Source organism: Trichomycterus rosablanca, chromosome 8 (assembly GCF_030014385.1).
Source record: "Trichomycterus rosablanca isolate fTriRos1 chromosome 8, fTriRos1.hap1, whole genome shotgun sequence".
NCBI lineage: Eukaryota > Metazoa > Chordata > Actinopteri > Siluriformes > Trichomycteridae > Trichomycterus > Trichomycterus rosablanca.
This window is the reverse complement of record NC_085995.1, coordinates 32,621,763-32,693,851: the sequence shown is the minus strand read 5'-3', so window position 1 is coordinate 32,693,851 and position 72,089 is coordinate 32,621,763. Positions and strand designations below refer to the sequence as shown.

Below are 72,089 nucleotides of genomic sequence, written 5' to 3'. Positions count from 1 at the left end.
GTATGCAATGTTAGCAGAACATGTAAAGAATATTGGGGCTGTTTTTTTCCTAATGAGGTGAAACAAGTATTTAATTACTTTGTTTTGCATGTAGTGTTAACAGATCAAGTTACATCTATTCAGCATCATTTTGGGCAGCAAGAAATACAGTTTGGTAGTTCTTATGTATGTAGCTGCTCTTATGTATAAAAAATGGTCATATTATGTTCAGAAGTTTTTACAGGATTTACTAATAGATAAGACAGCTTTTCATGCAGATCCATAGTTACATCAAAGTACATCTTTCAATCATTTAGTCACAGAAAAACAAGTTACAGTAAATAATGATATTCCTAGAATGCCATGACAAACGTGCGTTAGAAATGTATGTAAACTTTTGATCTCAGCTGCTGTATTATTTCTGCTATAATACATACTTATCATAAGAACTATTACATTCTTATAATATAAATAAATCATACACTAAATAACTGTGACAAAAGCCTACATACCCCTTAAAGGTCTTTCTGCAAAAACAGGCTGTGAGCAGACATGCCAAAACCAGTAGCTGTCTCATCTTGTTTACTCTTACCGAGCTCATCTGGAACATCTGCCTTCTACTGTATACTGTATGGTTCTAACATACTGTCCAGTTCTAGGTGTTATATGCAGCTCATTGCAGCTACTGCTTTACTTCCTGTTTCTTAAAAACTACAGCTGAGGTGTGATCTTAATTGCTTACTGGATTTGGCACTTCTTTATGCTGCTTTGTGCTAAAATGAACATGTGTTCATGAAGCTAGCACTTCTGTGGCAAATTTCAGCATTTAGCAGACACCTTTATCCAAAGTGACTTACAGTACTGAGACAGTATACAGTTTGAGCAATTTAAGGTTAAGGACCTTGCTCAGGGGCCCAACAGCAGCAACCTGGTTATATTCATGACAGGACAGGTAATTAATACTTATACAAGATTCATCAGTTCAAATGTCAACTTTAATGTCAAACACACTCATGGACAAATCTCCAGTTCACCTTACTTGAACGTCTTTGGACTGGGGAGGAAACCGGAGCTCCTGGAGAAAACCTACATGGACACGGGGAGAACATGCAAACTCCACACAGAAGGGACCTGTACCGCTGGAAATCAAAGTCAGGACCTTCTTGCTTGCAGCAGTGCTACCCACTGAGCCGCCTTTATGCTGCCTTCAAAATGACATCAAGGGACGTCCATTCTTTTTTCACCAAAACAATGTAAAACCACATGCTGCACACATTATACTGGTTTGTAGTTATGACTTTCAGTGTGACAGTGTCCCAAATTTGCACAATATTTATTCATTTCCCAAAGAATCAAATCTTTGCCATGTCAATCCCAGGTCGCGTTTTTAAACACCATTAACAGTCACAGGTGAGCTGAGGATAAAAGTTCACAAGAGAGAACACCGGGTTCAGGAGTAGCTGGGGAGTTTCTGCATTAAGACGTGCTTTTAAATACAGTACATTTACATTTTCGGCATTTAGCAGACGCTTTTATCCAAAGCGACTTACAGTACTGTGACAGTATACTGTCCAATCAGTTGAGGATTAAGGGCCTTGCTCAAGGGCCCAACAGTGGCAACCTGGCAGTGTTGGGTCTAGAACCATTGACTTTTTTTCGATTACTAGTCCAGTTCCTTAACCCTAAATCTAGTAAGCATTACAGGAGAAGACTTGGTGATGCTATGTTGGCAGAGAAAGACAAAATACTAAATGCAGAGATGTCAAACATAGTGAGTTCAAACAAACAAATCATGAACAACAGACTTTACCAAGGGTGTCAATTATTTTGTAACTGAGTATGCTTTACAGGCGCTGTATTTCTTTTACCTGATCTTAATGTTGTCACTTATGTTGTCACTTATGTCGTTACTTATTTAGAACTTAATTTCAGAAGCAGCACATTACTGTTACAAACATCACTTTAGTGAGAAGCCTGTGGAGGAACTTACAAAACAGTTGCAACTGTCATGTAGAAATGCTCCAAAAGTCAGTATGAAGAGGTTCACGTACTGCCACACTGAATAAACATAGATAGAATCAGTAAGATAAAATCATCATACTACTGTACAGTAATCTTAGTGATTGGCACTTTCCCTTTTTGGCAATAATGTTTATTTTAATTGTAAGATTACTGTATCACCGCACTTAAATAATAGCTCAGCAGCATTTCATTCTACTGTACATGGCAAAAAATGTGGAGTAAGATTTCCTTAAAAAAACCTAGGAAAGTTTTTCCATATAAAAACTGCTAGTAAATTTAACAGATATATTCAAGTAAAGGTTACTCACAATTTTACCTGGATTTTACTAGAAATTCTTCACTAAAGGTTATTTTGCAACACCCTGCTTTAAGAATATTTTAATAGCTGTATCTTAGTAGATTTTACTCAAACAATGCAGCATCATATTAAAACATGGCTTTTAAAGTGCCATATTATAAAATATGAAACATTTTTACATTATGGAATTCATTTTCTAAAGTGTTAATTCTGATGATTACCACATACAAAAGCCATTATAACATTGACAGACAACATTTGTCGAACTTTTTTAATTGTTTTGCTCAATTAATGGAAATGCATTTTCACTTAAACAGTTCAGTGGACAAAATGTCTTTCAAACTGTGTTTGTAAAGTCTCACTTGCTACACAAAAGTAAAAACTGTAAATGGAAAACAAATTATAAACGTGTCACAGTGTAAGGACAAAATAAATATAAATTTTTTAAACATTTTTCTGAAGTCTTGCAGCAAAAAAAGAAAAAAAATGCAAGTAAAAGTGCAAGTTTGTCAGAAAAACTCGCTCCAGGTGGACTGTAGTTATCCTCCTGAACTCATCTTTCACCTAAGACAAAGATTAAAAAGTAACATTATAAGTTAGTAATTATGAAGTTTATATAGACCTCAATGTTATGTTATTATATTATAATTCAGTTTTACCTTCTCAACTTTTGCTCAAAGGTTGCCTAATAATGCAAATTGTATTTGAAAGACCCGGGACTACAGCCTCATAGCCATTTATCTTCAAGTGGCAAAATGAGCTTTCATAATTATGAGACAAAAGAACTATTTTAGAACCAACATTTTAAGTCCACGTACATTAAAAGGAACATGTTATCACTATTAACATAACGGGTGCTAATTTGGCCATGAGTGTACAAAGTTAAACTACGTTTTAAATATGAATAACTGGCACTGTAATATATTTTCTTAAAAAATGACAACTTACCATAAAAAAGTTCCCTTTGGCCAAAGTACAGTGTATCACAAAAGTGAGTACACCCCTCACATTTCTGCAAATATTTTATTATATCTTTTCATGGGACAACACTATAGACATGAAACTTGGATATAACTTAGAGTAGTCAGTGTACAACTTGTATAGCAGTGTAGATTTACTGTCTTCTGAAAATAACTCAACACACAGCCATTAATGTCTAAATAGCTGGCAACATAAGTGAGTACACCCCACAGTGAACATGTCCAAATTGTGCCCAAAGTGTCAATATTTTGTGTGACCACCATTATTATCCAGCACTGCCTTAACCCTCCTGGGCATGGAATTCACCAGAGCTGCACAGGTTGCTACTGGAATCCTCTTCCACTCCTCCATGATGACATCACGGAGCTGGTGGATGTTAGACACCTTGAACTCCTCCACCTTCCACTTGAAGATGCGCCACAGGTGCTCAATTGGGTTTAGTCCATCACCTTTACCTTCAGCTTCCTCAGCAAGGCAGTTGTCATCTTGGAGGTTGTGTTTGGGGTCGTTATCCTGTTGGAAAACTGCCATGAGGCCCAGTTTTCGAAGGGAGGGGATCATGCTCTGTTTCAGAATGTCACAGTACATGTTGGAATTCATGTTTCCCTCAATGAACTGCAGCTCCCCAGTGCCGGCAACACTCATGCAGCCCAAGACCATGATGCTACCACCACCATGCTTGACTGTAGGCAAGATACAGTTGTCTTGGTACTTCTCACCAGGGCGCCGCCACACATGCTGGACACCATCTGAGCCAAACAAGTTTATCTTGGTCTCGTCAGACCACAGGGCATTCCAGTAATCCATGTTCTTGGACTGCTTGTCTTCAGCAAACTGTTTGCGGGCTTTCTTGTGCGTCAGCTTCCTTCTGGGATGACGACCATGCAGACCGAGTTGATGCAGTGTGCGGCGTATGGTCTGAGCACTGACAGGCTGACCTCCCACGTCTTCAACCTCTGCAGCAATGCTGGCAGCACTCATGTGTCTATTTTTTAAAGCCAACCTCTGGATATGACGCCGAACACGTGGACTCAACTTCTTTGGTCGACCCTGGCGAAGCCTGTTCCGAGTGGAACCTGTCCTGGAAAACCGCTGTATGACCTTGGCCACCATGCTGTAGCTCAGTTTCATGGTGTTAGCAATCTTCTTATAGCCCAGGCCATCTTTGTGGAGAGCAACAATTCTATTTCTCACATCCTCAGAGAGTTCTTTGCCATGAGGTGCCATGTTGAATATCCAGTGGCCAGTATGAGAGAATTGTACCCAAAACACCAAATTTAACAGCCCTGCTCCCCATTTACACCTGGGACCTTGACACATGACACCAGGGAGGGACAACGACACATTTGGGCACAATTTGGACATGTTCACTGTGGGGTGTACTCACTTATGTTGCCAGCTATTTAGACATTAATGGCTGTGTGTTGAGTTATTTTCAGAAGACAGTAAATCTACACTGCTATACAAGTTGTACACTGACTACTCTAAGTTATATCCAAGTTTCATGTCTCTAGTGTTGTCCCATGAAAAGATATAATGAAATATTTGCAGAAATGTGAGGGGTGTACTCACTTTTGTGATACACTGTATGTCCTCAACAACCGAAAAACTTCCAAAAAATTATCCAAAAATCAGCAGCTCATTTGCACGCCGTGTGTGAAACATGTCTGGACTTGCCCGCCAGGCAATCGCAATGAGCATGTGTGGAACGTATAGAAATATTTACTTTTTCTATATAAAAATATTTTTTTATATTTGTTTTGCTTCACTTCAGTCCAAGAAATAAAAAAACTTGCTATTTAGAATAAAATGTATGAATGTATTTGATGACAAATAGTTACAAAGAAACACCAAATAACACTAAATGATGTGTACATTTCTTAAGTAGCAAGACTGTACTAGAATATTCTTGTAGAAAGTACTTTAAAAGTCAAAAAATCTTTTTTTGCAGTGTACAACTCTGTACTAGCATAATAATAATAAAGTTAAACTGAATTGAACTGAATTACTCAAGGGTGTGAATGTTTACTCACAGATATAATTAATCAATTTTTATAGAACTACACTAGTCCACTCCACTGAGATCTGGGTTAGAATCTCAGTGGTGCTATTGGCTGGCCAGGCATCTACACAGACATGAATGGCGATGTCTATTAAAGCCCTGTGATGGGTTGGCACCCTGTTCAGGGTGTTCCTGCCTTGTGCCCAGCGTTTCCCGGTGGAACCTGACCAGCCGCGACCCAACCAGGATAAAGCGGTTGATGAGAATGAAATATGCACATTCTTGAAGGCCAAATGTATGTGGACACCTGACATTAAGTTTGATGGAAATCCCATTTCAAACCATGTGCATTAATATGGACTCCTCTTTCCAATCTTGTGGTTAAAAGTCTTAATACAAGAAGTGTGGACATTTCTGCCCAATTAGTCATTTGTGATCCCAAGCAAGGGCTGGCTTGCAACTGACCAGCCAACTCACAGATACAATTAATCTTTTTTTTTTTTTTCTATTTTTCCCACTTCCCCACCCCAATTTTTCTCCCCTAATCTAGTCGTGTCCAATTACCCTGACCGCGTCCTCTATACTGATTCATATACCCTTCACCGCTGACTGAGGACGCCTCTCAACTGACAAACGCCCCCTCCGGCACGTACAGTCAGTACAGACTGCATTTTTCACCTGCACGAGTCGAGTTCATACCCTTGACGGGCACTGTGTACAGAGGGCCACACCCCCATCAGCATTATTCCTCAGCCCTGTGCAGGCGCCATCAGTCAGCCAGCAGGGGCCGCAGTTGCACCAGTTATGAGGACCTATGATCCGACTTTCTTACCCTCTAACCCTGAACAACAGCCAATCGTTGTTCGCTGCCGCCCAGCCTAGTTGGAAAGACAGAGCTGAGATTCGATACGATGTATTCGAAACCCCAACTCTGGTGCGCTAGCGTACTTTACTGCTGCGCCACCTGAGCGTCTTAATTATTCATTTTTTGTAAAACTGAATGAGTGGGCTGTGTGTGGGTTAAAAATAAATAAAAATCTCTGGGGCTGTTAGCATTAGTGTTAACATGTATTTTCTAATTAGCATACAGCACTTACTGTACTTAATTAACTACACAGTAGCAGTCATTCTGGACAAAGTAATTGCTCCTTTTCTAATTGCTTTTTATATCTTACTCTACTTTTGTCACCAATAATAATTACAGATTATTAAGCAGCACTTTTTACACACACACACACACACACACACACACACACACACACACACACACACAAACAGTTTGTAATAACGCAATATTGTACAGATCATCAGCTGCTCCAATTTTTTCAGTTTTTAGAAATCTACTGTCACTGTTGTTCAGTGGAGACCTAAAGCCTTAGAAGTAGCTTTTTATCCACTGTTGCCTAAAATATTTACCACATTTCTCAGCTCTTTTGAAGCATTTCTAAGTCATGACAAAACACTTCTGCAGAAACTTGTGGTGACTGTTTGCATCTGATAGCAAGGTCCAAGGATGAAATAAGGATGACTTACAAAATGTGTTCCCTTTAACTTTTCTCATGAATTAAAAGCTAAAAGAGCAAGGGTGATCCTGCTCCTGATGATGATCATCTAGCGTCTATGTATAGGTTCTCTGTGAACATGTTAAAAAGAAGAAAACGAGGTTGTTTGAAGAGCATTGGGTTTCATTTATTTATTTATCATATAATTTACAAGATGAATTGTTTCATAAATGATCTCAAGGGCACCTTGTGTATGCCAGTCTGATCTGTTATGCTAGTTTAGAATGATCTGAAGATTTTACTGGCTTTAAGTGATACTTGAATCAGGGTGCTGGCTTAGTAGGGATTATTCTTGGTGTGCTCCATGATGGCCATGAGTGCCAGCCACGTCTCCTCAGCGGTTGGGATGATCTGCTTGGCTGGCAGGAGGAATCCGTATAGACCGGTATCTCTCAGCTCAAAGGTGTAGGAATACTTGATACCTTGATCGTAGGTCCAGTCGATGGTGCCACCACTTGCCTGGTCTGTAAGAGATGATGTGTTTTCAAATTTTAAATATACATAAAGTTTGAATAAACTTCAAATGATAAAACAAGATGATAAAAGCAGTTCTCTTTGAGAGTGTTCCACCTGAGCATACAGTGCCTTGCAAAAGTATTCAGCCCCCTTGAACTTTTCAACCTTTTGCCACATTTCAGGCTTCAAACATAACGATATGAAATTGTAATTTTTTGTGAAGAATCAACAAGAAGTGGGACACAATCGTGAAGTAGAACGAAATTTATTGGATATTTTAAACTTTTTTTAGAAATAAAAACCTGAAAAGTGGGGCGTGCAATATTATTCAGCCCCTTTACTTTCAGTGCAGCAAACTCACTCCAGAAGTTCAGTGAGGATCTCTGAATGATCCAATGTTGACCTAAATGACTGATGGTGATAAATAGAATCCACCTGTGTGTAATCAAGTCTCCGTATAAATGCACCTGCTCTGTGACAGTCTCAGAGTTCTGTTTAAAGCGCAGAGAGCATCATGAAGACCAAGGAACACACCAGGCAGGTCCGAGATACTGTTGTGGAGAAGTTTAAAGCCGGATTTGGATACAAAAAGATTTCCCAAGCTTTAAACATCTCAAGGAGCACTGTGCAAGCGATCATATTGAAATGGAAGGAGTATCAGACCACTGCAAATCTACCAAGACCCGGCCGTCCCTCTAAACTTTCAGCTCAAACAAGGAGAAGACTGATCAGAGATGCAGCCAAGAGGCCCATGATCACTCTGAATGAACTGCAGAGATCTACAGCTGAGGTGGGAGAATCTGTCCATAGGACAACAATCAGTCGTACACTGCACAAATCTGGCCTTTATGGAAGAGTGGCAAGAAGAAAGCCATTTCTCAAAAATATCTATAAAAAGTCACCTGGGAGACACACCAAACATGTGGAAGAAGGTGCTCTGGTCAGATGAAACCAAAATCGAACTTTTTGGCCACAATGCAAAACGTTATGTTTGGCGTAAAAGCAACACAGCTCATCACCCTGAACACACCATCCCCACTGTCAAACATGGTGGTGGCAGCATCATGGTTTTGGCCTGCTTTTCTTCAGCAGGGACAGGGAAGATGGTTAAAATTGATGGGAAGATGGATGGAGTCAAATACAGGACCATTCTGGAAGAAAACCTGTTGCAGTCTGCAAAACACCTGAGACTGGGACGGAGATTTATCTTCCAACAAGACAATGATCCAAAACATAAAGCAAAATCTACAATGGAATGGTTCACAAATAAACGTATCCAGGTGTTAGAATGGCCAAGTCAAAGTCCAGACCTGAATCCCATCGAGAATCTGTGGAAAGAGCTGAAAACTGCTGTTCACAAACGCTCTCCATCCAACCTCACTGAGCTCGAGCTGTTTTGCAAGGAAGAATGGGCAAAAATTTCAGTCTCTCGATGTGCAAAACTGATAGAGACATACCCCAAGCGACTTGCAGCTGTAATCGCAGCAAAAGGTGGCGCTACAAAGTATTAACGCAAGGGGGCTGAATAATATTGCACGCCCCACTTTTCAGTTTTTTATTTCTAAAAAAAGTTTAAAATATCCAATAAATTTCGTTCCACTTCACGATTGTGTCCCACTTGTTGTTGATTCTTCACAAAAAATTACAATTTCATATCGTTATGTTTGAAGCCTGAAATGTGGCAAAAGGTTGAAAAGTTCAAGGGGGCTGAATACTTTTGCAAGGCACTGTATATAAGCCGCTCAGGTGGAACACTCTCAAAGAGAACTGCTTCTTTGCTGGACAGATGGGCTAAACAAAAACCCTTATTTAATAGCAAAGGGCCTGCTGGACAATTTTGCTGATACAGGAGTGATGGTGCACCATATTACAATGAAGCATTGCTTGCATAAACATTATCTTCACTGATGAGACACCAAAAATACAAGCTAACCTGTGACATTATCACAAGGGTCAACATTTAAAGTATACAAAACTACCCAAACTACCATTGTTTTACCATTAAAACCACTGACTGCACCTTTAATTTAAGAGAAATGGCTAAAATGGGTGTCCTACGTACAGATGGTGTTAATGATGCTTCCATATCTGTACTTCGTGTTGTACAGGCTGCTCAAGTCAGTGATAGCCTTCTTCGCCAGCTCATGCTGCAAAAAAAAAGTAGAAAAGATTATCAGTTTGCCCAAAAAACGTTTTATAATGAATAAAAAAGCTAGCATTGAGACAGGAGGTTTCCAGGTCTAACCAGCTCTGCTTGGTCCTTGCAGGGAGTTTTGGTGTAACCGTAGGGATAGAGCAGCATCTGAGAGTAGCTGTGGATGGACACAAAGGCCTTAAAATTGCCATGAGACTGAACAAAGTCCACGATGGCCTTGACTTCAGGTTCAGAGTGAGCTTTAGGTCCACGGTAGGTCTCTGAGCAAGGGCTGTTACTAGAACCAGTCCCTGTGGGTAAAGTATAAATATATACAGTGTATCACAAAAGTGAGTACACCCCTCACATTTCTGCAGATATTTAAGTATATCTTTTCATGGGACAACACTGACAAAATGACACTTTGACACAATGAAAAGTAGTCTGTGTGCAGCTTATATAACAGTGTAAATTTATTCTTCTCTCAAAATAACTCAATATACAGCCATTAATGTCTAAACCACCGGCAACAAAAGTGAGTACACCCCTAAGAGACTACACCCCTAAATGTCCAAATTGAGCACTGCTTGTCATTTTCCCTCCAAAATGTCATGTGATTTGTTAGTGTTACTAGGTCTCAGGTGTGCATAGGGAGCAGGTGTGTTCAATTTAGTAGTACAGCGCTCACACTCTCTCATACTGGTCACTGAAAGTTCCAACATGGCACCTCATGGCAAAGAACTCTCTGAGGATCTTAAAAGACGAATTGTTGCGCTACATGAAGATGGCCAAGGCTACAAGAAGATTGCCAACACCCTGAAACTGAGCTGCAGCACAGTGGCCAAGATCATCCAGCGTTTTAAAAGAGCAGGGTCCACTCAGAACAGACCTCGCGTTGGTCGTCCAAAGAAGCTGAGTGCACGTGCTCAGCATCACATCCAACTGCTGTCTTTGAAAGATAGGCGCAGGAGTGCTGTCAGCATTGCTGCAGAGATTGAAAAGGTGGGGGGTCAGCCTGTCAGGGCTCAGACCATACGCCGCACACTACATTAAATTGGTCTGCATGGCTGTCACCCCAGAAGGAAGCCTCTTCTGAAGTCTCTACACAAGAAAGCCCGCAAACAGTTTGCTGAAGACATGTCAACAAAGGACATGGATTACTGGAACCATGTCCTATGGTCTGATGAGACCAAGATTAATTTGTTTGGTTCAGATGGTCTCAAGCATGTGTGGCGGCAATCAGGTGAGGAGTACAAAGATAAGTGTGTCATGCCTACAGTCAAGCATGGTGGTGGGAATGCCATGGTCTGGGGCTGCATGAGTGCAGCAGGTGTTGGGGAGTTACATTTCATTGAAGGACACATGAACTCCAATATGTACTGTGAAATACTGAGCAGAGCATGATCCCCTCCCTCCGGAAACTGGGTCGCAGGGCAGTGTTCCAGCATGATAATGACCCCAAACACACCTCTAAGACGACCACTGCTTTATTGAAGAGGCTGAGGGTAAAGGTGATGGACTGGCCAAGCATGTCTCCAGACCTAAACCCAATAGAACATCTTTGGGGCATCCTCAAGTGGAAGGTGGAGGAGCGCAAAGTCTCGAATATCCGCCAGCTCCGTGATGTCGTCATGGAGGAGTGGAAAAGCATTCCAGTGGCAACCTGTGAAGCTCTGGTAAACTCCATGCCCAGGAGAGTTAAGGCAGTTCTGGGAAATAATGGTGGCCACACAAAATATTGACACTTCAGGAACTTTCACTAAGGGGTGTACTCACTTTTGTTGCCAGTGGTTTAGACATTAATGGCTGTATATTGAGTTATTTTGAGGGAAGAATAAATTTACACTGTTATATAAGCTGCACACAGACTACTTTTCATTGTGTCAAAGTGTCATTTTGTCAGTGTTGTCCCATGAAAAGATATACTTAAATATCTGCAGAAATGTGAGGGGTGTACTCACTTTTGTGATACACTGTATATATATATATATATATATATATATATATATATACTGTATATATACAGTGTATCACAAAAGTGAGTACACCCCTCACATTTCTGCAAATATTTCATTATATCTTTTCATAGGACAACACTATAGACATGAAACTTGGATATAACTTAGAGTAGTCAGTGTACAGCTTGTATAGCAGTGTAGATTTACTGTCTTCTGAAAATAACTTAACACACAGCCATTAATGTCTAAATAGCTGGCAACATAAGTGAGTACACCCCACAGTGAACATGTCCAAATTGTGCCCAAATGTGTCGTTGTCCCTCCCTGGTGTCATGTGTCAAGGTCCCAGGTGTAAATGGGGAGCAGGGCTGTTAAATTTGGTGTTTTGGGTACAATTCTCTCATACTGGCCACTGGATATTCAACATGGCACCTCATGGCAAAGAACTCTCTGAGGATGTGAGAAATAGAATTGTTGCTCTCCACAAAGATGGCCTGGGCTATAAGAAGATTGCTAACACCCTGAAACTGAGCTACAGCATGGTGGCCAAGGTCATACAGTGGTTTTCCAGGACAGGTTCCCCTCGGAACAGGCTTCGCCAGGGTCGACCAAAGAAGTTGAGTCCACGTGTTCGGCGTCATATCCAGAGGTTGGCTTTAAAAAATAGACACATGAGTGCTGCCAGCATTGCTGCAGAGGTTGAAGACGTGGGAGGTCAGCCTGTCAGTGCTCAGACCATACGCCGCACACTGCATCAACTCGGTCTGCATGGTCGTCATCCCAGAAGGAAGCTGACGCACAAGAAAGCCTGCAAACAGTTTGCTGAAAACAAGCAGTCCAAGAACATGGATTACTGGAATGCCCTGTGGTCTGGCGAGACCAAGATAAACTTGTTTGGCTCAAATGGTGTCCAGCATGTGTGACGGCGCCCTGGTGAGAAGTACCAAGACAACTGTATCTTGCCTACAGTCAAGCATGGTGGTGGTAGCATCATGGTCTTGGGCTGCATGAGTGTTGCTGGCACTGGGGAGCTGCGGTTCATTGAGGGAAACATGAATTCCAACATGTACTGTGACATTCTGAAACAGAGCATGATCCCCTCCCTTCGAAAACTGGGCCTCATGGCAGTTTTCCAACAGGATAACGACCCCAAACACAACCTCCAAGATGACAACTGCCTTGCTGAGGAAGCTGAAGGTAAAGGTGATGGACTAAACCCAATTGAGCACCTGTGGCGCATCCTCAAGTGGAAGGTGGAGGAGTTCAAGGTGTCTAACATCCACCAGCTCCGTGATGTCATCATGGAGGAGTGGAAGAGGATTCCAGCAGCAACCTGTGCAGCTCTGGTGAATTCCATGCCCAGGAGGGTTAAGGCAGTGCTGGATAATAATGGTGGTCACACAAAATATTGACACTTTGGGCACAATTTGGACATGTTCACTGTGGGGTGTACTCACTTATGTTGCCAGCTATTTAGACATTAATGGCTGTGTGTTGAGTTATTTTCAGAAGACAGTAAATCTACACTGCTATACAAGTTGTACACTGACTACTCTAAGTTATATCCAAGTTTTATTTCTATAGTGTTGTCCCATGAAAAGATATAATAAAATATTTGCAGAAATGTGAGGGGTGTACTCACTTTTGTGATACACTGTATATATACAGTATATATATATATATATATATATATATATATATATATATATATATATATATATATTATAATATTCATGTAAGGTATGTACGGTATATTTGTATATACAGTTTTGATTTTGTGTATAATACCTCCAAAGCCAGCATCCCAGTTCCTGTTGGGGTCAACTCCAACACAAGAGGATCCAGTATTGGGCTTCCTTGTCTTGCGCCACATGCGGTTCTGTGTAAAAAGAATTTTGAATCACTGGTTTTATAACTTGGAGCTGTGATGAATTTTTACTGCTGAAGGATAAGAAATTAAAAGAGGAGACATTGTAAAGTAATGGGCCACCTGTTGCCACAAACTAGGGGTCATCTGTTTCCTTACAAAAACCTATTAGCAATCTGTGTGGCTTACAAACCTGAACACAGTAAATAATTAAAAGAAGTGTCCAAATACTTTTCGGCATGTAGTGTACATGACTTTCTTGTGTTTCTGAAGTGTTTGAACACTTACACTGGAGTGAGTGAACTGGAATCCATCAGGATTGGTGGCGATTTCTAGGAAAATGTCAAAGTTGTCAAGGATGCCGGTGAGAGCAGGGTCACTCTTATAATCTTTCACAATCTACACAAGAAACAAAGGGTACAAACATGGTACTTACACCTGGGGGCATTTTGATATTACAATGAGTGATATAAGTAAAGGTTTACTGGTAACTTAAAAAATTAGTTTAGACCTTCTTGGCGAACCAGGTTCCACTAGCCTGGGTGACCCACTCTCTGGAGTGAATGCCAGTGTCGATCCAGATACCAGGGCGGTTAGCACCAGTGCTAAACTATGAAACACCAAAAACTGGTTGGTTAATTTGTACACTATGCTATACACATTAGTATAGAATAGTAAAACAGCTATAATTAACAGCTGTGACTTACTTTAAGAACGTTTAGAGGACGTCCCTCATAACTCTGGCCAATAACGATCTTGCTAACCAGATCAGGGTTCTCCTGCACCAGCATGTCCATGAAGCTGTAAATCTGGAATTTGAAGCAAAGGCACAGATCAAGCATAGACGAGTCATCTTAGGTTACTACCTAACAGTTCAGTTCAATGATACAATATAATTAAATAATATTAAACAAACTGATATATATAAAATGAAACGTGATACATATATATAAAATGAAAACTGATATATATATACAGTATATACTGTATATGTATATATCAGTATTCAAAATAGTACAACTTTATTGTCACTATAAATGTCATTCCATATATATCTAGTTTCATTATATATATAAATTTTCATTCCATATATATCAGTTTCATTCCAAATATATCGAGTTTCATTCCATATATATCAGTGTTTGCTATATATGTATATATATTTATATATATTTATATGTGTGTGTGTGTGTGTGTGTGTGTGTGTGTGTGTACCTATCTACCTATATATACATATAATAATAATAATAATAATACATTTTATTTATAACGCACTTTACATTTGAAAACAAATCTCAAAGTGCTACAGAAAAACAGTAATATAAAACATGAAATATAAAACAAATATAAACATAGCATTATGAGACATACATCATAAAATCAGCGTTAATTTAACAGTCATAACATCTGTTAAAAAGAAAAGTTTTTAGACCCTTTTTAAAACTCTCAATCGTCTGTGGTGCCCTCAGATGGTCAGGAAGGGCATTCCATAGACGAGGAGCAGCAGAACAGAAAGCCCGATCACCCATGGTACTTAGTTTAGTTCTGGGAATGTGGAGAAGATTTGATTTTGCAGAACGGAGGGATCGCAATGAAATTTTAGGGGTAAGAAGTTCTTTCATGTAGGGCGGTGCATTTCCATAGATGCACTGATATGTAAGGAGAGAAATTTTATATTCTATCCTTGCAGAGACAGGGAGCCAGTGGAGTGAAAGAAGGATAGGTGTGATGTGCTCGTGTTTCCGTACTCTCAGCAGGATCCGTGCAGCACTATTCTGGATATACTGTAATCTCTGGAGACTCTTGGTAGAAATCCCGATGAGAAGTGCATTGCAGTAATCCAGCCTGGAGGAAACAAATGCGTGAACCAGCTTTTCAGCATCTGAGACGGTGATGGTAGGACGAAGTTTGGCAATGTTTCTGAGATGATGAAAGGAGGTCTTGCATAGATGTTTAATATTGGCTTCAAAAGTGAGTTGAGGGTCGAATTTTATGCCAAGATTGATAACCGTTGAAGAGGGAGAAATAGTATGACCAGCCAGTGTAATACTGGTTATAGGGGATGACTGGGTCTGGAGTGAGGTGCCAACCAACATCACTTCAGTTTTTGCACTATTTAGCTGAAGAAAGTTGTGTTTCATCCACAAACTTATCTCCTCCAGGCAGGCAGAGAGTATTGAAAGAGATGCTGATGAAGATGATGATGAGGGAGCAGCAGAATGGAGGGAATTTGTGTCAATTTTCATGTAAAGTTGTATATCATCAGCGTAGCAGTGAAATGAAACTCCATAGCGTTTTATAATTTGGCCAAGGGGAAGCATGTATAGGGTGAAAAGGACGGGGCCCAGGACTGACCCCTGGGGGACTCCGCATGTCACAGCATATGACTGGGACCTTGCATTTCCAATAGAGATGTACTCTGTTCTGTCGGTAAGATAGGACTGAAACCAAGCCAGGGCAGCATCAGTGAGTCCAATGGTGTGGTATAACCGGCGTAAGAGCATACCATGGTCAATGGTGTCAAATGCTGCCGATAAATCCAGGAGGACAAGCAGAGAAGGTGAGCCAGCGTCAGCCATCATCAGAAGGTCATTGGTAACTTTAACCAAGGCCGTTTCTGTGCTATGAGCAGAGCGGAAACCAGACTGAAATTTTTCAAAAAGGTTGTTGTGTTTAAGGTGATCCTGGAGATAAGTGTCAACTACTTTTTCCAATACCTTAGAGAGAAAAGGAAGATTGGAGATAGGCCTATAATTTGCCAAAACTTCAGGATCAAGTGCTGGTTTTTTTAGAAGTGGTCTAATTATGGCAGTTTTTAATGAAGGTGGAACATAGCCAGCTTGGAGGGAGAAATTTACTACAGTTGTAATCAGAGGACTTATAGTAACGGTGTGCACTTTTACTAAAGCAGTAGGAAAGGGGTCCAGGGCACAGGTGGAGGATTTCATCTTCCTGATAATGTCTTCAATCTGTTGTTGTGAGACTTCTGGGAAACAGTTAAGGGGCTGGGAAACCTCTGCCTGTGTATAAAAAAGAGTCTGCACTTGTAGAGAGTTGGTACTAGAGAGATCAGAGCGGATTGAGTCAATTTTTGTTTTGAAATAAGTCATAAGGTTATTACAGCGCTCTTCTGTAGCTGTAGTGATTGAGGGGACCTGTGGGTTGAGGAGATAATTGATAGTGGAGAATAACTGTTTAGAATTCCCTGGACTGTTGTTAATGATGCTTGAATAGAATTGTGAGCGAGCCTCTCTAAGGGACCTTGAGTATGCCTTCTGATGTTCCCGATAGGCCAACTTGTGGACGGTGAGGCCGGAGGCTTTGTAGCAGCGCTCGAGGGCACGCCCAGCTGTCTTCATTTTCCGTAGTTCATTAGTGAACCAGGGGGCTGAGCAGGAGAAGGTGACTGTCTTGGTTTTAACAGGAGCATGGAGATCCAAAATGTTGCTTAGTGTTCTATTATAGAAATCCACTGCATCACTGACTGATGTAAAGTTTCCAGGAGGATTTGAATGAAGAAGATGCCGTAGATCAGCTGTCATGGTTTCTTGGTTAATATTTTTCAAATTCCTAAAACAAATTTGGCGTTTGGGCCTAAGGAGAGGTGTAAGAAATGGCAGATCCATAGACACCACCTTATGATCGGACACACCCAGATCATAAACAGATAGTCTGCTGACAGTGGCGGAACCAGTAATAACTAAATCAAGAGTGTGCCCCCTAGTATGTGTGGGGACATTAACAAGCTGCTTGAGATTAAAACAGTCAATTGTTTGCAGAAATTCAACTGCTGAGCAACAGGAGGGTGTGTCAACATGAATGTTAAAGTCCCCTAGTATTATAATGTTGGCAGAAGAAGTACAGAATGATGAGAGAAGGTTGTACATCTCAGAGAAGAAAGAATGGTTATATTTAGGAGGTCGATAAATGAGCAAAATTGTCACAGGGAAAGGGGGTTTACATCTGAATGCCAAACATTCAAAAGAAGACAGCTCGGGTAGAGGCAAAGTAAACAGATCCAAATCACTCCGGTAGATAACAGCCAGGCCACCACCACGACCAGTGCTACGGGATTTCTGAACATAACAATAACCAGGAGGACACGTCTCATTTCAAACAGAAAAAACCTCTGGTTGATGCCAGGTTTCTGTGAGACACATTAAATCCAGATATTTGTCCAGGATATGGTCGTGTATAAAATGAGATTTGTTTGTTAATGATTGCACATTAAACAGTTCAATTTTGAGATTAGATGATGCAGTGAATCTCGGTATCGGTCGAAGCAGATGAAAGTCCACTCCGCGTTTCCCATCCCACTCCGTGGACAGCGTTGTCATGGAGACTACATCGCTACTCGTGTGCAAGGCAGCAGTGCTCTGATGACGTGTTAGCGGAGCGACAGTGCGCACAGCTGACCAGAAGGACGGAATAGCGTTACCGTTTCGAAGATAAACAAGCTTTCTCCGGGAGCCCCTGTGAATGTAACGAGGCCGGCGAAGGAGTCCAAGCTGTTTGATGACTAGAATACACGATGGAGTAGTGCAGTTGTTGAACTTCATCAGCTGGTCAACGGAATAGTTCAACATTGTGCCGATCCCAGGAAAACTCATCCACCGTTCACCACCAGCCGCAGACGCGATGCACAGTAGAAGGCACAAAAAGTATCAAAAGAACAAATAAAAGTATCAAAAGTAAATAAAAGAAATAGAGCCACAAGTAAAAAGATGAAAATGAGAAAGAAAAAACGATAAAATTACAATAAAATACGGTAACGGTAGCGGCAGCCAAATGCGCCAGCGTCCACCATCACCATGACAACTCACCATGAGTTGTACCTATGTACATATGTACCTTACTGAGCCACAAAGCAGCCAAAAGCAAGTTTTTGGGCTTTTGGGCTACACACATGCAGTACTTAACTAAATGTGAGCCAGACTTCCATGTATTACGTTATTACATGGCACACTGGCCCAGGTTGAGGTTAAATCTTAATACACACAAACTCTACTTCTGCTACTTTCCTAGAAATAGAAGTACTTAAATGTACTGTAGTTATCACTGAGGTGGTATCCCAATGGTATGACTTTTGGTCCTATACTATGTGCTTTTATGTAAGAAGGTGGACATACTGAACCTTAAACTCATTTAGGGTAGATAAGGTAGACTTCCCTATGCAAAAGCACATAGTACAGGTACAGAAAGATGCACCCTTGATGGTACCACACCAGTGAAAAGCAAAGGCACATTTTGATGTTTCTGCTACTAAGAATGTAGTAGAAAATATAAGAATTCCTAGTTTTAAATCTGCTCTGGTTGTTGATCTTGGGCTGTCAGCTGACATTACAAGTTTCAAAATATGGCCAAAAGTATGTGGACATCTGTCCATGAGCCTGCTCCAAATCCCATTCCAAAACCATAGGCATGTAGCTGGAGTCGCCTGACTTGCAGCTACAACAGCCTTTACTCTTCAATAAAAACTTTCCCCAAGATTCAAAATTTCAGCGTGTCTGGAGGATTTTGTGCTCCTTCAGTGAAACAACAATTGTATGGTCAGGTACTCATGCTGGACATAAAGGCCTGGCTGGCAGATGACATTGTAATTCATCCCAGAGGTGTTCAGTCGGGTTGAGAGGAAGGCTTTGTGCAGGACATCCATCTTTAAGAACATTGTATTGTGCGCAGGTGCACAGTCATGCTAAAAAAAAAAAAAAAGCAATGGGCTTTACCCAAATACAGTGTATCACAAAAGTGAGTACACCCCTCACATTTCTGCAGATATTTAAGTATATCTTTTCATGGGACAACACTGACAAAATGACACTTTGACACAATGAAAAGTAGTCTGTGTGCAGCTTATATAACAGTGTAAATTTATTCTTCCCTCAAAATAACTCAATATACAGCCATTAATGTCTAAACCACCGGCAACAAAAGTGAGTACACCCCTTAGTGAAAGTTCCTGAAGTGTCAATATTTTGTGTGGCCACCATTATTTCCCAGAACTGCCTTAACTCTCCTGGGCATGGAGTTTACCAGAGCTTCACAGGTTGCCACTGGAATGCTTTTCCACTCCTCCATGACGACATCACGGAGCTGGCGGATATTCGAGACTTTGCGCTCCTCCACCTTCCGCTTGAGGATGCCCCAAAGATGTTCTGTTGGGTTTAGGTCTGGAGACATGCTTGGCCAGTCCATCACCTTTACCCTCAGCCTCTTCAATAAAGCAGTGGTCGACTTAGAGGTGTGTTTGGGGTCATTATCATGCTGGAACACTGCCCTGCGACCCAGTTTCCGGAGGGAGGGGATCATGCTCTGCTTCAGTATTTCACAGTACATATTGGAGTTCATGTGTCCCTCAATGAAATGTAACTCCCCAACACCTGCTGCACTCATGCAGCCCCAGACCATGGCATTCCCACCACCATGCTTGACTGTAGGCATGACACACTTATCTTTGTACTCCTCACCTGATTGCCGCCACACATGCTTGAGACCATCTGAACCAAACAAATTAATCTTGGTCTCATCAGACCATAGGACATGGTTCCAGTAATCCATGTCCTTTGTTGACATGTCTTCAGCAAACTGTTTGCGGGCTTTCTTGTGTAGAGACTTCAGAAGAGGCTTCCTTCTGGGGTGAGCACTGCCATGCAGACCAATTTGATGTAGTGTGCGGCGTATGGTCTGAGCACTGACAGGCTGACCCCCCACCTTTTCAATCTCTGCAGCAATGCTGACAGCACTCCTGCGCCTATCTTTCAAAGACAGCAGTTGGATGTGACGCTGAGCACGTGCACTCAGCTTCTTTGGACGACCAACGCGAGGTCTGTTCTGAGTGGACCCTGCTCTTTTAAAACGCTGGATGATCTTGGCCACTGTGCTGCAGCTCAGTTTCAGGGTGTTGGCAATCTTCTTGTAGCCTTGGCCATCTTCATGTAGCGCAACAATTCGTCTTTTAAGATCCTCAGAGAGTTCTTTGCCATGAGGTGCCATGTTGGAACTTTCAGTGACCAGTATGAGAGAGTGTGAGAGCTGTACTACTAAATTGAACACACCTGCTCCCTATGCACACCTGAGACATAGTAACACTAACAAATCACATGACATTTTGGAGGGAAAATGACAAGCAGTGCTCAATTTGGACATTTAGGGGTGTAGTCTCTTAGGGGTGTACTCACTTTTGTTGCCGGTGGTTTAGACATTAATGGCTGTATATGGAGTTATTTTGGGGGAAGAATACATTTACACTGTTATATAAGCTGCACACAGACTACTTTTCATTGTGTCAAAGTGTCATTTTGTGAGTGTTGTCCCATGAAAAGATATACTTAAATATCTGCAGAAATGTGAGGGGTGTACTCACTTTTGTGATACACTGTAGGTGTTTAAATCAATTTTTAAAGATTTTATATTATTTAGTTTATACACCTGTTAGCAATGAGTAAACACCTGAACTCTTCTTATATATAATTCTTATATTCTCTACTACATTCTTAAAAGCGGAAATATTAAAATGTACCTTTGCTTGTCGTCGGTGTGGTACCCTCAAGGGTGCATATTTCTGTATCTATGCTATTTGTTTTGCATAGGTAAGTCTATCTTACCTACTTTAAATAAGTTTAATGTTCAGTATGTGCACTTTCTTGTAAAAACACAGAAGTCGTACCATTGGGGTGCCACCTCAGTGATGATTGGACTGTTTTTTTACTAAACATGCTTTGAGTATGCACTTTTATCCAGCACATCTCTCCATTGTGCACCTGCGCACAATACAATGTTCTTAAAGATGGATGTCCTGCACAAAGCCTTCCTCTCAACCCGACTGAACACCTCTGGGATGAATTACAATGTCATCTGCCAGCCAGGCCTTTATGTCCAGCATGAGTACCTGACCATACAATTGTTGTTTCACTGAAGGAGCACAAAATCCTCCAGACACGCTGAAATTTTGAATCTTGGGGAAAGTTTTTATTGAAGAGTAAAGGCTGTTGTAGCTGCAAGTCAGGCGACTCCAGCTACATGCCTATGGTTTTGGAATGGGATTTGGAGCAGGCTCATGGACAGATGTCCACATACTTTTGGCCATATTTTGAAACTTGTAATGTCAGCTGACAGCCCAAGATCAACAACCAGAGCAGATTTAAAACTAGGAATTCTTATATTTTCTACTACATTCTTAGTGCTGCATGGTTATACTGTAGTTCTGACCTCATTCAGTGTGTGGTAGCTGGCGTAGTTGTAGTCATCAGTGGATCTGGGCTGGATAACACGAGATCTCATCATCTCACGCTGCTCCTCATCCAGAAGATTCTGAAAACAAAGGTTTATTACACACAAAGTGTACTTCATTACTAATAATACTATACTATGTTCAAACCATTGTTTGTTACTTGTAGTCTTGAAATGTATTTACCTGAACATCTGAGATCATGACCTGATAGCTGATCTTGTTGTATGCCAGGAAAGCCCTTACATCCTGCAGACTGTGTAAGGGAACACGGACATCAACAGGTAGAGACTCATGAACCGGTTCCATCCAGAAGTCCAGCTGAATTGAAGAGACCACATCCATGCATTACTTTGTATGATGACAAAAAAAATCATCTCCAACAAAGCAGTCCTCACTGGTAATGGACCTGTTGTTTTAAAAGCTTTAAGAAAAAGGTTTAGGATATAATTTTACCACAAGGTTCTCTGCCTCTGAGAGTTGCTTCAGGAGATGGATCTGTGCCTCATTTTCAGCAGTGATCCGAAAGACCTGGTGGCTATTAGAACATCATATTATTAATGACTGGTACTGGTGTATGTAAATAAATACATACATGACTCCATGGACCGGTTTCAATTCAGGTGTTCAATTCTGGCCTAACTGCTAGCACTGCAGAAGAGGACAATCCAACTACTACATTGGCAACAATATGTGGACACCTGAACATTTTTGGACATTCCATTACAAAACAGTGGGCATTAGAATGGGGCTGCCACTGTATTTGCAGTTATAGTCTGTATTCCTTTGGTAAGGTTTTGTGAGGTTGGGCAATTTTGGATGAAAAGAGGCTCACAATAGACATTCTAATATATCCCAAAAAGGACTTTTGAAGGCTGCTTTTTCCAACACTAAACATAAAAGTTACTATTACGATTACTATTATTATTTACTCTCAATTAGTTAATTATGCGCAAAGGTGCACAGTCATGTTACATAAAAATGGCTTCCCCATACTCTTAACACAGTTGAAAATGCCTGTTTGCAGTAGGTGTAGTTGAAAACCCTAAACTCAATAATAAAGAGGAGTGTACACACAGATTTTGTTATTTAGTGCATATATGCAAATTTACAACCATGTCTTAGATCCAACAGTGTAACATCATGCTCAACCAACCTCCACCACACTTTAAAAACAGGTTTAACGTCTTTGCAAGTCAATAACATTTTCTTTTATGATGTATACATTTAATTCTCACTCAATAATCATCACCAATTTGCCACTGTTCGACCCCTGAGCAACGCCCTTAACCCTCATTCACTCGAATTGAATTCAGTGATAATTGTAAATTAATCTGGAGTAAAGTGTTTGCTATAATTGGTTATGTCTGGATGGGATGGCCAAGGCCCGGTGATGGATTGATTTGCACTGGGACCCATAAAATCTTAGTTCATTTGTAGAAAATGTGATTGACTTGCATAGAAGTTAGAGCTGTTTGTAAAGACTGAATAGTTTTGCCAATCTTGAACTTACACCATTTTTATAATTTAATTTAATTCACCAGTGTCATATAAACATACAGCATGAAAATCATAAAAATTACCCCTCAAAAGTCTCCTTGCCAAAAACAGCCACAAACAGCGCAAGCAATCCCAAAAGTCCCTTCATGTTGCTTCCTGTAGTGCCCCCTTCCTAGTGAAAGTGCCCTTTTATATTTCAGCACAGGCTCTGATATGCTTTATTTTTAGGTAACCAGCCTTGAGCCTCAGGTGCCATATGGGACCACTGACTTTCTTCCCACACCTTGAACTATAGGTTGAGGATCAGATTCGTCCTGTTTAAAAAACTGAATTTACTGTAATGTAGAAGTCATGATCTGACACTTGGTCAGTGCTGTGAGAAGTTTATTATTAATGATTAAGCATCGTGTTTATTACTGGAATATTATAGAGAATGTGAGAATGTAGCAGCTGCGCCTCTTTATCACTCATTTAAATGAATAACAAAAGTTTCCATACACTTGTATGGGACAAGTACACTGAGGCAAAACAAGTATTTACTCATGTGTTTTTCATGTTTTTATGTACTTCCAGTGAATATGTCAAACTTTATGTGTACTTAATGTATTTTGACCTAGAAATATGCACTTGGCAGAAACCAAGAAAATGAATATAATAATCAACTACTTTTGTGTTTTATAGTATATAGTCATAAATCTGAGACCATTAGTAAAAATGCTTCTGTTTTCTCCACAGTTACTGACCATAAAGTATTGAGCATTTATGAGGCACTTAAAGTCGGTAAAAGCCAAGTATTAAGGAAAATAAACTAAGCCTGGTTTAAAAAAGTGAATGCCCATGCTACACAATCTCCTGACTTAAATCCTATTAATAATTTGGGATGTTAAAATTACCAGTCTATCAGATATAATCTTGTAACTTTAAGGAAAAAAAGCAAAAGTAAACTTAATATTTTCACAATGAATGGGAGGAATGTGGAGAGACACTTTAGTACATGTCACCAAAACTTTCATGTACATCGCAGTACGTTGCAGCTTTTTATTAAATCGTACATACAGTAACTGTTCATTTGTACAAACATGGGACCAAGTTCATGATTTGTTCTAAAATGTTGCAAAGATAGTGATAAATACAAATGGGACATTAAGATGTGACTGTTAATGATTTCCTAAAAAAATGGTACAGAAGTGATCATTCATACAAAACTACAAAACTGTCAAGAAAGATATTTACAAAAATATCAGAGATGTGATAACTCTGACTTTCAAATATTGAAACAGATTTAGATTAATAGAGATACATAATGTTACATGTCGAAATATATCTGTTTCCTACCATGGTAAATTATTGTTAATAATTATTTTGAGGAATAATTAACATTAACATATGACCAGACAGTCACTTCATATATATGAATATTTATAATAATAATAATAATGATAATAATAATATCATTAAAGGTGAATTGTTATTCAGGAAGTTTGTATCAAACAAGTAGCCCTTCGTATTATTCAGTACCCTTGAAGATAGATAGATAGGTAGATAGATAGATAGATAGGTAGATAGGTAGATAGGCAGGTAGATAGATAGATAGATAGATAGATAGATAGATAGATAGATAGATAGATAGATAGATAGATAGATAGATAGATAGATAGATAGATAGATAGATTCAACTTTATTGTCATTGCTCAGTACAGGTACAAGGCAACGAAATGTAGTTAGCATCTACCAGAAGTGCAAATAGTAGCATTGTGCAAAAACAGAGAATATTAGTAACATATACCTATGATTAATATGAATGTAAAGTTATAACTATAGCTATTTACATATATGAAATTATATATATGTACATAGTACTATATACATAATAGCAATAATAACAATAAGCATATTAATAAGAAATGAATATGTATTATAATAATAACAGTAATAATAATAATAAAGATTAGTTAGGTATATATTAGTAATAACAGTACTAGTAATAAAGGATGAGTAAATAGTAACTATACAGCTGTAACTATAACTATGGTGGATGGTGAAAAAAAACTATAACTATACATATATATGTATGACAGTTGTGTAAAGTGCAGGTGCAATGATAAATAATAAATAATAGGTCCAGTGTTTAGTCCAGAATGTTGTGTGTTAACGGCGAATAGTGGTGTTCAATAAAGTTATTGAGGTGGGAAAAAAGTCAGTTTTTGAGCCGACTGGTCCTGGCAGGTATGCTCCTGTATCTTTACCCAGACGGCAGAAGGTTATACAGTGTGTGGCTGGGGTGGTAGGGGTCCCCGATGATGCTGGTGGTGAAGGTCTCCGATGGTGGGAGCTGTGTACCGATGATTCGTTGAGCAGTCCTCACCACCTTGTGAAGGGCCTTCCTGTCAGCCACAGTGGAGCTGCCGTACCACACTGTCACACAGTTAGCTCTCGGTCGCAAAAAGGTTGGTGACCCCTGATCTATTGTGTTATATTATTTGATTTTAAACATATCTTTTTATATGCTCTAATTAAAAAGTCACGTGTACATTTGAAGTGGATATCTGCGATACCGCACAGCCATGTTCATTTCCCACACGTTCTTAGTCTACGGAGTTTTAGCTGTGTATTTTGTACCCGTTTTCAGTTCCGTTGATTACCTTGATTTGCTGCACCTGTTTTGTGTTTGTAATAGCCTCGTTTCTCCTACTTAAACCTTCTTGTGTTAGCAGGTTAGTGCGAGATATTAGGGTACTGCAGTAGCTTATATTAAGCATTCATAAGCTTAGCTGTTTAATGTAAGGTTTAAAAAATATGTATGATTAAAAAATGTGGCAAGTTTGCTTTCGTCATTGTTTGACTGTTACTCTGTCTTAATGAGGAACTGCGGTACACTTAACACAATGCATATCAAATTTGTATTTTAACAGTTTAAATATACTTTAACTTAGAAAAGGGAAAAAAAAGAATAAAGAAACTTAAATTTGTCAAGTTTGCTGATGATTTTTTTGTAAAAGCAAACTGAATATGTGCATTGTGTGGTGAACGCAGCAGTGGTCTCTCTTTCTTTACTACAAACTTCTGCCTATGCTTTTCTATCTATTTCTTTCTTAGTCTACATATCTTAAATTATTTTAAGTATTAGTAAGGACTATAACTTCATAAAAAGAACCATATTAAACTATTATGAACTGAGGAAAATTATGAAAATAAGCATATCTGTGAACACCCTTGTTTATAGTTAGCTTTAGCTTACCTACCTCATTGCTAGCTCACTAGCTAGTATTTTTGTTTGTTTATTAGGATTTTAACATCATGTTTTACACTTTGGTTACATTCATGACAGGTACGGTAGTTACTCATTACACAAGATTCATCAGTTCACAAGGTTATATCGAACACGGTCATGGACAATTTAGTATCTCCAATTCACCTCACTTGCATGTCTTTGGACTGTGGGAGAAAACTGGAACACCCGGAGGAAACCCACGTGGACACGGTGAGAACATGCAAACTTCACACAGAAAGGACCCGGACCGCCCCACCTGGGGATCGAACCCAGGACCTTTTTGCTGTGAGGCGACAGTACCCACTTAGCATTGCATTGATTCAGATGCATTTAATATCAGAATATTTAGAATATTCTGAAGAGCAGAGACTTTATAACAAAATGCTACTAAACCTGATTATTTTTTTTATGTTAAACTGAAGGGATAAGTGCAGTTACTTGAGTCTCTTGCAGTCTGATATTTGTTTCTGCAAAGGTTACTTTTGTTGAATGTACAGGGAACTTGTAGGTATTTATGTAAAGATGAAAGGTTTTACTCACTGTATTGTCTGCCTAAACTACATTAAATTAATGGGAATTAAGAAAAGAAAAGAAAACTGCATGATTAATTCAGTTAAAACACAAGTTTGCTTGTGTTTAATCTGATAAATTTAATGTTGTTTCCAGTTTGATTCCACTGACATCCTTTATGCAGTAAATGTATGTGATAATAACAGTGTAATTTAACATAACTTGCTTAATAACAGTTAACGTTGGAGCTGTGACAATGTCAGTATTAGATATTTATTTATTCGGATTTTAACGTCATGTTTTACACACTTTTTGGTTACATTCATGACAGAACAGGTAGTTTTCATTACACAAGATTCATCGGTTCACAATTTTAATGTTAAGCACAGTCATGGTTAATTTTGTATCTCCAGTTCACTTCCCTGCATGTCTTTGGACTGTGGGAGGAAACCCACGGAGAGAACATGCAAACTCCATACAGAAAGGACCCAGACTGCCCTACCTGCGGACTGAACCCAGAACCTTCTTGCTGTGAGGCGACAGTGCTACCTACTGAGCCACCGTGCCGCCCTGGTGTTAGATAAGTACTGTCATTAGTCATTGCCCAGGTATTTGATATTGGATTGGAAATGACAAAACATTGTATTGTACCACAGTCTTTTTAACAAAAGCATTAGTTTAATATATTATTTAAATTAATATTACAAATGAATGAATGATTCCTTTCGGCTGCTTCTGTTTGGGGTTGCCACAGCAGGCCATTCCTCCACATGGTTGATTTGATGCAGTCTTTATACCAGATGCCCTTCCTGATGCACCCTTATTTACCTGGACATGGGACTATGGGTGCCCTGATACTGTATATGTTGCTTCAATGGCTAGGTTCATGTAGCTCCATTCACCATCTGTATTTGTGAACCCAGCCCGGGATTTAAACCCATGGAACTAACACTGCTGTTATCAGCCGCTTGGCTTTTACCATTACACCACACATTACAAATAAGATGGAAATATCTAAAGAATACAATATTAGCTGCGTCCGGAATCGCATACTTCCATACTCAATAGTACGCGAAATGAGGACGCGAGAGCGGTTAGTATGTCCGAATACATAGTATACACAAAGAGGTACGCGAGAAGTACCCGGATGACCTACAGTGTATCACAAAAGTGAGTACACCCCTTACATTTCTGCAGATATTTAAGTATATCTTTTCATGGGACAACACTGACAAAATGACACTTTGACACAACGAAAAGTAGTCTGTGTGCAGCTTATATAACAGTGTAAATTTATTCTTCCCTCAAAATAACTCAATATACAGCCATTAATGTCTAAACCACCGGCAACAAAAGTGAGTACACCCCTTAGTGAAAGTTCCTGAAGTGTCAATATTTTGTGTGGCCACCATTATTTCCCAGAACTGCCATAACTCTCCTGGGCATGGAGTTTACCAGAGCTTCACAGGTTGCCACTGGAATGCTTTTCCACTCCTCTATGACGACATCACGGAGCTGGCGGATATTCGAGACTTTGCGCTCCTCCACCTTCCGCTTGAGGATGCCCCAAAGATGTTCTATTGGGTTTAGGTCTGGAGACATGCTTGGCCAGTCCATCACCTTTACCCTCAGCCTCTTCAATAAAGCAGTGGTCGTCTTAGAGGTGTGTTTGGGGTCATTATCATGCTGGAACACTGCCCTGCGACCCAGTTTCCGGAGGGAGGGGATCATGCTCTGCTTCAGTATTTCACAGTACATATTGGAGTTCATGTGTCCCTCAATGAAATGTAACTCCCCAACACCTGCTGCACTCATGCAGCCCCAGACCATGGCATTCCCACCACCATGCTTGACTGTAGGCATGACACACTTATCTTTGTACTCCTCACCTGATTGCCGCCACACATGCTTGAGACCATCTGAACCAAACAAATTAATCTTGGTCTCATCAGACCATAGGACATGGTTCCAGTAATCCATGTCCTTTGTTGACATGTCTTCAGCAAACTGTTTGCGGGCTTTCTTGTGTAGAGACTTCAGAAGAGGCTTCCTTCTGGGGTGACAGCCATGCAGACCAATTTGATGTAGTGTGCGGCGTATGGTCTGAGCACTGACAGGCTGACCCCCCACCTTTTCAATCTCTGCAGCAATGCTGACAGCACTCCTGTGCCTATCTTTCAAAGACAGCAGTTGGATGTGACGCTGAGCACGTGCACTCAGCTTCTTTGGACGACCAACGCGAGGTCTGTTCTGAGTGGACCCTGCTCTTTTAAAACGCTGGATGATCTTGGCCACTGTGCTGCAGCTCAGTTTCAGGGTGTTGGCAATCTTCTTGTAGCCTTGGCCATCTTCATGTAGCGCAACAATTCGTCTTTTAAGATCCTCAGAGAGTTCTTTGCCCTGAGGTGCCATGTTGGAACTTTCAGTGACCAGTATGAGAGAGTGTGAGAGCTGTACTACTAAATTGAACACACCTGCTCCCTATGCACACCTGAGACCTAGTAACACTAACGAGTCACATGACATTTTGGAGGAAAAATGACAAGCAGTGCTCAATTTGGACATTTAGGGGTGTAGTCTCTTAGGGGTGTACTCACTTTTGTTGCCGGTGGTTTAGACATTAATGGCTGTATATTGAGTTATTTTGAGGGAAGAATAAATTTACACTGTTATATAAGCTGCACACAGACTACTTTTCATTGTGTCAAAGTGTCGTTTTGTCAGTGTTGTCCCATGAAAAGATATACTTAAATATCTGCAGAAATGTGAGGGGTGTACTCACTTTTGTGATACACTGTACTTATTGGGCAGCCATGTTTGAGTATGCAAGCGATGCACACTTGCGGTCCGTTAATGTATCCCATAATGCAACTGGAGCTGCGTAGGCGTTCGAAGCGTAATAAGAAACAAGAAAGATAGCGGAAAACGGAGTCCTCTGTTCACAAGTGTAAGTAAGATAAATAAAATAAAACATTTTAAAGACGAATAAATAACAAAAAGACGATAAATATCCAAAAGTTTGGCGAGTGGGGTTTGTAATGAGTCTGTAACCATGGTATGGTGATATTACGTCATCACTTGACGTTGGAAAGATGGCGGATGTAGTGCATAGCAGTGTTGTGTGCATACTGCATACTTCTGTACTGGAAGTATGTACTTTTTTACCGGCAGAGTAGTGCATACTTCCTCCAATCTAGTACGTACTCTCTAAGTATGCGATTCCGGACGCAGCTATGGTCAAAACAAATCACAGTCCAGGCCTCATAAGCTTTTCAATATAATTACTGCTAACAAATAGAAACATGACACACTCTGGTGCTAAATAGTGAGCAATTAATGATAACTAACGTTGTGGGGCAGAAAAAAAATCCATTGCTATAATTGACGTTTGACCGCTTGAGGGAAGATTTTTACCCCATTCTGCTTTAGAAAAGCAAACATATTCTTTAGAAGTGTTTATTGGCTGACTGGATTTCACTGTTTTATGCATTTAGAAAACTTAATTTAAAAGTGACTCCACAAATTCTTGAGCTGTTAAGTTAGTGTAGTACGTATGAGAACACAGTTCAGAGTGCAGCATGACCTGTGCTATCATTAGTATTAGATCTGATGAGCCACAGCTGCGCCTCCTCTGCTTCATTTCAGTCCAGTGACAGCAAGCTAATGAAGAACTGAACACCTTTGCAGTGTTGCTTTCAATGTCAGGAAGCAATCTGTCTGTGCCACCTTCTGGACATGAAATGATGTGAGAGCATGTTAAAGAAAAGGACGTCCATTCTAGAATAACTAACCATCCAGTAAAATAATGAACCAGATGAGCATTGATAGTAAAGCAAATAATAAATAGGTTTTGCTGGTCGGCAGACAGTAATAAAACAAATCTCACACATAATGGCTGATTTTTTTTTTTTTTTTTTTTCAATTTTGTTTAATTACTTAACAAATATGATTGAAGTATACATGTGTTGATAAAAAATCCACGAAAAGAAGTAGAAGTGGAAAAAAAACTGATTGTAACCATTATCATATTACTTATTAATGTGTAGGAAGAAATTTTAGCAGTCCCACCCATTGGTTACCCCATTTTTTTCACAATAGACAACATACACTGATCAGCCATAACATTGCCACATATACAAATTGCCATGGTGATGGTGGACGCTGGCGCATTTGGCTGCCGCTACCGTTACCGTATTTTACCGTATTTTACCGTATTTTATTGTATTTTTATCGTTTTTCGTTTTCATCTTTTTACACACCTTGTGGATCTATTTCTTTTAAGTTACTTTTGATACTTTTATTTGTGCTTTTGATACTTTTTGTTCTTTCTACTGTACATCGCGTCTGCGGCTGGTGGTGAACGGTGGATGAGTTTTCCTGGGATCGGCACGATGTTGAACTATTCCGTTGACCAGCTGAGGAAGTTCAACAATTACACTACTCCATCGTGTATTTCAGTCATCAAACAGCTTGGACTCCTTCGCCGGCCTCGTTATATTCACAGGGGCTCCCGGAGAAAGCTTGTTTATCTTCGAAACGGTAACGCTATTCCGTCCTTCTGGTCAGCCGTGCGCACTGTCGCTCCGCAAACACGTCATCAGAGCGCTGCTGCCTTGCACACCAGTAGCGGTGTAGTCTCCATGACAACGCTGTCCACGGAGTGGGATGGGAAACGCGGAGTGGACTTAGCAAATCTCCGTTCTCTTCCTCGTTCCTCACAGCCAACTACACAACAATACCACTTGAAAATGGCATTGCTTAATGTTCGTTCACTCAACACAAAAAGTACTGTACTCAGTGAATTTATATCTGACAGTGAACTAGACTTTTTCTGTCTCACTGAAACTTGGCATAAACCCTTGGATTATTTTACGTTAAATCAGACCACGCCAATGGGATACTCGTATATTGATGAACCTCGTATGGAAGGGCGAGGTGGTGGTGTTGCTGCAGTCTATAGGGATGATATTAAAATAACCACTTTGTCTTTTCCTGCTGCTCTTTCTTTTGAACACCTGGCTTTCAAGTTGTCAGGGCCTTCTCCTCTGGTCACTGCTGTAGTTTATCGTCCGCCACAGCCAAACGCTTCCTTTCTCTCTGATTTTTCAGATTTTTTAACCCAGCTTAGTGCCCTCTCATCCTCTGTACTGCTTATGGGTGATTTTAACATCCATATTGATGACAACAACTGTAAATTTGCCAGGGAATTTTTGGAATTGTTACAGTGTTTTAATTTCACACAACATATACATTTTCCAACTCATAAAAAAGGTCATACTCTTGACCTTGTCTGCTCTACTGGTGTCCTAGTTCATCAGCCGTCCAGCCATGACCTTACTGTCTCTGATCATTTGACAATCATCATGGACATTGAGGTCACTAGGCCCATCACTAGAGCTAAACGTAAAATATCCTTCAGGAATCTTCAATATATCTCTCCCTCTGCTTTCTCAGATTATCTTGTTAAAAAGATGTCTGTCTGTCCTGTACTGTCTAGTAATTCATCTGACCTTGTCGATTACTATAATGACATACTCGCCTCATGTCTTGATGAGCTGGCTCCTTTGAGAACCAAATTTGTTTCATTTAGTCATTCCGCACCATGGTACACAATTGAGCTTCACCAAATGAAATCCCGTAAACGCCAGCTTGAAAGACTTTATAAGAAAACCGGTCTAACAGTACATTATCAGATTTATTCTGATTATCTTCAACATTACAAAGACGCTCTTACGGCAGCCCGATCCACTTACTATTCCGAACTCATACATGCTGGATCAACAAATCCTAAGACTCTCTTTTCCACAATAAATAAACTTCTCAAACCAGTTGACAATACTACCAATTCCTTTACAGTTGACAAGTGTAACTCTTACCTCTCATTTTTTCAAACAAAAGTTGAGAATATCCACAATTTTCTGACAGTTTCCCCTGTCATCTCTGTTTCTCCGCCTATCTCATCTCAATTTATTACCCAGCCTCTGTCTCAGTTCTCACCTGTGTCTCTTTTGGACCTATCTGAGATCTTAACAGGGATGCGAAGCTCCACTTGTGTTTTGGATCCTGCTCCATCAAAACTTGTTAAGGGTTGTTTTCCAGTTATCTCATCACTTATCACAGAGATAATCAATTCCTCTCTTAGTTCTGGCTCAGTCCCTCAATCACTCAAATTGGCTGCTGTTACTCCCATACTTAAAAAACCTGGACTTGACTCTAACATTATGAGTAACTTTCGGCCCATTTCCAATCTTCCATTTCTGTCGAAAATACTGGAACGTGTTGTTGCCTCACAGCTCAAAGATCACCTAAATTCCAATAATCTATTTGAATCATTTCAGTCTGGTTTCCGCCCCCAGCACAGCACTGAGTCAGCCCTCCTCAAAGTCACAAATGACCTTCTTCTTTCCTCAGACTCTGGACAAATTAATATTCTCGTCCTCCTTGATCTTACTGCAGCTTTTGACACCATTAATCACTCCATTCTTCTGTCCCGCCTTGAATCCTCTGTCAACATCACTGGTACTGCCCTTTTGTGGTTAAGGTCATATCTCATAAACAGACAACAGTTTGTTAATATCAACAATTGTAGTTCTGCCATTGCTCCACTGTCCCAAGGCGTTCCCCAAGGCTCAGTGTTAGGTCCCCTTTTGTTTATTCTTTATATGCTCCCCCTTGGTGACATCATACGTCGGCATGGTTTACATTTCCACTGCTATGCTGATGATATTCAGCTTTACATCTCCTCCAAATCCATTAATACTGAACTTCACTCCACTCTGACAAATTGCATCACTGAAATGAAATTGTGGATGAAAGCTAATTTCCTCAAATTAAACTGTGAAAAATCAGATATGATCATCGTAGGTCCTACAACCCTGGCAAAAACCACAAAAAATTTTCAAATTACCATTGATAATGACACTTTGTCTCCGTCTTCTAACATCCGAAATCTTGGTGTAATTTTTGATAGCAACCTCTCTTTTGACCGCCATGTAAATCACATCACCAAAACTGCTTTCTTTCATCTAAAAAACATAGCACGTCTACGTCCATCACTCTCCTTTTCTGCCGCCGAAACCTTGATTCATGCTTTTATTACATCCAGAATTGATTATTGCAATAGCATCCTTTATGGTACATCTAACAAAATCCTAAAAAAACTTCAGTATATCCAGAATTCAGCTGCTCGCCTCCTTACTCATACTCGCTCCCGTGATCATATTACACCTGTTCTACAAAAACTTCATTGGCTTCCCGTTGCTCAACGCATTCAATTCAAAATTCTTCTATTCACTCACAAGGCTCTCCATAATCAGGCCCCATCCTACCTCACCGACCTGCTCCATCAGCACATTCCCTCCCGTAGCCTTCGCTCTTCTGAGGCTAACCTACTGTCCATACCCTCTAGGACCAAGCACCGGACCTGGGGTGACAGGGCCTTTTCCATAGCTGCTCCATCTTTATGGAATGCTCTCCCCAAACACCTACGAGATTGTCCTGACCTGTCCAAATTCAAGTCACTTCTCAAAACTCATCTATTCAGAGTGGCATTTAACTTGTAACAACACAAAATAAATGCTTTTATTTTTGCTATTCTTTTTAATAGTTTTTATACTTAGATCACGACAGAAATGTGAAGTCCTAGATCCTAAAACTTGTAAAGTTTTCAGTTTCCTGATTGCATGTAAATCTGTCCTGTTTCTGTCTAATTTTAAGAAATTGTTCTATATTTGTTGTTCTCTCTCATAATTTAGCTAATTTTTAATGAACTGTCTTATGCTGCTCTCTTTGTTTTTATCTTAATTATTCTTGATGTTGATGTACTATTTTGATTTTGTACTATGATTTGTATGGTGTATGTACGTATTTGTTTTGATTATTTGTCTTATGTAAAGCGTCTTTGAGTATCTTGAAAAGCGCTATATAAATAAAATGTATTATTATTATTAAAACCACCTCCTTGTTTCTACACTCACTGTCCATTTTATCAGCTCCACTTACCATATAGAAGCACTTTGTAGTTCTACAATTACTGACTGTAGTCCATCTGTTTCTCTGCATATCTTTTTAGCCTGCTTTCACCCTGTTCTTCAATGGTCAGGACCCGCACATGACCACCACAGAGCAGGTATTATTTAGGTGGTGGATCATTCTCAGCACTGCAGTGACACTGACATGGTGGTGGTGTGTTAGTGTGTGTTGTGCTGGTATGAGTGGATCAAACACAGCAGCGCTGCTGGAGTTTTTAAATACCGTGTCCACTCACTGTCCACTCTATTAGACACTCCTACCTAGTTGGTCCACCTTGTAGATGTGAAGTCAGAGACGATCGCTCATCTATTGCTGCTCTTTGAGTGGTCACAGGACGTTGCCTACGGGGCGCTGTTGGATGGATATATTTTTGGTTGGTGGACTATTCTCAGTCCAGCAGTGACCATGAGGTGTTTAAAAACTCCATCAGCACTGCTGTGTCTCATACCAGCACAACACACACTAACACACCACCACCATGTCAGTGTCACTGCAGTGCTGAGAATGATCCACCACCCAAATAATACCTACTCTGTGGTGGTCCTGGGGGAGTCCTGACCATTGAAGAACAGCATGAAAGGGGGCTAACAAAGCATGCAGAGGAACGGATGGATTACAGTCAGTAATTGTAGAACTACAAAGTGCTTCTATATCAGGGCTGCCCAATTTGGGGCCCGCGCCGTCTCTTTTTTTTTGGCCCGCCTCACTAGATCAAAGTAGCGCTTACTTTTGTCAGTAGCAGACATCAAGTAATCTATGATGACACGAGTGAGGCTGTTAATCATGGAGCGTATGAGGCAGTGGCATTGGATAAACGAACATTTAAAAACAGTATGAATATTTTTTCACCTAAATAGATTAAACCGCAGTTTGCCTCATCTGCGGATAGAGAGTGGCTGCACTAAAGGAGTACAACATCCGTCAGCATTATGAAACAAAACATGCACACCTGTTCGCAAAGTACAGTGGCGAGGAGAGAAAGGTGAATATATTAAATATTTGAATATTGATGATATATATATATATATATATATATATATATATTTTGCTTTGCATGTTTTTCTTTACAAATTTACATTTGTTCAAATATTTCTGCTCCTAAAAAGAAACATTATCTATCATCCGTTGAAATCAATAAAAGCACTGTTAATTAGAATAAACAGTAGTGATATTTTTAAATTTAATGCAATATTAAAATTAGGGTGGGAGATTTTCACGATTAATTCGAATGAACATTTTCACACGATGTTAGAAATGTGACAATCGCGATTGTTTACATACTTTATATTTTCATTAAAATACCAACATGTCACCAGTCAGAAACTAAGCAGACGCTCGCGGATTATAAATCAGGGAAAGTTTAATATAAAAAGGGCGAAAACTGTACAAAATCAGGTAGAGTCCAAAACCAGTGAAAACCAAAACAGTAAACGGAAGACAACAAGGATTATACACGCTAACGGTTAGATTCAGTAATAAGGATCGCAAACACGATCGGCAAAACGAGACACAAACAGAAGAGTTTCATTAAGATTCACTGAATCAAACACCGCTGAACTGAATCAAAACACGGAGCCGATGAGCGCGATCAGGATTGGCTGGAAAGTAACGAATTACATTTACTCGCGTTACTGTAATTGAGTAGTTTTTTTGCGTACTTGTACTTTTTAAAGTAGATTTTACAGCCTGTAATTTTACTTTTACTCAAGTAAGTTTTGTACTAAGAATTGTAATTCGCTACATTTTTAATCACATCCGTTACTGAGTAAAAAAATCGCTTCTGGGAAACTGCTGCAGTGAATTCTGCGATAGGGAGTCGGATCTTTTGTCTCGGTTCCTTTTAAAGAGCCGTATGTATGTAACGACTCCCAAATGCGAATCGGTTCCTTTATTTTGGCTTAAAGGGCCGTTCAATAGAATCGAATCTACGACACATAATAGTGGTTAATACAGTTTGAAAGTTTTATGGGACTAAAATGACACATTACACATCCTTAAATGTTTAAAATGTTGTATCCACCCCCCAAATCACAAAAGGACAAAATCAAAGCTGAGCTGAGTGACCCGTGTAGATACTGATACAGACTCACTCAGTGGTGGAAAAAGCACAGTGTTCCTTTTAAGAAACCTGTAAAGAACTTTTTGTAGTTTTTTTTCCTAATGTAAGGAGGTTCTGCTGAACATTATTTAAAATAAAAGTTGTTTGTGAGCTATTCTTAGATATAGATAGATTTACATTTTCAGCATTTAGCAGACGCTTTTATCCAAAGCGACTCACACAATGAGCGGAACACGATGAGCAATTGAGGGTTAAGGGCCTTGTCAGGGACCCAACAGTGGTTACTTGGTGGTGGCGGGGCTTGAACCGGCAACCTTCTGTTTACTAGTCCAGTACCTTAACCACTGAGCTATCACTGACCAGATAGATAAGGATATAGATAATTTAGATCTATTTTGTTTTAATTATTGTTAATTATTGTGATATCGTTATTGTTATAAAGTTTGAGTCCCTTAAAAGGATAATTATAGGTGGTGCTGTTACTATTTTTGCACTTCTGCAGCCTTTAATTACAATGCAAAAAAAGTAATTTGAGTCTAATTTTAATTGCATTATACAAGAACAAAAAAAATCGAAATCGTAATCGACAATCGGGTATAATCTTAAAATAATCGAGATTTTTTTTTTTTTGCAAAATCGCCCAGCCCTACCCCCAATCACAAGAGGACAAAATGAAAGCTGAGCTGAGTGATTACTTGAGGTCCCCCAGTGTAGTTACTGATACACTAACTTCATTGGTGGAAACAGTAAACAGGCTTGTGTTTCTTTTAAGAAATCTGTAAAGAACTTTTTGTAGTTTTGCACTTTTCTTAATGTAAGGAGGTTCTGCTGCACATTACTTAAAGTGAGTTGTTTGTGAGCTGTTCCTAAAAAGCATATAGCTAATTAAGATTTCTATTTTGTTTTAATTATTGTTAATTGTTATATTGTTATTGTTATAAAGTTTGAATCCCTTAATTATAGGTGGTGCTGTTACTATTTTTACACTTCTGCAGTCTTTTAAATTAAAATGCAAAAAAAAGTCTTTTTTTCAATTGCATTATACAAAAACAACAACAACAAAAAAACACAATCAGAATCTTTTTTTTTTTGCAATATCGCCCAGCCCTAGTTAAAATAACTTTTAGTTTTGGCCCGTGGCCCCTCACTGAGATAAAATTTTGGCCCCTTATAAGGAATTATTTGGGCACCCCTGTTCTATATGGTAAGTGAAGCTGATAAAATGGACAATGTGTGTAGAAACAAGGAGGTGGTTTTAATGTTATGCTTGTTGTATTAGATTAGTTTAATTAGATGTTCTGCTTTATTGCCATCATGGGTTAAACTGAGCTGCTGATTTAGTAGGGGTTGTTTTTGGTGTGTTCCATAATGGCCATTACTGCTAGCCACGTCTCCTCAGCGGTTGGAAGGATCTGGTCGGCAGGCAGGATGAATCCGTATCGGCCAGTGTCTCTAAGCTCAAAGGTGTAGGAGTACTTAATGCCCTGGTCGTAAGTCCAGTCGGTGGTGGTTCCACTGGCTTGATCTGAGGAAAGTGATTGACAGATTAAATAATTTTGGCAGCTAATCCTCTACAATAAACAATAAATCATTGTTTTATTACACTATATATAGATATGAAATGCTTTTACCAGCGTTTCCCTCACTAATAACTGATTTAACTAGCCAAGCTTATGACTTTGAGAGAGTTTGGGGTTCCCAGCCCTGGTACTCAAATACCCTGATGTTGCACATTTTAGTGTTTTACTTACTCTAATACATCCAGGTCAACAAAAAAGCCATAATAATTAATTTTTTGATTTAAGTGTTTGTCATATGCAGGACAGAGTAATTCCAGAACCAGGTTTGGGAAAACAATGAACAGGTGTTTGAAATGGAAATTTAATTTAGCTGGTTAAAGGAATGCAAAGTACTTTTTAAATGAATTAAATCAAATCAATTCGGCATTCGAGTGGCACAGCGGTGTAATATGCTAGCCTACCACAGTGTATTAGACTGCTGTGCCACCAAGTGCACTGACCTAATGTTCTGATGCCAATACGAGACTATTTGTTCTACGTACAGATGGTGGCGATGGTGCTGCCAAATGTGTAGCTTGTGCCATACAGTTTCTTCAACTCTGTGGTCGCCTTTAATGCAAGGTCATCCTGTAAAATTAGAACAAAGTGAGCAATCAAGCATCATGTAACATGATGAAACTGATGTTTTTAGGGTCTCACCAGCTCTTTTTCATCCTTGCAGGGAGTGCTGGTGTCACCGTAGGGATAGAGCAGCATCTGAGAGTAGCTATGGATGGTCAGAAACACCTTGAGGTTGCCATGCGCGTGAACAAAGTCCACAATGGCCTTGATCTCAGGCTCTGAGTGAGCGCTAGGTCCACGGTAGGTCTCAGAGCAAGGGTTGTTACTGGAACCAGCACCTGTGGGTATAGGATCAAAGCAATTAGGACCTACAGGCTTTAGGTACTCCAAGGAATTCATAATCTTCATCTCTTAATCTTTATGGTTTTGTATGTACCTGCAAATCCAGTTCCCCAGTTTCTATTGGGATCAACACCAACACATGTGGAACCAGGGTTGATCCTTCTCGTTTTACGCCACATGCGATTCTACAGATATTAAAGAAATTAAGTCTGGGTCAGTGACATTTAAAGGTAATGTCAATGATGCACTTAAAGTATTTCATTGGCTTCTCAGGATTTACTATAAGTAGACAATTTGGGAGTGCATGAATGTCCCAATGGTGTCATGTATATATATACTTAAGACTTACAGAGGTGTGAGTGTACTCATATCCATCAGGATTGGTGACAAGCTCCAGAAAAATGTCATACTTGTCCAGAATGGCAGTAAGAGCAGCATCACGTCCATAATCATTCACAATCTACACAAGGAAGCATGAATTAGTCTTTAGTTGGGGCAAAAATGAATACACAGCTGTGTGTATTTAAGACATTTGTAATGAAAATAGATTTTTAAAACCTTTTTTGCAAACCAAGTTCCACTGGCTGGTGTGATCCACTCTCTAGCATGAATACCAGTGTCAATCCAAATACCAGGGTGGTTAGCACCAGTGCTAAACTACATAATAAATTAGTAAATATTAATAAACAATAATTGATCCATAAATACACATGGTCCATGTCTTTTAATATTTGTTGATGTTTACCAATATGAACTTACTTTAAGTACATTCAGTGGACGGCCCTCGTAACTCTGACCAATCACTATTTTGCTCACTAATGTAGGGTTCTCTTCTACCAGCATGTCCATGAAGCTGTAGATCTAACAATCACAACAATGTATCATTGACATTCAAGAAAAAATGATTTGAATAAATGAAAACAGACCCGCCCAACTTTTTTTTCAATCCAGCACATTAAACCACTACTGCAGTTACCTCATTCAGTGTGTGGTAGTTGGTGTAATCGTAATCATTAGTGGTTCTGGGCTGAACAGCACGAGACCTAATCATCACACGATGCTCAGTGTCCAGAAGATCCTTCAGGTAAAAGAATTACATGTTATCGTAAATCATGAGTCCATGCAGGCAGAAAAATTGGGTATTCTGGGACATCTATCAGTATCCTAAATCTACTCAGTGTAATGTGATGAGCTATATTTACCTGAAGATCCAGAATCATGACCTGATAGTTGATCAGGTTGTACCTCAGAAAAGCTTTTACAATCTGCAGGCTGTGGAAGGGAACACGGACATCAACAGAAAGAGACTTGTGAACTGGTTCCATCCAGAAATCCAGCTGCACACAAAATATCAAATGGACATTCAGTACACAAACTATAAAAAAATGTAATTTAATTCATTTTATCATTGAAAATAAAATAAAACATATGAAGTATTTTACCTTTAGATGTTCTAGCTCGGACAGATCTTTTAAAAGATTGATCTGCGCCTTATCTGCAGCAGTAATCCGAAGAACTTGGTGTCTATATAGTATACAGGATAATACAGGAAACATTTGTATTTACTTATTAATTTTTACCATATTTTTTACCATATGAAATGTGTATACACACTGGATGGCAGAATGTTTGTGGACATCTGATCATGGGCTTGTCATGGACATGATCATGAACATCCCATTCTAAAACAATGGGCATTAAAACGGAGTTGGCCTTTGCGACCTTCACGCTTCTGTGAAGGCTTCCACAACATATTAAAATGGGTCTGGGATATTTTATTTTTATTTTACTCCACCACTATTATCACAACACCAATTTAGGGTAATCTATTTTAAATAAATAGACTGTCCTCTATTATATACAGTTTAAATGATTTGTAGAATCTATTTGATTGGTTCAGTGTGCACCAACATCTTACTATGACCCTTTTATATGGTTTTCCCCCTTGACTGGTCATCTATTTGTATATGATAGAATTATCAACTAATATGACACAGTAAAAGCTTGGTGTACATAATAACCAAGTCATTAAGAATCAATCAGTATGTTATTGTCAAAAACAGCATGATACACATGTTAAATCTTCATGTTTCAAACATCTTTACAATGAATTACTGTAAGATAATAATCCTTTAATACATCAAAAGTCTAGAATTGTATGGACATCAGAATGTATAAAGAAACCTACCCCTCAAAGGTCTCCTTGCCACAAACAGCGGCAAACAGAGCTGCCAAAACTACAAGCCCCCTCATCTTGCCCCCTGGAGTTGAAATCTGTATGTGGGACTGACCTTTTATACCTGTCGGCACTGGAATTATGACCTTGGCTGGATCTGAGGTGCCAAACTGAACCGATGTTTCCGGCTGTTTGATTTCCCACATCTTGTTTATGAAGCTAAACCAAAAATAGATTTCATTAGAAGTTGTTTATTACAGTATGTGCTGTAAAAAAGTAATTGCACCCTTTGTATTGCCTTTGTTATTATTATTTCAAATATTGTGTAAAGGGGGATCGAGTTAAATAACCACACCCTCTGTTAAACACATTTTAATTATATAAGGAACAAGGTTTTTCAACACCTATTTCACCTCTCTGGTAAAGTTTTTTCCCACCTTGGTTACTTATTAACCAGTAAACCAAATTCAGTTGATCAGCCAGTTTAGCAAGTTAAACAGAGCCAGACTTTAGTCAGTCCTTTGGAATACTAATCTAACAACATGAATTTTACAGGTAGTAAAATTAGATCAGGCACTTCAAATTTTTAGGCAACACTCTGCCGTTATCTAAGATAAAATTTAAATATATTTTGTTTGGCTCTGGAAAAGGGTTTAAAGCTATTTTTATGGCTTATTTGCATATGGAAAGAAAACTTAAACTCTAAAATGTTTGGTATACTGTTTTATGGACAGAATTACACTTAATTACTGCACAAATGCACAAAAGGTATGGAAAACAAGATACTGCGTCTGGTGGTAAGACAATACAGCATATCATAGTAAGAGTAGTTACTTAGTTACACAGATACACATGGTTGTCATAATGAGATATTATGGGGCAGATTTGCTGTGTCAGGAACTTTGTAGGATGATTTTAATTTTGTATTTGTGTCATTTTATGTGCTCTCTCACCCCTGCTTAACACCATCAGTTTCTAAAATGTATGTAGTATTATGCCTTTCCTTCTCTGTACCTCTCCGAGTTCAAACACAGCTTTCTGCAATGGTGGGCTGACATTTAAGTCTGATGCATGTCCTGACTTGCACTTATTAAGAAATTGGTAACATGCATTTTGTATTAGAAAATTCTTAAGGCATCAAATGTAAGGTTATCTGTCCATCACCTGAAGATCAGAAAATATTTGGTTATGCGACAGAACATTGATCATTGATCTAAAATAGGAAAGAGAATTTAGGTCAGCAGCTGTACTTTATATAATAAGTTTACCTTTCTACACCATTGAATTGAGATACTTGGTTGCTGATATAGTACTTAGTTTTATGCATATATTGACCCAACAGATGCAATGAAAATGTTAGAAAATCTACAATAAAGTTTTGAAATTTGTTAGTGGTCTTTGTGGGACAAAAGTATTGTTCCAATCATTCATTAACAGGAAAAAAGAGGCTATGACACATATAGTGTAACTGTTATTGCTTCTGCCCCCAAAATAAATGTAAACAATCTTAACAATTTGGCTTGGTTTATACATAGAGCATACACACTTCCAGGTCATAAGAGGAAGTCAATAAGAGAAAGTTAAAAGCTGAACTGAAACACAGAGAAAGATTTGACCCTAAAGAAAACTGTCAGACTTCCTGTTTAGTCATTTTACAGTCATCAACATAGGCAGTGATAAGTAAGATTTCCTCCACTGTGTTATCAGACTTTAGTTTTACAGTCTATTTGATTAAATCAACTGTATATATCTGTATAGATGATTCTACCTAATATATTGCATCTTTTCAGCACAATAAGTAATGTTTACCTCAGCATTCATTATACTGTGTGTTTTTTATTACAAACTTAATATAAAAACCAATCAAAAAGAGAATCAAACTTAAAACTGAAGACTTTGTTGTTCTGACCAGAATCCCGTCTGAGGGAGCAAAGGCTAGATGGTAAATCACCGCCTTATTGCTGCAACAGAGACTTCTACTGTCTGGTTAAGGCACTGGCATGAGCAGCAAGGACAATATGAAACATCTAACGTGGTACTCCATATATTCTGAAGCTTCCTGTATGTTCCCTTAAGGCTTCACACAAGAAAGAGGTGCCAGGCTGCCAAGCTGCTTTTGTTGGACTCTTAAGCAAAGCCTTTTTTAATCCTTAATTGTTGGATTAAATTCTTAGTAGTTAGTCACACTGCATTATTTGGTAACATCAGAAAATAAGTGTTAATTCATTATGTTTACTCATTATTACAATACATTACTGAAACAAAATCAAATTTAAATTAAATTTAAAGATTTAGATGTAGTGTAATGTAAAGTTTGGTTCCACACAATGTTTATTAGCACTGTTAGCTGCACTGTTGTGTTTTTGTAGTTTTACTTATATAATTTTGCAGAGAAAACAAGTCTAAATAAAGACAAAGGTTTTATTCATTTAGTAGCCAAGGAAACAATTTGTTCTGCGATAAGGCTGGGAAACACACCCAATGTTAAAGTAGCTCTTTTGTTTGACCTTGTCATGTCTATGTAGTGAATAAAGTCCAGATAAAGGTTTTACAATGTACACACAAAGTACATGGTCACTGTAACATCAATATATGAGTCTAAAATAGCCAAAACTCATCTACAAACCTCATTTTAGATAGGTTGCATGAAATGCAATGAAAAGAAGAACCAGTGATTTGAACCTTAAGTTAACTGACAAAAGTTTAAAGAAATGTTTTGGCTGACCCACTTGATTGTTTGAGGGTGGCACAGTGGCACAGTGGGTAGTGCTGTCACCTCAAAACAAGAAGGGCCTGGGCTTGATTTCCCAATCAGACAGCCAGGGTCCTTTCTGTGTGGATAAGATAAGATAAGATAAGATAGCCTTTTATTATCCCACAGGGGGAAATTTGTAGTGTTACAGCAGCTTTCAAGAATACAGAAAATAGAAAATTACAAAAAGTTTACATGTATGTACACATATACTAAATAGTAAGCATATGTAAAAATTACAAAAATATAAACAGTATTTATAGAGGAAGTTAAACCAAATATTGCAGTTATTAGAAATATTGCACAAAGTACAGCAGTAAAGTGCAAAGTTACAAAAAAATTACAAAAGTAAAAATTACAAAAATATAAACAGTATTTATAGATGAAGTTAACCAAATGCACAGTTATTAAAAAATATTGCACAAAGTACAGCAGATACAGCAAGTATTGCACATAATTTAAAAGTAATTGCACAGAGAAGTACTAAAAACCAAGTGAATTATTGTGATGGTAATTGTCTACGTTTGGGACGGTGCTGGTTGTATAGCCTGACAGCAGAAGGAAGAAAGGAGCTGCGATGTCTCTCCTTTGAGCAACGCGGGTGAAGAAGCCTGTCGCTAAAGGAGCTGCCCAGTGCAGTCACAGTTGTGAATAAAAATCTCAAAGATTATTGAAGTTATTAAAACTGGTGCTAGCAATGGATTAATACAGGTATTGTTATATCTCTGTCACTGCAGCAAACATTTGTGTTTAGAAACCCAACTCATTTGCTGTGTTAAGCAAAATAATGTTGGTTCTTTCAATACCTAAGTAGACACACACATGTATTTAAAAAAGCAATTTCTGCAGTTTTTAACATGTCTTTTAAGGGTGTAACATGTCTTGTGCATTGTAACTCTCCCCACACCCATTGAGCTAAACCACAATTTCCTGTTATTTCCTGTTATATACAGGAGTGTGCATGTTTTCCCTGTGTCCGCATCACTTCAAAGACATGCAGTCAGGCCATTTGGAGCTATGTGTGTGTGTCTGCCCTGTGACTGCTGACCCGTCTAATAAGGCCTGTCTGTTTCACCAAATGAAACAGACCTACCAAAACCCTGACCAGGATACAGTGGTGGTAAAACAGACAATGAATGAAGGAACTTAATTGTATTTTATAAACACAAATTTTGAATTAAATGACTGCAACACACTCAAAATAAGAATAAAAATCTCAAAGATTATTGAAGTTATTAAAACTGGTGCTAGCAATGGATTAATACAGGTATTGTTATATCTCTGTCACTGCAGCAAACATTTGTGTTTAGAAACCCAACTCATTTGCTGTGTTAAGCAAAATAATGTTGGTTCTTTCAATACCTAAGTAGACACACACATGTATTTAAAAAAGCAATTTCTGCAGTTTTTAACATGTCTTTTAAGGGTGTAACATGTCTTGTGCATTGTAACTCTCCCCACACCCATTGAGCTAAACCACAATTTCCTGTTATTTGGACCAAAAGCTATAGTAAATCTTTATTCTAGATTGTATATACTGAATTGTAGACACAATATATGTGCCTACAGCAAAAGTAAAAAGTTTACATACATGTACATGTAGGTGATATGTACTGAATGTCACAACGTCTTTGATTTAAAAAAAAATTTTTGTCAAAAAAAAACCCTGCGGCACAAGGAAAGCATGCAAAACACCCTACAGACAGTGACTGGGAGCAAATGTCAAACCCAGGACTTATTATGTGGCTGGGCAGTTGGACCATGTTATTGTGTGGCTGGACAATTGAGAGTTTGAATCCTGGCTTTGCCATGCAGCCACTGTTGGGCCAGTGAGCAAGGTCCTAACCCTCCAAAGAAGCTGGGCGATGGATGGATGGATGGATGGATAGATGGAAGGGATATACAGAGGTATGGAGTAAATAATAATAACTAATAACATTAGGTCTGGCTGCCTCGAGTGTAAAGAGACTCATTGTAGAGTCTGATGGTAGAGGGTAAAAAATGCCTGATTTAGCCGGTTGCTAAACACACTTTTCTGAGCCTTCACTGTTGAGTGGAGGGGGTGTGCGGCATTGTCCAAGATTGTTAAAAGTTTATGAAGTGTCCTACGTTCCATAACAGTTTTTAAGTAATCCAGCTTAACTCCAATGATCGAGCCAGGCTTCTTGATCTCTTTGAGGTGCTGGTTGTGATGCCATAGCCCCAGCACACAACAGCGTAGAACAGAGCACTGGCTACAACCGACTGGTAAAAATCCACAGCAGGGGCTTGCACACACCAAAGGAACGAAGTTTCCGACTCTGGCCCATCTTGTATACAGCGTCCGTGTTAACAGTTCACTCCAGCCTGTCATCCAAGTGCTCTCCCAGGTATTTGTAGCTCCTCACTACTTCAACATCCATACCATCGATGGAAACCAGGCTCGGACCTCCTGAAATCAACCACCACCTCTTTGGTCTTGCCGATGTTGAGCTGTAGCTGGATAAAGAATTTCATTGTACTGTACATATAGACCCTTGAGTTACAAACGGTTTACCATATGAACATTTTGGGTTACGAACGATCTTTTTCAACTTAACGTACGAACACATTTTGGATTACGAACCGAAATTCATGAAATGCGTGACGTCACAAACATGTTCACTCCGACTGTCTCTCTCTCTCTCTCTATATATATATATACAGTCATGTGAAAAAGTTAGGACACCCCATGAAAACCTTTGTCTTTTTGAACATATTTAAACATATGAACATTTGAGCTTCATTTGAACAGTACTGAGAGATGGAGCTTATATAACTAAACAAAAAAATTTTTTTTTATTACTTTTAAACACAAGTTGTAAAATGTAATGAACAAAAATGGAATTTTATTGTGAGGAAAAAGTTAGGACACCACCACATGTATTACTACTTTAAATGTCTAAAATTAGAATCCGGTGCACCACATCAGCTGCAATGATTAGACCATTGTTAGAGGACATTGGAGTTTTATTTAAACCTCAGACATAAGTTTGGTTTGCCTATGATTGTTGAAGTGAGTGGTATCACCATGGTGAGATCTAAAGAGCTCTCTGAGGCCTTCAGAAATAAGGTTGTAGATGCATATTAGTCTGGGAAGGGATTTAAAAAGATCTCAAAACAATTAGAAATCAGCCATTCCACTGTCCGGAAAATAATTTACAAGTGGAGAATATTTAAAACAACTGCCAACATGTTCAGGTCAGGCCGTCCTAGCAAGTTCAGCCCAAGAGCAGACCGCAAGATGCATAAAGAAGTCTCCAATAATCCTTCGATGTCATCACAGGACCTACAGGTAGCTCTTGCCACAGTTTATAGGAAGGTACATGCATCTATCATCAGAAAGAGACTGCACACGTTTGATTTTCATGGGAGGTGAGCAAGGAAGAAAAAAACATCAGGGCAAGACAAAAATTTACCAGAGAACACCTAGACAAAGACCAGGACTTCTGGAACAATGTGCTTTGGACAGATGAATCCAAAGTTGAATTATTTGGGCACAGTAACAGAAGACATCTTTGGCGCAAACCAAACACAGCGTTTGAGCACAAGAACCTCATACTCAACTGTGAAGCATGGAGGTGGAAATGTCATGGTTTGGGGCTGCTTTGTAGCAGCATGGCCTGGCAAGCTCTCCATTATACTGTAGAATCCACAATGAATTCTTCACTGTATCAGAGGGTGCTTGAGGAAAATGTAAAAAACTGTCCAAAAACTGAAGCGGAAGTGGACCATGCAGCAGGACAACGACCCAAAACATTCCAGTAAATCCACCAAGAAATGGCTCAAAAGAAAGAAATTGAGACTTCTGGAATGGCCAGGTCAAAGCCTGGATCTTAATCCTATTGAGATGCTGTGGGCTGATTTGAAACGGGCTGTGCATGCAAGTAACCCATCAAACCTCACACAGCTGAAGAAATTGGTGTGGCTGCGGTAAGGGCTGGATAAGCAGCTCTATGTTTGTCTGTCTGTTGTGTGAATGTCTATGTGTATGAATGAATGTCTTGAAAAAACCATCTTGCGGCCCCGACGCCCCTCCCTCCATACTTGCCGGCGCCACAATATGTTTAAATATGTTCAAAAAGACAAAGGTTCTCATGGGGTGTCCTAACTTTTTCACATATATATATATACAGTGAGCGGAGAGCGGACGGTGTTTTTTCTGTGTTTTCTTTATATTTTGTACAATTCTATAATAAAATGGCCTCAAAGAATGTGCAGAGAAAGCATGCTGAAGAGAAAATAAAACAATCTAATGCTATTTGTTGTTGTGTAATTACTCCTGCCAGTAGCTGTCACTGTGTATCAGACAGAGGGGACAGTGAGTGAGAGAGAAGAAGGAAGTTATTCTTTCATGATTATGCTGCCTTTAAGTCCTCCTCGGAAGTTCCTACTTACGAGTTCGGAGGTCGTAATTACGACATGATGTGCGTTCAAGTCATTTTTGGTCGGGTAAAAATGGACTATTGCTATTCTTCATCAGAACAAGTGCACGTTGTGTACAAAATGTATACAAGCTCAAACTTTTACCGTTTACTGTAGGGGCAGCATCCATACCTGCAGTCGCCATGACGTTTTGTTAATGACACGCCCCCACATCGGAAACTCGAGTTTCCCACTGGTAAATACGACATTGAGTTGCTGTTCATGTGCCCTCATCTCGTAAATACGATATTTTTCGACACGACTTGAAGGCAGCATCACACCTACAAAATACAACACTATTGAAATAAAGAAGGAAATAATAGAGAAATATGAGAGTTATTGTTGTTTCTAGTAGATACATTTGATAAAAAAAGGAAAGTTATTATGGTGTATGATACAGCACACTTACTGTACTGAAATGTGATGTGTGTTTTTTATGTACAGTACTACTGTGTATTGTTGTTTATTATAGTAATGTCTATTCTATAATTTAAGATTTAAGGGAAATATACTTGTATTTATAACAAAAAAGAGCATTTAAGACATTAAAGAGGTTAGGTAAGGGGGGGTTTGGGAGGTCTGGCACAGATTAATTCTATTTACATGATTTCTTATGGAAAAAATAGGTTTAACTAACGAACATTTTGACTTAAGAACAGCCCTTCAGAACCAATTAAATTCGTAAGTCAAGGGTCCACTGTATGTATATATGGCAAATAAAAGCGTTCCATCTGTCTCTGTTTATCTTTATCATATCATCCACTTTATTTAGTAAAACCAAAATGGTTTTACTAAAAGTACTTGTTTACCCTCGCTGTTACAGTTGTCTATCATTGTGACTTGAAAGAACATCAGACCACATGCTATGAGTTTATGGAGTCACTAACTTTCTCTCGGGTGGTCTGGGGTGTGTGTGCTTACTCAGTCTGTAGACTACGTTACAATTACTGTACAACAAACAGTTATACTGTACAATCACTGTACTGTACAATGAATGACCACCTGCTTGGATTTGATTGGTTGTGGAAATCCGATGCTTGTTTGCTATTGGTTAAGAGTTTCGCAGTACGAACATGCGGAAGTATCATCCTTGCTTAACAATGAAGTTGGGAGGTGTAGGACAGGCAGTGGGGGTAAAAGTGAGCGATTTGTCCCGTTTCAGACCGACAGCGTTAAAACCTTCATCTTTCCTCTAGGATTATTTAACAGACCGGTTTAGACAGCATGGAAATCGAAAAAGAAGTGAAAAAGGTGAGTTACTTTTCTCTTTCTCTGAATTTAAAGGAATACGGTGGTCTTTGCAGTCGCCCTTACATTGCAGGCTGTGTTCCGAATTGCGTACTAGTGCACTGAAGTTCTTGCCATACTGACTATAGACTACGGCTTATTTTGACAAACTTTGTAGTGTGGTAGTGTTTGGTTTGAAACACAGCCCGAGTCTGTGGCGACGCCCTGAAAGGTAACCGGGCTAACACCTTAAGCTAACTAAAACCAAAAAATACATTTTATATTGCTTAATAAATAGCGTGAAATTTGCAAAGAAATGAATGTGTTATTTGTTTAAAACCTAATATGAAAATGCCAACTTAAGAAATGTGTTAATTTATTTTAGCAAAGTGACTAAACGTATAAAATGTATTCATTTATAATTACAACGTCTCAAAGATTCACCTCAAAAAGTAAACACTAATGAAAAGCACTAATGTTGGTATTTAACAGGCAGCATTTTTTAAGTAAAGACACATTGGCTTACAGCTGGGACAGAAGAGCACTCTCATGGGGTTAAAAATAGATCATTATTTCTACATTTAAACATTTAATTACTTAAATATTTAAAACTACATAAACAGACGTTTCTCCTCAGGATTCCTTTACCTAACTGACCAGGTCAGAACCCTTTTTAGATTGTGCTGCTTCAAAATGCATATAACAACCTTTTTACAAAAAATTATTATTATTTAGGATTATAGAGTGTTATTATTGATTATTATAATCTCATTTTAATTATGGTCTTTGTGGTAGACCTTTATGGTTTGTGGTATACCCGGTGTACTACTTAATTAGCAAGTCAACCTTATCCTTGAAATGAATCTGATCATGATTGCCATTCACATATACCGGCTTTCAAAGTACCAATTAAGTTCCTAAAACTCATCTACTATTGAAAATGCCCGGTCACAGACTGACCCCATGTCTAGAATGTATCACTGCTTTGTGCCCAGTGTTTTTGGGTGACCCACAGCGTCCCAAATCAGGATAAAGCAGCTGCACTGAAAAAAGCTTTTCAAATGTACTGGATATTATCTGTTGTTCGTACAGGCTTACAAAGACAAGTTTGTTCTGCACCAGTCCTCAAATTAAATGCCCATTACAGCATGACCCCTAAAATGTTAATTGACTCCCAACGGGTAAAACCAGGGGACACCTGGTCTAATCTGATAGGATGCATAGTTGGTGAGTTGGCTTTTTTATTTTAAAGAAAAGACAGAAGGTATTGTGACAATACAGCTTTGCATTTTATTATACTTAAAGCTGTTAGTTTGTTTACTGGAAGTGTTGTTCAACGATCATCGTAGCCTTTAACTACAGAAACAATTTATGTTGTGTAGGACAGGATATCAAAATGTGTTGGTTTAAATTGGCTTTCTGTAACATTGTCATTCTACGAAGGCGTATTAGGGCTACTTTAAAGAAATTTTTTTTTTTAAGTTCCAATTTCGAGATTAAAGTCGAAATGATTTCCAGATTAAAGTCGACTTTATTCTTGAAATTAAAACATACAAATATTTTTTTTTTTTTTTACAGTGGCCGTAATCTGTCGTCGTATCATTCACCTACCTATCATAGTTATCTATAATTGTGAAAAAAAACCTTCATAAGTTAAAATGTGGCCTTACTGTCTAAGTGGCAAAATTATATAAAACTGTAACATCATATCCTTTAAACCACAGGTTCAGAGAGGGTTGTTGGCTCATAACTACCTTTTGGTCCACTCGTTAATTAAATCAGCCATGCAACCAGTGACCTTACATCTAATAACAAGAATTACATTTGGTTAAATGAATAGAAATCATTTGTTTCAGCTGTGCCTATAATAGATACTGAGATTGGTTTTATTGTTCTGTATGTTTCATTTAGCATATAAACATTTACAGACCTATAATTATAATGATTCTAGCAGTCAGTTAAACCTGACTGTATGTCTGAGGTGAGATCAGCACGGGATTGGCTCATGTCTGTTTTCATGTCTGTGTGAACTATGACGAAGTCATTGCTATTGTACTGAGGTTACTTTCAAGTGGGTAAACAAACCATACATAAATATTTAGGTAAAGAGACCCTGATTAATGTAAGGTCTTCTTGAAGAGTCTGCCAGACAAAGTGCTCACAGATCCCGTGTATAAACCGGTCAACTTTAGTCTTTAATCATTTTAACTACTAGGTTTGTTCATGAACAGCACGGTGGCTCAGTGGGTAGCACTGTCGCCTCACAGCAAGAAGGTCCCGGGTTCGATCCCCAGGTGGGGCGGTCCGGGTCCTTTCTGTGCGGAGTTTGCATGTTCTCCCTGTGTCTGTGTGGGTTTCCTCCAGGTGCTCCGGTTTCCTCCCACAGTCCAAAACATGCAGCCAGGCTAATTGGACACTGAATTGTCCTATAGGTACCTAGTCACTAGGATGCATAAACCAGTGCATTGTAGTGCCGGTCCCAAGCCCGGATAGATAGGGAGGGTTGTGTCAGGGAGGGCATCCGGCGTAAAAAACTGTGCCAAATCAATAATGTGGATCACGATCCGCCGGCGACCCCTTATGGGAACAGCCGAGGAAATAGTAGTTTGTCCATGAATCTTTATTTGCTATGTAAAATGCTAAAATCTTTCACTTATTGGAGACTGTTGTTCTTTAATAAGCTGCTAACACATATTTGGCAAAGTTGCAGGCCATTTAAGATGGCTATTTTTTTTCTTAAGTTGCCTCTGTCGATTTTTGGAAAGCAATGCAATGTCCGTTTACAGAAAATGATGATGATAGAGTACAACATTAAATATTTGTTTTTTGTACTTTCAGACATAACCTACTGATTTTATTTGCGTTTAACATACTGCATCAACCTTTTAGCAAATACCTTAAACTTAAATACCCTGAACAGTTTACTATTTACATGTGCAGATGAAAAAGAACCCCGTCATGTCTTTAGTGTTGAAGTCCTGCTGGCTTTCTGCACATTCTCAAGCATGTGGCCTTATATAGGCATGACTACACTGGAATAGTTCAGTGTGCAGATGTAGAGGCATCAAAGCTTAAAATGAAGAGGAGGAAGGGTAGGAAGATTTTGGCCGGATACATAAAAATACCAAAAAAGCAACCTCATCAAATTTTTATGTAAATGGATTTAAGGTTTTGATCAACTGCAGCTTTGTTCGTGTGCCATCTGGCCAACTGTGTCTGGTGAGTGCCCGGCCAGGCCGATTACACTCAAAACTTGAGTCATTGTTGGTAGTGGGCTAACTTATTTGACTGCCCTGCCACCTGAGCACTCCAAAAATGTGCAAAGTTGGCATAAACAAGGTGTAAGAGTCAAATATTTCTAAAATACAGGGCAGTGCACTTCTGCAGCTGCAGGAGACTTCTTTTTCACCAGTCGCTTGGTTGGTACCCCAACCAGACTGTAAGTAGGTGACCCCTAATGTGACCTTTCTTCACTCAGACACATCCAGTTGTGTCTGTAGAGCCTCTGCAGTTTAGGTCTAGTAGTCTATCAAAACTGCCCTCTAGATGCCTGACGCCTAGCTGGCACCACACCAGGCTAGACCTGTGTCTGAATTCATGTTTTAATAGAAGGATCAAATGTGATATTTGCTATTGTTAATCCAAACAGCACAACTGGCATTAATTTAATTTTCTATATTTGCTAGTATCATAGCACTTGGCACCAAATTGCCGAATCACACACATTCTCACACACACACACATTCATTGTTTACACTTCATTTGAACTGAGAGCGAAGGTACAGATGACACAAAGCTCAGATCGCTGAGTTGAGACTCAATCTCTGTACGCATGTGCCAGTTTATTTCAGAGGAAGATGCTGTTATTCTGATCTGAACTGAAAAACCACTTCTGTTGTTTATCTTTTCTTCCTCATATTTTGATTAGCATGTTTAGTTAGGGCTTGTAATGAACTGTCTTCTTCTTCAACACCATGTTAAATGACACTGTTTTACATTAAATAAAGTATAAAGACTCATTTCCTGTGCTGTGTTTATAGATGACCCTGGGCCATGAAATAGGAGCTGGTGCAGCTTGTCTTAAATGCAAGGACAAGTGTGAGGGCTTTGAGCTTCACTTCTGGAGGTTTGTACTTATTTTCAGACTTTAACCTTCTATCTTTTGGCTAGCATGGCTGGCTCCGTACATATTGATCTATTGGCCATTGCAAATGATGTCTACGGAAGTGTGTCCTCCTGGAGCTATTTATAGACTGCCTTTTGGTAATTTATTGGAATTTCTGTTGGTGGGCATAGAATTTAATTGGATGGATAAAGTTTAATGCTTAGTTGATTAAAGGAACAACAAAAAACTGTAGATGGTCAGTAAAGACATGTTTACTCTCTGATGTTTGGGCTTGGGCTTCTGATGTTTGTTTTATACCAGGGCTGCAGTGGCAACTGAAGTCAAACTTCTGTAGAAAGGAGTGGCAGTTCTGCTGGAAGCAACTTCATTTATTAACCGCTTTATCTTGGTCTGAGTCACGACGAGACTGGTCCCACCAGGAAACACCGAACCCAAGGCAGGAACACCCTGGACAGGGTGCCAATCCACTGCAGGGCTTCAGCCACGCCCTCCTTTAGACATAGCCACATCCGGACTGCCGATAGCACAGTTCAGAATCAAGCCCGGATCTCAGCAGCAATGAGCTAGCATTACAGATTGCTGCATCAGCCCAGCGTGTTCAGATATTTTTTCTATTAAAAATAGCCAACAGTAGGCGCCCAGGTGGCACAGCGGAATATTCCGCTAGCACACCAGCACAGAGATTCTGAACTCCTAGGTTCGAAACTCGCCATTGCCACTGTTCGGCTGGGTGCCATCTAGCAGGCATAATTGGCAGTGCCTGCACCAGACACGGTTCTGCTAGGGTGGGATGACCGGACCCTGATTGGCAGATAGAGAGGCGCCTGTGTAGAGTGCATTGGTGAAAAAGCATTCCGCTAAGGGCTGCGCGCGGGTCGGAGGAGGCGTGAGCAGCAATATACCCACCTCGACTGCAAACAGGGATCCCTCAGCAGCGGAAGACAAATTGACTACACTAAATTGGGAGAAAATGCATAAATAAAATAGAAAAAAAAATAGCCAACAGTGACATAGCATCTGATGAAAAATGACTATAGAGGTGGATTCAAATGGGCTGTTTTTGCGACCCCTTTAGCCTGATGTCTTTAGTGTCCTCACTAGCGAGTACATCCACTTTAGAACGAACCACAGTTCATGTTACATTTGTCTTGTTTTCGGAATAGTAGCGAGGCCGCGTGTTTCCTCTTCAGTTTCCTGATGTCACACCAAGTACATTTTTACTGTTAGTTCCTTATTCAGTTACTACCGGTCTAAAAAAAAAAACCAGTTTGAGATTTTTATTTTACACGCTTGTATTTCAGTCACAATTGTAAGCCGCTTTGGATAAAAGATTTGGCTAAATGCTCTAAATGTAAACGATTTTTAAAAAATGTGCCAAATTAAATGATGTTACCACTTGGATATGTATTAAAGACAAGCATGGCAAGAATTCTGAAGCTGACTGTATGCCACTTCCCCTTTGATTCAATCGTTCAAGTATTGTGCAGTTGATCTATTTAATGAATAACAAAATTCATTATGGTTTAATCTATCTATCTATCTATCTATCTATCTATCTATCTATCTATCTATCTATCTATCTATCTATCTATCTATCTATCTATCTATCTATCTATCTATCTATCTATCTATCTATCTATCTATCTATCTATCTATCTATCTATCTATCTATCTATCTATCTATCTATCTATCTATCTATCTATCTATCTATCTATGATTACTTTAATTTCCCAGAAAAATCTGTCGCAACTGCAAGTGTGGCATCGAGGATCATGACGTGCTGCTGGAATCGGAAGAAAACCAGAAGGTGGGCCGACTCTTTGAAGATACTAAGTACACCGGCCTCATCGCCAAGCTGAAGAAGGATGGACTGCCCATGTACCGAGGCAACCAGATGACCGTTACCATAAGTACACCTGCACTAGGCTCTGCGGTATACATCCCATCATCTGGCACTGCGGCCCCATGGAGCCCTGGTGCTCAATCTGCTTCTAGCCATGGTGCCCCCTTTTCCCCAGGCTATGGCGCTGGATCAGCCTCAAGCCATGGTGCTCTGTCCACCTCAAGCCATGGAACCCCATCCTCCACCAGCCATGGTGCCCCATACTCGACCAGCCATGGAATTCCATCCTCCACAAGCTATGGCACACCATCCTCCGGCCATGGCACACCATCCTCCACCAGCCATGGAACCCCATCCACTACAAGCTATGGTGCCCCTTCTGCTGGTAGCCACAGTGTCCCATCTCCAGGAAGCCACGGAAAGCCCTCCGTCGGTGGCCATGACACTTCTTCTGTTCCCAGCTATGCTTCCTCTGGCACTAGAAATGGTGCTCCTTCTGCTCCAACCCATGGTGCTTCTTATGGAGTACCTTCATCTGCAAACTATGGTGCCCCCTCTGGTCCCAACTATGGCGCCTCCGCTGGCACGAGTCATGGAGCCCCATCAGCAGCAGGCCACGGTGCTCCCTCTGATCACAACCATGGCCTCCCCATTGGTGCTCACATTGCTAATACTGGCACCCCTGGTGCTTTGGCAGCCAAAAAGGATGTGGTTAAAGCTGTCACGTATGAGTGGGCACCCCCAGGAATTGACCAGAGTTTGGTAAGGATTTAAGAATAACATTGTTTTGAATGCTTATATTAAAACCTAGTGGTTATGCACTGCTTCAGAAACTTTGGTTTCATTCTCATAGGTGATTGGCTACTCTGAATTACCCTGGTTTAAGTAGAAGAGAATGAATAGAATGCCTTTATTTGTCATATATACATATACACGTGGACAGTACAGTGAATTCCTATTTCTGCATATCCCAGCTTGTTTGGAAGCTGGGGTCAGAGTGCAGGGTGAGCCATTATACAGCGCCCCTGGCGCAGACAGGGATAAGGGCCTTGCTCAAGAGCCCAAAAGTGGCTGAATAGCAGAGCCTTGATTTTAAACTGACAATCTTCCGATTAATATCCCAAAGCTCTACTCACTAGGCTACCACTGTCCCCAATGTGTCCTAAATGTGTGATGTCCTGCAGTGGACCGTGTCCTTTACAGGATGCAACTTAGACCATAACCAGGACTGAAGCGGCTACTGAATAACAAAATGAAAATATAAACAATTTAATAAATATTAACAATTGTTCGACGCACTTGTTCTTCCACCTACAGGCTCTGCGCTACATGGAGCTGCTCCCACCAGAGCGACGTCCCATAGCGGGCACGCAAGGGGCAGATTACCGCAAGAAGCAAATGGCCAAGCAGCTGCCTGAGCATGACCAGGACCCTGCGCGATGCCATGAGCTCTCTCCTGCAGAGGTCAAACAAATGCAGCAGTACGTTCGCAAGTACAAGGACGAGGCTCTTGGTATAGGTGACCTGGCTCTCCCAGGCGAGCTGGCTGCTCACACAGGACCTCAGATCTCAGGCACTGAAGCCAAGTCTGCACCTGGAACAGGACCAGCACCAGGAGAAAAGGGCATCGCTTCTATCGGCAAGGCTGGGACACCGGGGGTGCCAGGAGCTGTGGGCAGCAGTGGTCCTGCTGGTAACTATGTAAGTGGCTCATAATTACCTACCAGCAGAGGCTGATTTTGAGTGTGCAGTTAAATGAAAGGGCGTGGTCAGTTTATCACAGCATGAATTTTATTGTTCAGTTTCCACAAAAAGCTCTTAAACTACACAGGCCTACAGTTTTAAAGCAACACTGACTTTGAAAGAAACTAATCACATAGAGGCACTTTGTAGTTCTACAATTACTGACTGTAGTCCATCTGTTTCTCTACACACTTTTTGAACCTGCTTTCACCCTGTTCTTCAATGGTCAGGACCCCCACAGGACCACCACAGAGCAGGTATTATTTAGGTGGTGGATCATTCTCAGCACTGCAATGACATCAGCACTGCTGGAGTTTTTAAATACTGTGTCCACTCACTGTCCACTCTATTAGACACACCTACCTAGTTGGTCCACCCTGTAGATGTAAAGTCAGAGACGATCGCTCATCTATTGCTGCTGTTTGTCATCTTCTAGATCTTCAGCAGTGGTCACAGGACGCTGCCCATGGGGCGCTGTTGGCTGGATATATTTTTGGTTGGTGGACTATTCTCAGTCCATCAGTGACTGTGAGGTGTTTAAAAACTCCAGCGGCGCTGCTGTGTCTAATCCACTCATACCAGCAAAACACACACTAACACACCACCACCATGTCAGTATCACTGCAGCGCTGAGAATGATCCACCACCCAAATAATACCTGCTTAGTGGTCCTGTTGGGGTCCTGACCATTGAAGAACAGCGTGAAAGAGAGCTGACAAAGCATGCAGAGAAACAGATGGACTACAGTCAGTAATTGTAGAACTATAAAGTGCTTCTATATGGTAAGTGAAGCTGATAAAATAGACAGCGAGTGTAGAAACAAGGAGGTGGTTTTAATGTTATGGCTGATCAGTGTATATAGGCACCAAGTAGGGATATACTTACATCTATATCTCACCAGCAGGTGGAGCTGTCTATCAGGCTATTGTTAATGAGTTGCTGTTTATCCACACTGCATTTCTACTTTCCACATGAATAGTGGGTGTTTGATCTAAACCCAAACGCAGTGGAAATGAAATGAGAATGAAATCCTTCACATTCTTTAACAGCACTTCTCTTAAATGTTTATTAAGTGTACATTCGTCCCAATTCTATTCGATTTGAGACCTCAAATCTATTGAACATCTTTGGGATAAATCAAAACACTGATTGTTAGTCAGGCCTTCAGATCCAGCATTAGCCACAAACGTGAACCAACTCCATGTTAATGCCCATGGTTTTACACTGGTATATTCAACAAGCTTGTGGCCAAGCGTCTACATATATTTGCACACGTTTCTTGTTAAATGTGGTTTGATTTGTCAGAGCTCATCTGAGTCACTGTCTCTACAGGCATGCTATCAGTGCCAGCGGGCCATGAAGACCGGTGACCCGGCCGTGTATGCGGAACGAGCCGGCTACGACAAGCTGTGGCACCCGGCCTGCTTCGTCTGCTGCACCTGCAACGAGCTGCTGGTGGACATGATCTACTTCTGGAAGAAGGGCAAGCTGTACTGCGGTCGTCATTACGGAGACAGCGAGAAGCCTCGCTGCGGAGGGTGTGATGAGGTAAGAGCCGGAAGAGCAGTGTGGAAGATTCGGGCTGTTTTTTTCGGATTTCATTTGTTTGATCTGCTCACTCATGTTCGTTTCATTTTGTGCTGTGTGTTTTAGCTGATATTCAGTAACGAGTACACTCAGGCCGAGGGGCAAAACTGGCACCTCAAGCACTTCTGCTGTTTTGACTGTGACTGCGTCCTGGCTGGAGAGACCTATGTCATGGAGAACGACAAGCCTGTCTGCAAGCCCTGCTACATGAAGATTCATGCTGTGGTAACGAAAACATACACACTTCTGCTCCATGGTCCTCCCAATATGCCCTCAAATATGAAGTTACAAGCTGCTCAGCACATTACAGGAGCTAATGGTGTACACTATATGGCCAAAAGTATGTGGACACCTGACTGTTGGCTTGCTACGGATTCTGTTTTAAAACCATGGGCAGTAATGTCGATTTGCCCTCATATCTTTGCAGCTAAAACAGCCGCTATGCTTCTGGAAAGGCTTTCAACAAGATTTTGGAGTGTGTCAATAGGGATTTGGGCTCACTAAGTTAAAAAAGCTTTTATTGGTAAGCATTGTATGGACACTAATGTTACATGAAGTAGCCTCTCAATTGAAGTTCCAATTTATCCCAAGGTGAAGAGCGTAGGAGCCTTGTATTGGGCACTGGGTCAAAGTCTTGTTGAAGTAGAAAAGTCATGCTGGGGCACTCAGGTGCTCTGAGAGTGCAGAGTGTTTAAACTTGGAAGTATGAATCTTAGCAGAGCCACAGACCTGGGTCTGAGTTTGGGGGGGGGGGGGGGGGGTGTAGAGCCTAGTGTGGCTCTCCGTATGCTATATGGCTTTGTGTGGAAAATTAACACGGGCAGGTGATAAGAAACTGCCACAGATAGGACATGTATCAGGGGCATGCTGTGATCTGGCCATCCTTAATAAGATTAAGAGTTGTGCAAGTGGCAACAGATTCATAATCAGGGATTGGGAATTGGGAGATAAAGGGGGGAAATGTCATGCTGGAAACTAAATTAAACAATTAGGAGGGGTGTCAAGACAATTTGGCCATATTGTGTAGCATCTGTTAGAGTTCCTCAATTTATTTCTAATCCTGGGTCTGGACTTTTCAGAAAAATGGACATTGTTTGCTATTGGTAGAGGTAATTTGCATTGTAATGATCAACCACTGCTCTTCATCACCTCGTTCCCTCCATCACCAAGGTCCCAGGGCACTCAAACTCCTGCACCTAGATTCATTAGAAGTTTATTACACCTGCCCTTAACCACCAAGATCTGGGTTTGAACGATTGGCTATGTCTGTGTGACAGGGCCGAAGCCCTGCAATGGATTGGCAACCTGCCTGGGGTATTCCTGCCTTGCACCCTTGTGTTATTCGGTGGACCTAGGCCCACATGGAAATAAAATGAATTTAAGTGACCATGCTTTTGAAAAATACCCAAGACTCCCAGGTTTTGTGATGGGACTTTCAAGGTTTGGAAAAAAAACTTCTCCTGTTTAACAACAAGCTGTTTTTTTTCCTTTTACCAAATCATAATTTTTTTGAAGTTACTTAGCTAGTCGTAGCCAAGCGAAGTTCTGGCACTTCTGCCCGATTTTCCTTTTTTGCCCTACATTTTGTTCTTGTTTGCGATTTATTTATTTTTAGGTAGGTTTGCATCCCCTGCCTGCATGATGTTTTGGTAGGTTCTGATTTGACTAACAATTGTTGTGTTGTGACAAGAGATTTCACTTGCAAATAATACTGGTCTGTTTATTTCTTTTCGATGTTACTGCTGCCAAACATAATGCCACCCTCATTGCATCTATATGGTAGGTGTAGCTCATAAATTGGCCATTGAATGCACATACAAGAGAGAGGTAACAATAACTGACTGTAGCTCATCTGTTGCTCAGTACATTTTGTCACTCCGCCTCTACCCCATCCATTAATGGATGCGATCTCTGCTGTGTTGTATTTGTATGAGAGTAACGGGTGCAGCAGTGTTGTTGGGATTCTTAAACACCACAAAAGTCTGTAAAGCCAACAGAGTCCTGTAATCAGAAACTCTCAGCTGATAAAAGGCTAGCGGAGGATAAACACACATTTTGTTTTGAAAGATAGCTATGGTCTTTATCTGTACAACCATGGGCAGCACAGTGGCTCGGTGGGTAGCACTGGCGCCTCACAGCAAGAAGACCTTAGGTTAGATTCCCAGGTGGAGCAGTCCAGGTCCTTTCTGTGTGAAACTGATGAATTGATCTTGTGTAATCAGTAATTACCGATCCTGTGCAGGGTGTGTGTGCGCCTAATAAATTGGCCAGTTCATGTAAACAGTTCATCAAAACCCTGGATCTGCTGCTGCACTTTAGTAAATGACCATACTTGGCTATACTATAAATCCCTAATGTTTTGTCTTTGCCCTGGCGCTAAAGCAATTTGCTTCGCTAACACAGGCGACATAGAATAGGCGCTTCTTAATACCGTATAGCTCTAATAAATGCTTTGTTTGCATGTGTGTACAGCTGTGTTCGGCCTGTCGGAAGCCGATCGAGCCCGAGGCGCAGCGTCTATCCTACGGTGAACACCACTGGCACGCCGAGCCCGAATGCTTCCGGTGTGGCGGCTGCACCAAGTGCCTTGTGGGTCAGCGCTTCATGGTCCTGCAGGGGAAACCAATCTGCTCCGTCGAATGTAAAAAGAAAGTCATGGCTGCTTAAAGAAGAATAAGACTCCTGCACAGCTTTGATCAAGACCGAGTCCTCGCCGATGTTAGAGGCACCATCACTGCTGATAGATAAAACATCCTAAATCCAATGATTCAATCCAACACTGCCATATTTCCTTTCTTTATTTCATAATCCAACCTTTGTTTACTGCATCTGTAGCATATGTTTGATTACCTTTTTCCAGGTACTCCCTTAAACATGCCAAAGGTGGATTGAGTGTGTGATGCACTGTGTTGGACTAGTGCTGGACTCAACGTTACCCTGACCAGGATGAAATAGTAAAAATGAATAGATCATGTACGGTATCATGGTAATGCATCAGGTAGTATTGGTACTGCCCAGCTTTAGGTATCTGGGTTCAATCCTCACCTTTGATGTGTCTGTGTGGGTTCCCCCCAGTAACTCTGGATTCCTCCCACCTTCAAAACATGGCAATTGGTGGATTGGCATAACCAAATTGCCCCACATATGCATGCCTGAATAAATAGCAGTTAGATGGTCTCCCACCCTCCTGTCTTTTATCAGCCAATGGCAGTTAAAGCTGTTGGTTCCTGGTTGTGATGGTTCTTTTTTCAATTTGGCACATTCTTCTTGTGTCTGCATAGGTTCATTTCAGGTACTCTGGTTTCCTTCCAACTCCCAAAAGCATGCAGAAGGGAGCATTAGGAAGTATTAGGGAGTATTGGCTGCTTTTAATTACCCCGATGTGTAAGTGAAAACATTCAGCTATGATTGTGGTTTGCCCTGACGGGGATTAAAATTAAATTGGAGTGTCTGGGAGGCAGAGCGGTCTAACATGCTGGTTCGGACCTCAGTAGAGCCACCGACCTGGCCGGGTGTCCAATAGACACTATTGGCCATGTCTGTGGGCCAAAAGACCCTGCCATGAGCTTGTTTGGACATTTCAAGAAATAGTTGCATTAAAATAGTTACATCTATGTGATCCTTTAGGTATAACAAAAGCCAATATTCTGAGAAGGCTTCTCACAAAGACTTAAAAGTATGTCTGTGGGAACTTGTGCCTATTTAGTCAAAAGTGTATTTGTATGGCTGGGCACTTGTGTTGGTCAGGAAAGTCTTAATTAATGTTCCATATTCTGAAGCTGGATAAATCAGCAAATACACTGGTTGTGCTTTACCATGAATTCTGATTGCTGATAATGTTATGACATTATATCTGATCTAGATAAACTCTTGATAAGGAATTCATTTATAAATCATTTAAATTGACACTTAGTCAAGGTGCGTTCGGGTGGCGCAGCAGTAAAATACGCTAGCTCACCAATGCTGAGATACAGGGTTTGAATATCAGAGGTGCTAATGGCCAGCCGGGCATCTACACAGACAAGATTGGCTGTGTCCTGTATCGCAGGTTCTGGATTGGTGCTCTGCCCAGTTGCCCGCTGTGTTACAGACCTAAATCATGCGGTTATCCATCAAGGTGTCTATGGTAATCATCCATAAATTACAGATGTGGTAGATAAAGGGTTGGAAATATTTGTTTACCTCTTGAACCCATATCACTGGGCCACTGGGGGCGTGTCCACACCGTGCCTGACCAGAGTCTTTTTCAGTATTCTTAAATTTTTCTAATAGAACAACACAATATTGACCTGTGCGCCTTAAATAAGTTTGTCTGAACTCACTTTTCATACAAGTTCTTTAAACGTGTGCTTTTGCATACTGAGGCCTGAAGATCAGTCAGCAATACAGTGAATGTAAATCAGTGGAGCCAGGCAGAATCTCAGCAGTAACGGACCATGGTTCAGTACACAGTACATACCGCCACTGTGCTACTGAGTCCAAAGTGTTTAATCAAAGTATTTAATGAAATCTTCGTCTGTTTAGTATTATTTCATTATTTCTGACTATTCTGCTAATTTCACGACTACTTAAATTAAATTGCACTTTATTGCACTTGTTTTTTTACTGTCTTGCTTTTGTATGGTAATAAATCATTTGCGAGAGAAATTGACTCGATTTTATGCTTCTTGGAGTCTGAGATTTCTCCTTATAAATCGAGCAGTGGTAACTCCTAGAGTATTCCTTGGCCATTTGTTTTAAATAAAAACCATGTACATTGGCTTCTCCATGATAAATAACATGAAATTAACATGAATAAGTTGAGCTATAATCTTTAAGTTTACCTTTGATACACTGTTTGGTCAAAAGTATGTGGCGCTTTGGGGTTTTAGTCATGCCCAACGTTAACAGGTGTATATAATCAATAATATTAAGTAAATGATGGTAGCCCACTAAGATAAGACGCCTTTATTGTCATTGCAGAGTGTACAACGAGATTGAGCAGCAACCCTACAGCGCTTTTACATACAATAAGTAAACAAGAAGTATATACACCGATCAACCATAACATTAACACCACCTCCTTGTTTCTACTCTCACTGTCCATTTTATTGGCTCCACTTACCACATAGAAGCACTTTGTAGTTCTACTATTACTGATTGTAGTACATGCTGTGTTAGCCCCCTTTCATGCTGTTCTTCAATGGTCAGGACTCTCCCAGGACCACTACAGAGTAGGTATTATTTGGGTGGTGGATCATTCTCAGCACTGCAGTGACACTGACATGGTGTGTTAGTGTGTGTTGTGCTGGTATGAGTGGATAAGACACAGCAGCGCTGATGGAGTTTTTAAACACCTCATTGTCACTACTGGACTGAGAATAGTTCACCACCCAAAAATATCAGCCAACAGCGCCCCGTGGGCAGCGTCCTGTGACCACTGATGAAGGTCTAGAAGATGACCAACTCAAACAGCAGCAATAGATGAGCAATCGTCTCTGATTTTACATCTACAAGGTGGACCAACTAGGTAGGAGTATCTAATAGAGTGGACAGTGAGTGGTCCAGCAGTGCTGCTGTGTCTGATCCACTCATACCAGCACAACACACACTAACACACTACCACCATGTCAGTGTCAATGCAGTGCTGAGAATGATCCACCACCCAAATAATACTTGCTCTGTAGTGGTCCTGTGGGGGTCCTGACCATTGAAGAACAGGGTGAAAGCAGGCTAAAAAAGTATGCCAAGAAACAGATGGACTACAGTCAGATATTGTAGAACTACAAAGTGCTTCTATATGTTAAGTGGAGCTGATAAAATGGACAGTAAGTGTAGAAGGTGGTTTTAATGTTATGGCTGATCAGTGTGTATTGTAGGTATCCCAAGTAAACTAGCACGTAGGTGTTTGTATGGGAAGTGGAACTCCTAAACCCTTGGCTGTTGTACTATTGAGAGTAAGGCTATTCAGCACTTGTGGAAAAAGTCTATCATGGTATGTGGTGTTTTTACATGAACGTGGAAACCGACACAATTCAAGGAAACCCGCTTCTTACAAGCCTCTATTGTTTTTTAATGGCAGCCGACTTAAGTGTGTGACGCCATTTCCTGACACCGTACCTCGATGCAGTACGAGGCTCGCCCTTCGTCCGCGTTCCCTCAGCTCACCCCACAGCAGGGCGGAGTTTTTCAGGAGGGAATTCTTTCCCCTCGTGTCATTTCTGCACCAATTTGCATGCTGCTTTCCACGCCAAGCACAGTGTACACACACACCCAGGAGCACAACCTCACCCTTCACCCTTCCCTCCTGCCTCCTCAGTCATTTGGGGAGAGATGATTTGCTGATTTGACTGTGGTATCCCGGGGCGACGAAAACCAGATGCAAAACTTTCCCGCCCTTTTAGTTTGGAAGGGATCGCCAGTGCCCACACACACACATATACAGAACTGGGACACATGAGGCTGGTGAGGTTTTTTCTTGGTGAGTCTCTTATTCTTCAATCCAGGTCTGCTGATCAGCCATAACATTAAAACCACAAGTTCTACAATTACTAACTGTAGTCCATCTGTTTCTCTGCATGCTCTTTTAGCCTGCGTTCACCCTGTTCTTTAATGGTCAGGACCCTCACAGGACCACCACAGAGCAGGTATTATTTAGGTGGTGGATCATTCTCAGCACTGCAGTGACACTGACATGGTGGTGGTGTGTTAGTGTGAGTTGTGGATCAGGCACAGCAGCACTGCTGGAGTTTTTAAATACCGTGTCCACTCACTGTCCACTCTATTAAACACTCCTACCTAGTTGGTTCACCTTGTAGATGTAAAGTCAGAGACGATCGCTCATCTATTGCTGCTGTTTGAGGTGGTCATCTTCTAGACCTTCATCAGTGGTCACAGGACGCTGCCCAAGGGGCGCTGTTGGCTGGATATTTTTGGTTGGTGGACTATTCTCAGTCCAGCAGTGACAGTGAGGTGTTTAAAAACTCCATCAGCGCTGCTGTGTCTTATCCACTCATACCAGCACAACACACACTAACATACCACCACCATGTCAGTGTCACTGCAGTGCTGAGAATGATCCACCACCTAAATAATACCTACTCTGTGGTGGTCCTGTGGGGGTCCTGACCATTGAAGAACAGCATGAAAAGGGGGCTAACAAAGCATGCAGAGAAACAGATGGTTCAGAGGTTTATATTCTGTTAACCTGATTGTAATCACCTCCTGACCCCACTTTTCCTGATCAGCATCTGAACTGCAGCGCCGAATCTGCACTTTGATTGCAAGTGGAGTGCAGAAACAAAGACGGGAAGGCAAACTGCAGCCTCTCCTGTTTCCATCACATACTTTCCATTATAACACACCATCGTGCATGTATGAACCATTCATCGCTCTGCCAGTATTCATTTGAAGCTGGTCAGTTTAACAGAGTCCATCGTTCTGCTTTGTGCACCTTATATAGAACTGGAGAGGGATTTATCGTCTCTATCGTATAAAAGTCTCTGTTATATACTGTAAGCTGCCCCAGATGGGTTGCGATCATGCAAGTAAGCCAGCTAGGAACCAGTTCTGCTAGTCGGTTGCTTTAGTGCATTTGCTCTTTTAGATAGATAGATATACTTTATTTGTCATATATCCCAGCTTGTTTGGAAGCTGGGGTCAGAGCGCAGGGTCAGCCATTGTACGGCGCCCCCGGAGCAGACAGGGTTAAGGGCCTTGCTCAAAGACCCAACAGTGGCTGCATAGCAGAGCCTGGATTTGAACCGCCAATCTTCCGGTTGATAGCCCAAAGCTAAAAACCACCTCCTTGTTTCTACACTCACTGTCCATTTTATCAGCTCCACTTGCCATATAGAAGCACCTTTAAGTTCTACAATTACTGACTGTAGTCCATCTATTTCTCTGCATGCTTTGTTAGCCCCCTTTCATGCTGTTCTTCAATGGTCAGGACCCCCACAGGACCACCACAGAGCAGGTATTATTTAGGTGGTGGATCATTCTCAGGACTGCAGTGACACTGACATGGTGGTGGTGTGTTAGTGTGTGTTGTGCTGGAATGAGTGGATCAGACACAGCAGCGCTGCTGGAGTTTTTAAACACCTCACTGCCACTGCTGGACTGAGAATAGTACACCAACCAAAAATATCCAGCCAACAGTGCCCTGTGGGCAGCGTACTGTGACCACTGATGAAGGTCTAGAAGATGACCAACTGAAACAGCAGCAATAGATGAGCGATCGTCTCTGACTTTACATCTACAAGGTGGACCAACTAGGTAGGAGTGTCTAATAGATAACAGTGGATTTGGAATTGAATGTTTAACAAGTTCACAATCATCCATTTTATTCTTTATTTAGTGTACGTTTAAGTACGTTTACAGAAATAGATCTGCACAGAGCACACTCTTAAATCGTCTCACACTCTCTAACACAATCTCACACTCAGCATGTTTTAGCTCCAAACATCACCCTTCACACCATTTAGAAGGACAAAAAGGATACAACATTGTGTTTTTGGATCACTGGGTGTATGACACACCCAAACCACTGGAGGTGAAAATGTGAGGAGCGATTTTTTCAGACATCACAGTGAAAGAGACTGTGGTGAGAAAAGGGTGTGGCAACGACTGAGAAATAAACATCAACTGCCTCACCTTTAATAGAACCCACTGGCTACATTTTTCCTGTAAAAGTGAATTAGTTGCATGACTAGAATAAAGTAAGTAGATTAGTGTGGTGTACACTTTGTCTTTGCAGTTAAAATGGGACATGGCTCACCAGTTTGTACCAAACTTTGTGAGAGTTGTCAATCCAGGACTGTAAATTTACACCTTTCACCATCCACCATACATAATATGGTAAAAAAAAATTCAGAGATAGGTACTGGTAGACCTTTATTTTTTAATGCAATATTGTACTGAATTGTTACCTGTATCTATTATTTACACTGATGAGCCAGAACGTTGGAACCACCACACAAAATGTGGTTTAAAGGACATGGGTAAACATAAGTGTATTCAGGGCAAGGCATGGAAACCTCTGTTGAATGTGCATGACCTTCAGATGGCATTACATGAGAAACTGTCATGCTACTGTTATACAAATAGCTCAGGAGTCCTTCAGAAAACAGCTGTCTTATAACACAGTATGCCACGGCATCAAGACACACAACCTGAAACTGAAATTACACAAAGAGGAAGCCATACGTTAAAGTGCAAATGCCAACATTTGTCATAGCAGAACCAAGATGAAGAAACTGGAAAAGACCTACAGATGTTTTTCAATGGTCAGGGCTCTCCCAGGTCCACTACAGAGTAGGTATTATTTGGGTGGTGGATCATTCTCAGCACTGCAGTGACACTGACATGGTGGTGGTGTGTTAGTGTGTTGTGCTAATATGAGTGGATAAGACACAGCAATGCTGATGGAGTTTTAAGCACCTCACTGTTCTTGCTGAACAGAGAATAGTCCACCAATTAAAAATAACCAGCCAACAGCACCCTGTGGGCAGTGTCCTATGACCACTGATGAAGTTCCAGAAGATGACCAACTTAAACAGCAGCAACAGATGAGCGATCGTCTAGATCATCTAGGAGTGTCTAATAGAGTGGACAGTGAGTAAATAATACCTGCTCTGTGGTGGTCCTGTGGGGGTCCTGACTAATAAAGAACAGCATGAAAGGGGGCTAACAAAACATGCAGAGTAACAGATCAGTAATTGTAGAACTTCAAAGTGCTCCTATATAGTAAGTGGAGCTGATAAAATGGACAGTGAGTGTAGAAACAAGGAGGTGGTTTTAATGTTATGGCTGATTGGTGTATTGTGTAGACGTATAACCCCATATCACAGGTCCAGAACCTACGGTCTCATGCTGAACTTAAAACAGTGTCTGGAAAACCGTGGAACTAAGTCGGGAATGCCGCTGGAATGCTTCTGTTATCCTGCTTTTATCTCTTCAAACACCAATCAGCTCGACCCACTTCAAAAAAAATACACACACAGACACACACTAGCCTGACACGATATCTCCTCTCGTCAGCAAAACAAGTCCATGGAGCTTCCTAATGAAATCTGACACTTGTTTACTAAGCATTTCTTATAAATCCACTCCTGTGGCATGATACATTTGGCATGGATTTGATTTCATCTCATTTCATTAATTCGAATGAAAGCACGAGCTCTGTGATCGCCCCTGGCTTTTAGTTATGACTCATGCAGAGCTTCGTGCTAATCTTTCGTCTGGGCATGCTAAGAAAAGTCCTGGCACTGAAGAGAAAGCTCGGCAGATAATAGCAACATTTTTACTCTTTCCTGTGGATCATCCTGCCTGTACACTTCCATTATTTTGTGTTTGTGGACTGGTTGGATACCCACCCACCTGTGGCTTAGGGAGGAAACCATCCAGCACCACCTTCCACCTAAAAGCTTCTTGCATTTAGCAGTGTAGGAGTGAAGCAGCTGTGGGATGGACTGCACCCAGCTGTGCAGATACCTAATTCAGTATGTGGTCTCCAGATTCCTCAAGAATTACTAAAGAGAAGTGTGGGTTGAAGAATTGCTCTGCCAATAATATTAAACAGCTTAGAGTTTAGGTCAAACCTTCATACATGCAGTAGGAAATTGTGAGTCGATGAGTCTGGGTTCCAGCCACACCCATTGCTACCAGGTGTAAAAATCAATTGTATATGTAACACATTTTAAATGTTTCCAGCTTTTACACAACAACTTGAGAATTGCCCTTCTTACATTTACATTTGTGGCATTTAGCAGGCGATTTTATCCAAACCGAATTACTACTATGACTGAACACAATTTGAGCAATTGAGGGTTAAGGGCCTTGCTCAAGCGCCCAACATTGGCAACTTAGCGGAGGTGGGGCTTGAACCGGCAACCTTCTGATTACTAGCCAATAGCCTTGACCCTGTTCATGGTTGGATAAGTTTAGTTTAAAGGAAGTCCAGTGGCCTGCATAGAGCCTAGATCTCAACTACATTGAACACCTTTAGGATGAATTAGTACAGTCAGACCTTTTTAGCTAACATACACCGATCAGCCTCCTTGTTTCTACACCATATAGAAGCACTTTGTAGTTCTACAATTACTGACTGTAGTCTATCTGTTTCTCTGCATGCTTTGTTAGCCCCCTTTCATGCTGTTCTTCAATGGTCAGGACTCTCCCATGACAACTACAGAGCAGGTATTATTTAGGTGGTGGATCATTCTCAGCACTGCAGTGACACTGACGGTGGTGTGTTAGTGTGTGTTGTACTAGTATAAGTGGATTAGACACATCAATGCTGATGGAGTTTTTAAACACCTCACTGTCCCTGCTGGACTGAGAATAGTCCACCAACCAAAAATATCCATCCAACAGCAACCCATGGGCAGCGTCCTGTGACCACCGATGAAGATCTAGAAGATGATCAACTCAAACAGCAGTAATAGATGAGCGATTGTCTCTGACTTTACATCTACAAGGTGGACCAACTAGGTAGGAGTGTCTAATAGAGTGGACAGTGAGTGGACATGATATTTAAAACCTCCAGCAGTGCTGCTGTGTCTGATCCACTCATACCAGCACAACACACACTAACACACCACCACCATTTCATTATCAGTGCAGCACTGAGAATGACCCACCATCTAAATAATACCTGCTCTGTGGTGGTCCTGACCATTGAAGAACAGGGTGAAAGCAGGTTAAAAAAAGTATGTAGCGAAACAGATGGACTACAGTCAATAATTGTAGAACTAAAATGGACAGTGAGTGTAGAAACAAGGAGGTGGTTTTAATGTTATGGCTGATCAGTGTAAGTGCCCGATCAGGCTGTTTAATTAAAGATACTGTAGAGGCAACATATTATGTCTATGGTTTTAGAATGAGAAGTCCAACCAGCTTAGCGACCAAGGGTCTGCTTGAATTTGGTTCTAGTTGACAGATTTAAAGCAACATTCCACATAAATTGGTTCATAAAATGAACCAGTATAAAGAATAATTGTTTTGGGGTTTTTTTAAACAACATTTCCAATGCAGGACTGCTTATTTTGCACAAAAAGCTAGCTCCCAACTGTGGTTTGGCAGTCGAGATAAATTAAAGGCTGACATCACCCCTGGCATTACTGCTGAAATGAAATAAAACTTAAACCCACGTCCTCCTCTTCTCCTGATTTTTTAAATAAATGAGCTTTTCTGATGGCAGTTGATACATGAGCATAAGAAGCTGTCATAAGAATACCCACCTGCTCAGCCTCCACAGCATTTTGGAGGGAATTTCTGCCCGTTTAGTTAAGAAAATGCATTTGTAAGGAGGCTGATGTTTTACAAGAGGAAGATTTGCTTTTCCAACGCTTCCCCGAGATAATCAAAGCAGTTAAGTTCAGGGCCTTGTGCAGGATGCTGGATTTCCTCCACACCAAACAAGTCAAACCCTGGTTCTGTCTCAAAACCTAGTGAGCTGTCTATGTTTACAGCATTTTATAGGGTGGCACGGTGGCTAAGTGGGTAGCACTGTCGCCTCACAGCAAGAAGGACATGCAAGTAAGGTGAATTGGAGATACTAAATTGTCCAACTCTGTGTTTGATATAACCTTGTGAACTGATGAACCTTGTGTAATGAGTGACTACTGTTCCTGTCATGAATGTAACCAAAGTGTAAAACATGATGTTAAAATCCTAATAAACAAACAGCATTTTACAACATCCAAAATCCTATGTGAAGTAGGTTGTCTTAGTTCTCAGATGCCTCAAAAATCTGCCTACTGAGACGCCTTATTCTGACCAATATTCTCTGTGGACTTCCTTAGCCTCAAAGGCAATCCCAGCATTCAATGCTGCACAACTTCTCAAAAATGTATAATATGCAGACAGGCGAGCTGATTTATTTTTAAATGTAAATATTCATTCATTCATTTTCGTATCCAATTAGGGTCGCG

General features: G+C 40.4%; 4 protein-coding genes across 4 annotated transcripts in view; 1 reads left to right on the top strand and 3 right to left on the bottom strand.

Moving 5' to 3' along the window:
* LOC134319091 (carboxypeptidase A1-like) overlaps nt 1–556 on the bottom strand; it is a 12,595-nt gene extending 12,039 nt beyond the window's left edge. The window contains exon 1 of the mRNA XM_063000084.1: nt 492–556. Coding sequence (XP_062856154.1) covers nt 492–556 — 65 coding nt within the window. The remainder of the gene's footprint in view (nt 1–491) is intronic.
* A 6,406-nt stretch (nt 557–6,962) lies between these two features.
* LOC134319090 (carboxypeptidase A1-like) lies at nt 6,963–23,135 on the bottom strand. Its single transcript, XM_063000083.1, has 11 exons — nt 23,070–23,135; nt 21,943–22,024; nt 21,673–21,807; nt 21,468–21,569; nt 13,967–14,068; nt 13,771–13,869; nt 13,548–13,658; nt 13,181–13,271; nt 9,546–9,745; nt 9,363–9,447; nt 6,963–7,308 (listed from the first exon to the last, which is right to left on the bottom strand). Exons 1-11 carry the CDS (start codon nt 23,132–23,134, stop codon nt 7,121–7,123), a joined length of 1,260 nt encoding a protein of 419 aa, XP_062856153.1. The 5' UTR covers nt 23,135; the 3' UTR covers nt 6,963–7,120.
* A 14,832-nt stretch (nt 23,136–37,967) lies between these two features.
* On the bottom strand, nt 37,968–41,533 carry LOC134319089 (carboxypeptidase A1-like). The gene is made up of 11 exons (XM_063000082.1): nt 41,469–41,533; nt 40,723–40,804; nt 40,483–40,617; nt 40,257–40,358; nt 40,040–40,141; nt 39,839–39,937; nt 39,630–39,740; nt 39,375–39,465; nt 39,077–39,276; nt 38,920–39,004; nt 37,968–38,382 (listed from the first exon to the last, which is right to left on the bottom strand). Exons 1-11 carry the CDS (start codon nt 41,531–41,533, stop codon nt 38,195–38,197), a joined length of 1,260 nt encoding a protein of 419 aa, XP_062856152.1. The 3' UTR covers nt 37,968–38,194.
* Nucleotides 41,534–49,788: 8,255 nt separating this feature from the next.
* On the top strand, nt 49,789–63,834 carry tes (testis derived transcript (3 LIM domains)). Its single transcript, XM_063000081.1, has 7 exons — nt 49,789–49,902; nt 53,919–54,004; nt 55,740–56,610; nt 57,166–57,549; nt 58,924–59,139; nt 59,245–59,403; nt 61,651–63,834. Exons 1-7 carry the CDS (start codon nt 49,876–49,878, stop codon nt 61,843–61,845), a joined length of 1,938 nt encoding a protein of 645 aa, XP_062856151.1. The 5' UTR covers nt 49,789–49,875; the 3' UTR covers nt 61,846–63,834.
* Nucleotides 63,835–72,089: the final 8,255 nt, after the last annotated feature.

What these genes read in the sequence shown, in the direction of transcription:
- LOC134319089 (XM_063000082.1), bottom strand. Translation starts at nt 41,533, where the DNA reads ATGAGGGGGCTTGTAGTTTTGGCAGCTCTGTTTGCCGCTGTTTGTGGC. An exon ending in ACTACCACACACTGAATGAG is followed by an intron (nt 40,142 to 40,256) that starts GTAACTGCAGTA and finishes TGTGATTGTTAG; the next exon opens with ATCTACAGCTTCATGGACAT. An exon ending in GCAAGGATGAAAAAGAGCTG is followed by an intron (nt 39,005 to 39,076) that starts GTGAGACCCTAA and finishes CTAATTTTACAG; the next exon opens with GATGACCTTGCATTAAAGGC.
- LOC134319090 (XM_063000083.1), bottom strand. Translation starts at nt 23,134, where the DNA reads ATGAAGGGACTTTTGGGATTGCTTGCGCTGTTTGTGGCTGTTTTTGGC. An exon ending in TCATGATCTCAGATGTTCAG is followed by an intron (nt 21,570 to 21,672) that starts GTAAATACATTT and finishes CTTTGTTTTCAG; the next exon opens with AATCTTCTGGATGAGGAGCA. An exon ending in CTGGGATGCTGGCTTTGGAG is followed by an intron (nt 9,746 to 13,180) that starts GTATTATACACA and finishes CTTTACCCACAG; the next exon opens with GGACTGGTTCTAGTAACAGC.
- tes (XM_063000081.1), top strand. Translation starts at nt 49,876, where the DNA reads ATGGAAATCGAAAAAGAAGTGAAAAAG. An exon ending in GTGGTCCTGCTGGTAACTAT is followed by an intron (nt 57,550 to 58,923) that starts GTAAGTGGCTCA and finishes CTGTCTCTACAG; the next exon opens with GCATGCTATCAGTGCCAGCG. An exon ending in ACATGAAGATTCATGCTGTG is followed by an intron (nt 59,404 to 61,650) that starts GTAACGAAAACA and finishes ATGTGTGTACAG; the next exon opens with CTGTGTTCGGCCTGTCGGAA.